The following is a 72,089-nucleotide window of genomic DNA, read 5'->3' on the forward strand; positions in this document are numbered from 1 at the left end:
TACTAAGGAATATGATTTTAACAGGTAGTGTTGAGCCACAAATCATTGTAATACATAAAATTTATTGTCTTCTTTCCCAATAATTAATTTTACTTCACTGGAGACAATATGGCTCCTCTGGAAGAAAGTCACATGGGCCACTTTAACTAAATTTTATGTTTATTGATTTGCAGGGGTTATCTCAACTGTATAATAGTATTTTAAGAATGGTAATTCAGATACTCCACTGAGGATTATTGATCGCATACTATCTATATACTGCTGAATTAAGTACCAGAGTGAGATAGAGAGACCTGTAACATATTCTGGAAGTGGAAACTAGTCCATTGCTGCAAACACCAGCCTTGGGGCCACAAATGGCTCTTCTACTGTTAACTGTGTGTCCGTGAGCAAGTCTATTAACCTTCTGACCCTCTTTCTTCGTCTGTACAGTGAGAATAACAAGTAATTTACAGTATATTTAAATTAAAAGCAGACTTTAAAGCATAACTGAAACAAAAAGATGGTATCACTTTGAAAAATTCCAAGAATTGTAGAGGTTTATGCGATGTACAGGCCAGGCATACAGTCCTGTTTTAGAGCACTGTGAATGATCAGAGTAGTAGAACTTGGAGATGAAAAGCAGGACATAGGCTACAATGTCCCTGTTCTTCCAGAAGGTCTCCCTGGAGAGCTGAGAGCAAAAGGGCTTGTGGCAGGGATCTGGAGAACAGCCCAGGTAACTGCCTGAAATACTTTTGGAAGAAGGTAGCCTGGAAGGAAATTGATTCATTTCTACCACATACGGTAGAGAGATGGAGGCTAGTGAGAACATCATATTGAGAAAATGTTGAGAATATTTAGGATGACATTTATAAATAAAGAAGAAATAATTTAGTTCAACTATATTTTTATGGAAACTGGATTAGAAAAGCACAATGTGTTTCATAGCATTAATTAGGAAGCTAAGGAAATAGAAGTGAATTCAGCCTGTTTGTTGTTGACAAGGTTTGTCACAAAAGTAGCAGCTGCTTCAGTCTGTGGGGATTCCTCTAGGGCGCAGGAGTTTAGCTGGAATCTCGGTGAGCACTTCCAACCCAGCAGTTTAATCATTTAATCCAAACCTGATCCTGAGAGCCTGGCCCATTGCCTTTGATCAAGCAACTATTGCTTGGCAGCCATCACTTGACTTTGCTGCCTGTTGTGCACCATCCTGTGTGTTATTTACTCTCTATGTTGTGGGCTTAGTTTGCTGACATATTCACTGCTCAACATAATCTGTGGATTTGATGCCCTTTCCTCATATAAGGACATCTATAAAATTGGCTGACAATATTTCCCTTTTGGAGATTAAGAATTTGAAAAGGAGGAGAGAGGTAATTGTCATCCCTGGATAACAAATGGCCACTTTTTGGCAAAGCTAACAGTTCCTTTGGCATCATTTAAAAGTTCTAGAAAAGCTGGCCAGGTAATAATGCATGTCACTGCACCTGAGTAATTAAAATTTTGATGTCTTGTTAAATGCTTTATGTTTCCATTTTTCCCCCAAAATATTAGTTTTTGTTTATAGTCCTTGCTTAAAATTTTATTTTACTTTATTTTTTGTAAAGAAAAAAAAAAAAACAGCAGAAGACAATGTTTATTTGTGGATGCAGAGACTTACTTAGGTCTTACAAAACCAAGGTTAAAAGCAGGAGAACTGAAAAGAATAAAACACTTTGAGCATAATAGGCATGAATCTTTACTAAAAGTGGGGAAATGCCAAACAGCATAGTTATCAGAAAATTGACTCTGGAGGTAGTTTCCTTAGGTTTGATCCCCAACTGGCAACTTATTAGTTGTGTGAGCTTGCTCAGTTACTCAAACTCTGTGTACTTTCTTTTCTTCATCCATAAAATGGTGATAATATTACTACCCACATCATCGTCATAGGGTTGCTGTATTATATTAATTTAATAAGGTTACGAGGATTAAATTGGCTCATCTATATGAAGCTCTCATAAGAGTGTCTGGTACAGAATGCTAGATTGATTATTCCTAATATTAACAAATTATCTATAACATTAGGGTGGATGTTTTTTCTGATATTCCTACTGCACCAAATATAGTCAAGAAATGTCATTTTAAGGATAAGCAAGAATATCCCTTTAGCAAAATCCTGGGAATATTTTTAACTTATGTTATACTATCATATGGCATTAGTATTACATTTTTGTTGAAGTATAAAGACTTTCCTCTTATTTGGATCAACACATTTTTGTGAAAGACTGAATTGTTACCATAATATCAGTGTAGATTTTGTAAGTTTAATTTTTAAGATACACCAGCACCTCTTCTGATTAGCAGTTAGACAATTCACCTCAGTTGCTAAACAGGTTAAATATCACCCTGCATTAGTCAGGGTTCTCAAGGACTGAATTTTAATCATTCAATTAGAAAATTTTAAAAATGTACTCTTTAAATTGACATAAAATGAATTCTTCAAAGATTAGCTCGCAGCACAAACTATCCCAGCTATCTAAGAACACATTCAATTTTAGGAAGAAATACCAAAGCAATTAACATCTAAAGGATTCAAATGATTCTCCCTTTTCTTCTAAACTTGTCCACAAAATCGGTCCACATCAGTCATTACTGATTAATGTAATCTGTGCCTGAGAATCAGAAATATTCGAAGTGTAAGGAAAATGGAATGGAAAAAGTGCTGTTCAAAACCATTATTTTGCCAATATAATACCCATTCTGGAAAAAACAGTACACTTCACTAATTATTCTAAAGCTTTCAAACTTTAAATTGAGTTTATAATTGTAAAATAAATCATCTAACACCTTCTACTGATGGGGCTTGTTTCAACTTTTTAAGACTCTTGTTTAAGATTGGATGAATAATCTCAAACAAAAATACTTGGATACAGTGTACCTACTCTATTACAACTGTGCTTATCTATTATTTCATCAAGAAAGTTTTACAAATGGGCACAATTATATTCTATCTCAATACCTGTGCTGATTCTGTACTTAGACCATTTATCTTCCTTTTGTTTTATTTATTTATCTTTCTTTAAAAATTTGTCTGTATGGACAGATAAAAAGTTATGTTTTCTAAGATATTTTCACATATTCTTACTTACACTATGATTTATTTTCTCTGGTAGCACTGTGCTTAAGGTTTAAGAGGTACATCAGCAACATTTGGTTAGTATAAAAAGTTCTTAGTTTGAACTGAAATAACAGTCATCTCATTACATTGATGTACATATGGCTGAAAATAATGTTTTGAGAAATTGTGATTCCAACTAGGAAATTTGCATCTAAACAAATACCTGAAAAATCCAGTTTATCATACATGCTTTAAAAATAGACATAGCTTTTCAACTGCTAAATCAGCATTTAGAAGCAATGTTTCATTTGAATTGTGCATGTTTTGGGGCTGTTAGAGAAGAACAAAAGAGCATAAGAGTGAGTAAAGATGAATAGCATTGGAATTTGACTTTATTTTGCAACAGTCAAAATAAAGAAATTACTCAGCATGAAAAAAAATAGGAAGATGTGTAGTAAAAAAATTAACTTTATGTAAAAACAGATCTGGTCTTCACCCTTGGCTCCTAGGTGATCTTTAAGCCCTTGGAATGTCATGCCTGATAAATCCAATTTTGTTTACCTGGGACCTTTGGGCCACATTAGATAGTTTAACAATGTGATTCAGAGTGGGGTGTGGGAATTGTGGTTAACCATATGAGTGATTAACTAGGCTTAGAAAGGAGACCAAAACCCAGTAAAACTCTACACTTGAAAGCTGTAGTGTGCTTCCCTGGATGGCAACATTCTGCATGCACTGTCATACAGCAATGCCAGGAAGTCAGTACTATTCATGACCCACTGGGACAGAGCAACTGGAAATTCATGTGGAACTTTTCTGGGCTCTGTCCCATCCATCTCTTCCACTGGCCTATTTTAATGTGTATCTTTTCACTGTAATAAACTGTAACCAGAAGTATAATGACTTTCCATAATCATCTGGAGTCCTTCTAGCAAATTATCAGACATGAGCATGAGGTTAGTGACCTCCCCCTGACTTGCAGTTAGTGTCAAAATTAAGGATGGCTTGGAGGACTGTTCTTTAGCTTTACAGATTTTTACAATGGTTGGCAGCCTTTGTTTACTAAAATATTCAGGGCAGCACTGAAGTTCAAAACATTGTTTGCTTTTCTATTTTCTACTATTATGCCCGCTGGAGATATTGATAGTAATTGACAGACTGTGTCATAGTAAGTTACATTTTGTGCCTCTTAATATATAATCAAATGTAATAAATATTGAGGGTTTTTGGTTTTGTTTTACTTTCCTCTTACAAAGGAAATTTAAAAGTGAAGTCTTGGTTTGAATTAACTGAATTGGATTTATCTTATTTCAACAGTAAATAAGAGTTAAAAGGCCTCTTTCTAATAATTTTTCTTGATGATTACTAATTTATCAGAATATTATTTTCTGTGTGTTTGTTTTAAGAATTTTTTATTGGCTGGGTGCAGTGGCTCACGCCTGTAATCCCAGCACTTTGGGAGTCCGAGGCGGGCGGATCACGAGGTCAGGAGATCAAGACCATTCTGGCTAACGCGGTGAAACCCCGTCTCCACTAAAAACACAAAAAACTAGCCGGGCGTGGTGGCCGGCCCCTGTCGTCCCAGCTATTCGGGAGGCTGAGGCAGGAGGAGAATGGCGTGAACCCAGGAGGTGGAGCTTGCAGTGAGCCGAGATGGCGCCACTGCACTCCAGCCTGGGCGAAGAGTGAGACTCCGTCTCAAATAAATAAATAAATAAATAAATAAATAAATAAATAAATAAAATTTTATTTAGCTTTCTGTATTGGCTATTTTTATGTTTGCAAGTACTTAGAAAGAAAATCCCATTGTTTTCTTCCTATAATCCAAATTTTCCTTTCATAGGCACACAACACAGCTTAAAAATAAAAGCTAGTTGTTGTAAAAAGGACCAACTTCATGCTAAGTAGATTTTATTTCTTCACATTAGGCTTTTGGCAACAAAAACAAACACTTCATTGATTTTATGTCATCATCTCCCAGACAAGAAAACAATGAGCAAGTAACAATGCAAGTAGCCTTAAAAGTTAGTTTTCTAAACAAGAAAGATCAGTAATAAAACAAGGAGATTTATTTCTTCTGAAGTAATGTATTTCAAGGCTTTTGTAGTTTGCTTGAATAATTAAAAAATTGATCATTTAAAAATGACCTATGCATAAAAAAATAGAGTTTCTGATGCTATGCTTCTCTGAATCTAGTATCTTAAACATAGAAGTGATTTATACCTCAATTGTGTATGTATGTCTGTGTATTAATTTCCTGTGGCTGCTGTAACAAATTACCACAAATTTTATGGCTTAAAAAAACAAAAATTTATTATCTCACAGTTGAGATGCCAGCAGTCTGAAGTCACTCTTACTGTGCTAAGAGTTATTGTCAGGGCTGCATTCCCTCTCGAGGTTCTAGGGGCAAATCTATTCCTTGCCTCTTCTAGCTTCTAGTGGCTGTGGCACTCCAATCCTGATTTCTTTGAGTGTATTACCGTATTTGGCTTTGTTTATGTAAAACCCCCTTTTGCTTCACTATTACAAGAACACATGTGATTGCATTTAGGGCTCACCCATATACTCTAGGACAATTTACACATCTCGAGATTCTTTCTTTAATCCCATTTGTAAAGATTACTTTTATCCATTGAAGATAACATTACAGGTTACCAGGATTAGGACATGACATATTTTAGAAGGACATTTTTCAACCTACCACAGTGTATATCCTTATAATTCTGTGTGCTGCTAGAAATCCCAAATCTAGATTAAAATGACTGTATTAATTACTAACTTTTTTCTATTTAGGACATATAATGCTTTTGTTTGTTTTTTTAAATCATGGCTCATCTTTGTGCATAGGGGTGCAGGAAGGGTTCTATATGTCCAGAAATATTTCATGTATCTAAAGTAAGTAAAATATAAATATCAAGAATTTTTTGAGATAGATCTGAGACCCCAAATAATTCTTAATGAAAGTTACGTTTTACCTACTTAATCTAACAGTAGATGATGATGATTGATAGATAGATAGATAGATAGATAGATAGATAGATAGATAGATAGACAGACAGATAGATCGATCGAACTCCATTAATTCAAAGGGGAAAAAAATGGGAAACAAAAACATTTTTAACATTTTCCCTAAGGGTGTTTAGTTAAGTTTTGAAAACATAATAGCTTTTCATCATAAGAGATGATATGGATATTTACCATATTTTTTCTCATTAGGCTTTAGCAACTTGGAGATGGAACCACAGAGGCAGGAAGCCAAAGCCGCAGGGAACTTTCCCAAACTAGCCAGCAGCTGGAGGATGGGGGTTGCCCTTGGGTTGGATTCCTCCTGGGGAGTCTAAACTTTGGATGAAAATACATGTGAGGAAGCTAAATGTTTTATTTATCACCTCAAACCAAATTCTCAAGGGTACCGAAATGGTCTCAGATTAGGGGTACCCTCACGCTACTAACAGAATTTGTTTTTTTGTTTGTTTGTTGTCGATACGAAGTCTCACTCTTTGCCCAGCCTGGAGTGCAGTGGCGCAATCTCAGCTCACTGCAAGCTCCACCGCCGGGTTCACGGGTTCACGCCATTTTCCTGCCTCAGCCTCCCGAGTAGCTGGGACTACAGGTGCCCGCCACCACGCCTGTCTAATTTTTTGTATTTTTAGTGGAGACAGGGTTTCACTGTGTTAGCCATGACGGTCTTGATCTCCTGACCTCGTGATCCGCCCGCCTCGGACTCCCAAAGTGCTGGGATTACAGGCGTGAGCCACCGCGCCCGGTCCAGAATTTTTTTTAAAGTCCTTATTTTAAATTATTCCTGCAAGACTCCCATATAATAAAACTGAGCAATATACTCATCAACACAGATTACCAAGTATACTATAAAGCATACTACAATGATAAGAGTTAATTAAATCCAAAAGCAACAAGTTTAACTCCAAGAAACTACAGAAGTTTCAGTAATCAGATAAAAAATAGAGTATCTACATATGCAATTAAGAAAAATACATCCTCATTAAAACATACACATGTATCAAGAAACTATCAAAATAAAGAGAAAAATTATTTACTTCCTGAAATAAAAAATATAATTGTAAAATAAGAAATTCACTAGACACATTAATCCCCAACTTAAACATAGTTAAAGGATAATTAGTGAACAGAAAGATGTGTGAAAGAGAATACTAAGTGATAAGGAGGGTAGAATGAGATTTTCTAAATGCGTTTCAACAGAGTAGAAGGAAAAGAAAATAGAGCTAATGGCTGATAACTTCTTAAAACTGATGACAGTAATGATTCTATAATCATTGGAAGCACAACATTTATCAGTCAGATAAATATGATAAATACACACTCTAATGATACTTCAGAACTATAAAGACAAAGAAAATATCTTGAAGACAACTAGAGAAAACAATACATTTAAACTGTAATGGTAATTAAGCAAATAGCAGAATAACATAGTTTAAAATCACCATCTTATTGCTTGATATTTAATTATTTTGATTATAATTACACTATTTACTATGGGCATACATGAAACTTTTAAGTTTATCTCACTCATTAAAACAATTTTAAGATTTTTAAATAACACATATTCTTCTTCACAGGTAATCACATTGTTTTAGAGAGCTAGACTTATATTGTAAAATGTGAATGAAGAGCCTATAAGAATAAAACAGCCATTATCTTGAATTTAACTCAATTTTGTTGAGTTGTTATATAAATTGATTGATTTATACATTCAAAAAATGTTGCTTGAGCAATTATTTTGTGCCAGGACTATGCTATGAATTGAAAATAAAAGTTATAATTCTTGTCCTTAATAATAATATAAAAATGAGTGTATCAATTATCATAGATTAAAATACAGTAAATCCAAATACAAATTTTATATTTCTACACATTATAGTTTATAAATTTCATATTTCTTAGATGACTTTTGAATCTTGTACTTTTTTACTGTGTACCTGAAAAATTATTGCATTGTGTATGTTTTAAAGTGCTACTTAGTACATACTGGAATTTCAAACTAGGTATTTTAGTATATTAATCCTTTTTAAAATAAATAGTCTTATTCTGGGAAAAATATTTGTTCTAAGATGATTTCAGTAGAAACTGAGTTCAAATCAGAATTTTCTGCTTGATTCTTACACTCAAGATGTAGACACATTGAAAATATTTGACAAGAAGGAAATTTGCTTTAAATTCATTTACCTTTTACTTTTTAAAAATATGCTCAATATTTCTCCTTAGATGAACTGAATCTATCAAAATGAGATAGATCAAAGTATCCCAAAATTAAAGTAACATCATGGTAATCTTTACCTATAGGTGTTATAATTTGAAATATCTACCAACCACCACACGAGTATTTACTGAGCACCTAATATGCAAAGGAATATAAAGTGTGACAACTGCTTTACATGCATTACCTCAAGCAAAGTTCACAACAAACCTCTGAGGCAAGTATTATCAAAGACCATTGTTTCACATTGGAGGGAACTGAGGTTTGGGGAGGCTAAGTAACTTGCTCTGAATCACTCACCTGGTGACAGTCAGGATTGGAATTTCACTGTTTCTGAACAAAGCTAATTCTTTTAAGAGTTATTATAATGTGGTATTTTTAGAACATATTTATTTTTATTTTCTAAGTAAGTCTTTAAAGGTGGTAAAGCCACCACATGCAACAACCAGAATTTTACAGAATGTTTGCAAACTGTATGTAACAAAGTATTACCATTTCTTCTTTTCAATTTATTTCAACATCACAACCTGTAAAATTAAAATATATCTGTGCTGAATTTTATTGTAGGTAGAACAAGTTTACTTTAAATACCTTGAGGCCAGGGATTGTGTTTATATTCACATATTTGCCTTAGTAGCTTTCACATTTTTGTTATAACAATAGATGCTCAGCAACTCTATTCTTAACTACCTTCAATATATGATAGCTACTGATTCCATGTATGCTGTGTACAAGGCTAAAGGCTGGTGATAGCACTAAAGTATACAATTGCCCATTTAAAACTGGTTCTATTATAAGACAAGTTCCATTCAATGGTGCTGCTTTTAAGTAGCTCACTGCAATTTTAAATTGCAATTGTGAACAGAAAAAGCATGTCTGCAAAATGAATTTGTGTCTTTTCTTATAAGCATCAGAAGGATTTAAAGCAGAATTCTATGGTTGTTTATTGAAAATACTTTCCACTGGCAATACATTTTTCTGGGCAGAGGATCAGAAAATCAAACATTCTAACTAACAAATAGCTCAAAGTGAGAGAAGCAAAGGAACCTAAAGCACCTTGCCTATCTCGCTCAAATTTGAAAGATTTGAACATCTGTTGAAACTATGAGATGCCCATTTTTATTTTTCTTTGAATTTGAACTAAAAGTTTTCTTATTTGGCATTTGAATTGAATGCTTAATTTTTTTGTGAAGTTTTCAAAATTCAGAACTGCAGAACGGAAAAAAGAAAAAAAGAATATTTTCTGTCTTTCAAACTGCTGGAGAAAAATCACGGCTGGATGCCTTTGTCTGTCCTTATTTTGCATTGTTCTCTGTATTCCTTTCCATATTTCCAATATACATTTATTTGTTTATTATGACTTCCTTTCTGTAATCACGTTATAGCTTCTCTTGTCGAGTGTGCACACATGCGAGTTCCCTGTGCTTATCTAGTCTTTGTGTTATCTTTTTATTTGTTCTTTTCTCCTTTTTAGATTCTCTTGATGTGTCCATTTCTTATTATTGATGTAACAAATTACCAGGAACTTTGTTCTAAAAACACCACAAATTTGTTATGTTAGGGTCCTGGAAGTCAGAAGTCCAAAATCAGTCTCACTGAGTGACAATCAAGTTGATGACAAGGCTGCTTTCTTTTCTGCAGACACTGGGAGAGAATCCATTTACTTGCCTTTTCCATCTTCTAGCGGTCACTCACATTTCTTGTCTCATGACCCTCTTACATCTTCAAGGCCAGCAATGGCCAGTTAAATCTTTCTCATGATGCTATCTCTCTGGTTCTGTCACTTCTGCTTCCCTCTTCCTTGTTTAAGGGCCCTTGCAGTTACTCTGGGCCCTCCGGTAAATCAGGCATAATATTCTTACGTTAAAGTCAGTTAATTAGGAACCTTAATTTCATATGCAACTTTTCTTCCATTGGGCATGTGACATAACATATTCACAAGTCCAGGAATTAAAATGTGAATATTCTGGGGGATCATTGTTCTGCCTACCAATACTTGGCAATCAGAATTGCTTATTGTAAGTCCAAGGTATTGTCTTGCCTTTATCTCAAACAGGCTTCAACCCAAGACTGTTGGTCCCACAGCTGGTCCTCAGCTGCCTAATGACAGCACCTTCACAGAACAAAAAGGTTGCCTTTGACTTCTGTATGCTTAAACCTTTATGTTCTTGAGGGATTCAGCTATATTTAGAGTTTTGCAGGTAGGACATTTCTTCTGTTTACTTATGAAATGCCAGCGCAGGGTGCTTTCTGAGTCAGGCCTGGGCAGAGATAAGAAAAACAATGAATTACAATCAAAAGGAAAAAAAGATAACACCCACACATTTGTCTTTAAAGTTGTAGCTTGTGGGGCGGGAATAGCTGGAATCCCAGGAAAAAATTGCATTGAATACATTAGGTTTCTATTCTAGGAATAGTGTGCTTTTAAGTTCATTTTCATCCGAAATCAGTTTCTATTGCAGAGTATCTTCTATTCCAGTATGTCTGTTTTATTCATGATAATTTTCTTCTCCATTTTCATCTGTCTTTTCTCTTTCCTTTTTCCTTTTTTCTCCCACACTGACATGGTTTGGCTGTGTCCCCACCCTAATCTCACCTTAAATGGTAATAATTCCCATGTGTCAAGGGCGAGACTAGGTGGAGATAATTGAATCACGAGGGTGGTTTCTCCCATGCTCTTCTCATGATGGTTTTATAAGGGGCGTCTCCCTTCCCTCAATTTCTCTCACCTGTCACCATGTAAGATGTGCCTGTTTCATCTTCCACCATGATTATAAGTTTCCTGAGGATTCCTAGCCATGCAGAACTGTGAATCAATTAAACCTCCCTCTTTTCTTTATAAATTACCCAGTCTCAGGTATGTCCTCACAGCAGCATGAAGACAGACTAATACACGCACTTACCCCATTATTGCATTATTTGGGCACGTCAATAAACTCAATCTTCTAAGAAAGGTGAAATCACCTATTATACTGAAGTAAGTGTGGTTATGGGAATAAGAAGGTTGATGTTTTCAGTTACTGGTTAGAAATAGTCCTCCCAAGGTCTCCTTTCTCTAGGTGCTCAGGTGCACAAGTGAAACATGTAATCAGGAATATCTTTTTTAAAAAGCTACTATGAGAATAGACTTTTGTGAAACACTTCAGTTTTCATATTGAGTACAGTGCTTAGAAGTTTTTAGAATGGCAGCAAATGTTTGGTAAGCAGATGTTTAATGTTGTTCAACAAAATAATAATGTACTAGATAAGTCCAAGGTCAATTTCTGCGATGAAGATGCCTCTTACATATCCAAAGCGTATTCGAAAAAACAACAGTTCCATTCATATTCTTATGTTGTATCTTTGTTATTCTTGTCTCTTTTCTCTTTATTCATACTCCATTTGTTTCTTGATCACACACATTGTTTGTTCTCCCCTATTTGTAAAATCCACACTCAATGAAAAAGTGTGACAAGCATTTTACAAATTTCACAACACAGAGATGACCAGTTCTCTGTCCTCATATTTTGCATGGTATAAATCGAGCACATGAATCTAGTATTTCACTTTTTCATACAATGAGAAGATATAAATTGTGGTCAAAATTGTCTTATCTACTTATGTCTTTGCCTCATGTGTTTGCACTTGTATTTATCCTTCTACCAGTTTATCTCTATTTGAGCTCCATATAGATTATCTTCTCTCTGACTCCTTTAGTTTGCTGTTTTTCTTTGCATTCATTCAATTATTTCAAGTTTTTAGCTGGCAATTCAATTTCCAACTGGGGTCTGTTTGTATATAGAGAGCATACATATTTTTTTTTCTTGTATTATTTTGGTTCTCTATATTCTAACTTATTCAGTTTTGAAAAGTTGTAGATGTTACATATTTTATAGCAATGGAAATAGTCACAGTGTAAGTAAACTCCCTAATACCACAATGATATTATAAAACAAATGGGATTCAGACTCTGATTTTCCTAGTAACAGCCTTCCTTCTCTAATTTTTGACAACCTATATCTAGCAACTTGAATTGTATAAATTTAATCTATATAATATTTTGAAGCTTTGAATCCATGCCAATATAAAGCTTTAGTTCATTTACTAGTTGTAAAATGTTTATATTCAGTTATGTTTATAGAAAATAAGTAACTTAAATATTGACACATAAAAAGAAAAAGATACTCATTCAGTCTCATATTGTAATCAGTGCCTGAAATACTAAAGCAAAAGTTTATCAAGAGAGAATATTTCATGGATTGTTGTCTATCATTTTTCTCATTTCAAGTGAGTTAAGGTCCCAAGAATTGAAGGTCCTGTACTGCAAAGATCAGTGAGGAGATGCTCACACATGGTTAAGCATCACTTTGGGAACCCCTGTCTAAAATGGGTAAACTCCATCAAATGGCTTCTTCAATGTCTTTTAGAATTAATAAGCAGATCTTTTTTGCTTTTCTGCAAAGAAGAATTTCACAGAGAGGAACATATTCTGTTCAAATGCTAAGACATGTTTGTTTGTTTTCAAACAATGAAAGGAATTAAAGCAAAGTAAAATATTTTTAAGTACATCAGACTTGCTAGTAGAATTGAGAAGAGATACAAGCTTCCAGGGGAAGATCTGGAGCATCCATTCAAAAATCTCCAGTTCTGATAAGGAGACCAATGGAGAAGTCAGAGAATGAGGGACTTGAGCAGAAATTGATATGATGTCCCAAATTTTAACCTCTACATTTGGAGTTACTGAAACCCCTAGTAGGAGCCCAAGAGGCTCTCAAGTCCATAGCACCCAGCACTGAAGTGAGGAGCAGGCAGCCAAACCAAGAGATACTTGAGTTGCAACCTGGGAGCAAGATGGTGTCCTCCTGGACCTCAGGCTCTCCCCACTGCTCTGCCTCTGTGCCCTCCCTAGTGTTCCCGCCTCCTGGAATCCTGCCCTCACAGCTCCCTGTGGGTATACTCTCATCTGGAACTTGAAATATGCTGCTTCACGTTTTTTTTTTTATTCAGAGATCTTTTAAAGCCATTTATACTTGGTTCATAATATAATCCCACCATCATCAATTACATAACAATTTGTCATCTATTTGCACCAAAATTCACAGTGTATTTTCTCATTTGCTACAGTTTCTCCTGAGACGTATTTCTTAAATTCAAGAAGACAGTTCACAGCTTCTATGAATGTGGAAGTGGGTCCTCACCAGACACTATATCTGCTGGCACCTTGATCTTAGACTTCCCAGCCTGCAGAATGACTTGTTCAGTCTGTTAGGAATCGACTATATGTAATATGTGAGAAACAGCTTGCAGAAACACTGGATTCACAGATGGAGGAGAAATGCCAAATCACTAACAAGCTTAGTGCTGCCAAAAAGGAGTTAGATACTTACAAAAAGGTGAAGATAGAGCCCAACGCGATGCTGATGGAGGCATTCCCTGCCCTGGTTCAAGAATCGAAGGAAGAGAGGTTCAAACTGTCCCAACAACGAGAGAGGCTGGCAGAGATGCTAACGATGCTGTAGTCCTTAGTAGGGGCCATGAGAGTCACCCCTGTGCAAGGAGCTTTGCAAACCTGCCAGGAAGACAAGATCCAAGCCCTATGCTGCCTTCCCCAGGAGAGGGCCTGGGTCTTAAAACAGCACTATTCCTTCCCCTCCATTCAAGCCCCTCAAGCTGCCCAGCTGCATTCTCCCACCTGGACTCCATCAGAGGGCCATTGAGGCAAGTGGATCCAGGAAGCCTCTCATTGAGCTGGAGTTCCTCTACCTTCACATGCTGACACCACAGCCAACTCCTTCATGGTCGATTCCTCCAAATGTAAAGAATATAGGATATCCTGGAACACACTAAGAAATGTGAAACTTTCTCTCTCTTCATAGAAAGATTAGATTCTCTCTCATTAGCAGCGAAAGCAATGCTGTACTTGAGAGCTTCATCTTGTACTCATATTGAACTATCATCACACTGCATTTCTTAAGACAATGGTCTATAAATATTTTTATATATTAGTAAGTGGACAGTTTATCCCTTATTTTCTAAAAATTATTGTGTTATACTTTGAAAATACATGCATTTTCCCAATAACGCTTTGAGTACTCAATAGCAATGTTATTTCTAGACTTACATTCCCGAGAACTATGAGTTAAAACATCAGGTTTTGACTTCAGTATACAGTCATTGAAAATTATTTTGTTAAAAAGATTAATAGGTTTATTGTAGGATAAGTGGAAAGTATGCTTAGAAAGAAAGTTTTGTTATTGACTATTTACATTCTTCTATAACAATAGATAAATATTTTTTAAAACAAATTTGATAAATTAAAAATAAATAAATAAATGCCATAGGAACCAATGTCATAGAAATCCATGAAATAGTTTGAGTGCCCAACTTCTTTCTCTAAATATTGGAATGTCAGTAGTTAGAAAATACGTTTTTTAACGAGATTTAAAAGTATAAATCTTCTAACTCTGGGATTAAGAATGGAACATTGTATCTAATTTTCCCTGAACATTATGTCTTGCACATTTACAAATTCAATAAAAGTTTGTGGAAGGAATGAAAGGCACAGTGTTCTTAAGAGCAAGCACTGGCCTGTATCCAAATGATACCCAGGAAACCAGGTATGTGTGCATGCGCATACATGTGTATATTTAAACAAGGAGAATAAAAATTATCTGAGCTCCTGCAGGTGGGCTCCATCATCCCTGGGTACCCTGTGGACCTTTTCACATTTTTCACTGGCCTGGCCACACAAACAGGCAGACCTTCAATTTCCCTTCTCTTACTCTACCAAGTCTAATTTTAATCAAAAGTACAAAGTAAAAATGTTAAAGTGTAAAAGCTTGGTCTTTAAAGAAGTTGCAAAACTTTATTCTTTCTAAGTGCTATTTTCTTCATATTATAATGCAATAATGCAGTAATGCAATATTACAGAACTGATAATTTGGCTTGCTGAGAGTTTACAATAATATTTGAAACTAATATTTCACTGGAGCATATGCTCTGTTGATTTAAACCTTCTGTCTCCATGGGCAGGTGTCCTACTTTTCTTCCCATATCTGTGTCTTACACCCCAGTAGCTTCTGTGGAATATTTACTACCTGTTAATTATATTTTAGCTTGTTTACACTGAGCTCAGAAACAGGCTTGATTTGGGCTATGACCAGTAAGTGCCTTGTTTCCCTGTCTTCGGTATGGCAAATAAATATTTAAGACTTCATATTCATCTCAGTTCTTTGGGGAGGACCACAACTGGTTTAATAAGCAGTTTTTCATTATGTTAAGTAGGATAAGCCTTTGAGCACAATTCATTTTGTCTAAAGAACCGATTTTATTTTGCAGTAATGAATGGATGTAATATCCCCAAACAAGATTAAAAGCTCTTTGTCTATGCCAAATTGAGGATCAGGGGATTTTCCTTTGGTTTGCATTTTTTTCTATATCTTTTTATCTTTTTTTAATCTCCTTAGTAAATGTGGCAATTTTTAAATGTAGAAATATCAGTGTGTCTTGAAGATGTGTATTACATTGCTTTCATTTTTTAGAGCAAAGCAAACATGTTTTTGATAGAGTTCATTCATCTAGAGCTTTGTATAAACTTTGTCTGTATAAACATGAACAGCCTGATAAATTCTGAAGGGGAACTAGTGCCTCAACATTTTTATTTGGGTATTTCCGTTGAAGTTCTATAATTCTCTTCTATATCACTTTTAAATTAAAACATTTCTCATGCAAAATAGAAAAGGATGGGCTAAAATTAAATTCAATGTTTTCAACATTTCTAGCAATTAATAAAAACTATTCATATTATTTAATGGAGACAAATATCAGGGAAAATATTCTCTCCCAATAATTCCCAAACCCTTTTTTTTTTAAGGTTACGGTCTGAAGCTCTCATATTCTTCCAGAAGCAAGATGACTTTCATCACCCCCAATCTTTATAGAAAATAGTGAATCAAATGGCCAGAATGCTATCTGAATTAAATTAGAATTAAATTGATAATTCCTGGGTTGCACAAACAAAAGCTTGAGAGCAAGATATGATTGTATCAGCACAATACCACATGATATGGATTTGGGAATGTCCCACGTGCTCACTTGCAATAGTTAGTTCTGAAAATGTTTCAGTGCATCCTCAGCGATCAAATGACTTTTTGATATTTCAGACAGTTTGGGAAACATTTTGAACTTTCAAGCCAGACAAATTTAAAATCTGGCCGGGCGCGGTGGCTGAAGCCTGTAATCCCAGCACTTTGGGAGGTCGAGACAGAAGAATGTCGGGAACCTGGCAGGCGGAGCGTGCAGTGAGATTGAGATCCGGCCACTACACTCCAGCCCGGGCTAACACGAGTGAAACCCCGTCTCTACTAAAAAATACAAAAAAAAAAAAAAAAAATTTAAAATCTATTTCAAACATTGCCACTTAGTTGCTGTGTAAAAGCCAATGTTTCTCAGCTAATAAAATGTTGATAATTCATAGTGCTAAATACTGGCAACTCTCAACCTCTGCTAAGATATCTGTAAGGAGATGGCTGCACTGCAGTCAAGTATAGACCAAGGTACACAACTGGCACAGCATGGCACAGTGGGTTTGGAGCACAGACGCACAATCCCTTGTGTTATATAATCACAGTTACGTAGCCATAACATGGGAGGGCTCATCACTAGCTCTTGGCCACTATTGCTTGTAAGGCGCATAAATGAAGCACCAAGTGTGAGTGAGCTGCTGCTGAATAAAGCCACTGCCCACCTACCTGTGGTATCTTGAGTGTTCTTTCAGCTGCCTGCCCCTCACCCGCTGACTCCCGTGGAACCTAACATATCATATAGCAGTTCTCTTCTCAGCTGTTCTTCAAAGAGATTAGAGAAAGAATTGGCAGGGTAAGCAAATCCTATGAGTATTAGAAATGTTTCATTTTCCATTGGTGATATATCTGTATTTGTTTCTGATTTCACCACTGAAAGTGTCATGGATTTACACTGGAACCCCACAATATAGTAAGTTATGCTTATCAGAAAGTACTTAGAAAAAGATGTTCTAGATTATTGATGACATCTCTTTTCCATCTTTTGATTATAACTTGATTATTATTCAAATCTCTAGGAGTTATTTGTGTAATCCACTTGGTGGACTTCCAGAGAGGTTAAATGGTTTTATTTAGACATTTTATTTGCCCAAACACTTTCTATTACCTCAGTTAATTATATATATATTTTTAAATACCTAAAACAGGTGGATATATTTTTAAGTGTATATTTTTCAGGTATTTTAAGAATCTGAAAAGACATCCTAAAGCTCTTGTGAAAAAAAACATGTATTTTATTCGCAATAAAATAAAAAGTATTATATTCCTCAAAAACTAAAATCAGAACATCCCTGGAGTTAGTTGTTCAACTTTTCCCACAACAAATGGCACTTAATTGGAGTTAGACGTTATACTTTAGGCCAAAGGAGACAGTGGAAAAGATTTAGGCACTTGTGTTTTGTTTTGTTTTGTTTTAGAATGATAGCATGCTGCCTTAGTTTAGTACACTGAAGAAGAGCTTCATTTACTAGAGTAGTTTCTAAAGACAACATCATTTTATTTCCTAGTGAAATATCTGCACACATTTTTTACCAAGTTACATATGTAAAATATTTTTAAAGGATTTCTGTTGGTAGTTTTAAAAACTGTGTTCAGACCTATTTTGCTTCTTTTGCCAGCAAATGTAACTTTGGGAATTCTAAGCAACTCTGCCAAAAATGGATTTTCAATTTGAGTATTATGTTCAGAATGAGAGTAATGCAAAAGAAACAAAAACTGTCTGAAAAGTAAAATTTTCCTCTACAGACAATGAAAATTACTTTTGAAAAATGCTTTTGAACTATAAATGACAGTTTCATGTTTTTGTTATTGTTTATTTTGCTTTATATGCCTCAATTTTTGTTTGTTTGTTTTGTTTTTTGTCCTGGGATGGAGTCTCGCTTTGTCGCCCAGGCTGGAGTGCAGTGGCATGATTCTGGCTCACTGTAACTTCCACATCATGGGTTTAAGTGATTCTCCTGCCTCAGCCTCCCGAGTAGCTTGGATTACAGGTGCCCGCCATCACGCGGGCATAGTTTTGTATTTTTAGTAGAGACAGGGTTTCACTATGTTGGCCAGGCTGGTCTTAAATTCCTGACCTCAAGTGATCTGCCCACTTCGGCCTCCCAAAGTGCGGGGATTATAGGCATAAGCCACCACGCCCAGCCTATATGCCTCAAAGTTTTAAAACCTATTTTAGTGTCTTAAGATACAAAACAAATAAAAATATTAATATGTATAATCAAGTATTGGTAAATCTCAAATATGCTCTTAAAAATACTTGTTAGTGGAACTTTTTTCCTGCTTTTGCTTTTTAAATGTATATTTGAAGGGGTGTTCTGCCCCTCCACACCTGTGGGCATTTCTCATTAGGTGGAACGAGAGATGAGAAAAGAAATGAGACACAGAGACCAAGTATAGACAAAGAAAAAGTGGACCCAGGGAACCAGCACTCAGCATACAGAGGACCCTCGCTGGCACTGGTCTCTGAGTTTCCTCAGTATTTATTGATCATTATCTTTACCATCTTAGAAAAGGGAAGTGGCAGGATAATAGGATCATGGTAGGGAGAAGGTCAGCAGTAAGACATATGAATAAAGATCTCTGTGACATGAATAAGTTTAGGAAAAGTGCTGTGCCTTGATATGCATATGCAAACTCCATAAACCTTTTTAGTGCATAAAGAGCAACATTGCCACTAGCATGTCCCACCTTTAGCCCTAAGGCAGTTTTCTCCTTTCTCGGTAAATAGAACATACAATAGGATTTTACAGGGAGATGTTCCATTGCCCAGGGATGGGCAGGATACAGATGCTTTTCTCTATCTCAACTGCCAAGAGGCCTTCTTTCCTCTTATACTAGTCCTCCTCAGCACAGACCCTTCATGGGTGTCAGGCTGGGGGACGATTAGGTCTTTCCCTTCCCACGAGGCCATATTTCAGACTATCACATGGGAGAAATCTTGGACAATACCTAGCTTTCCTAGGCAGAGGTCCCTGCGACCTTCCAACCTTCCGCAGTGTATGTGTCCCTGGGTACTTGAGATTAAGAGAATGGTGATGACTTTTAACCAGCAAGTTGCCTTCAGGCACTTGTTTAACAAAGCACACCCTGCACAGCCCCAAATCCGTTAAACCTTGAGTCACCACAGCACATGTCTCTTGCAAGGACAAGGTTGAGGGTAGGGTTACAGATTAACAGCATCTCAAATACAGAACAAAATGGAGTCTCTTATGTCTACTTCTTTCTATATAGACACAGTAACAGTCTGATCTCTCTTTCTTTTCCCTACATATATTTTCCAATGTACAAATTCACAAACTCAGAAACTGATTTGAATTGATATTTTTTAAAAAATCTAAAAGCAATTTTTAATAGTTAATTTAAAAATGTTAACATCTTTTTTAAAACACTATATATATTAATATAAGATTTTCAAATATTTGGGTGGCAGATGTTTGTAGTTATTTTGAGCAACTGAAACACCACAAGTTCTTCTCTAGTTCACAATAAAAATACTTTACACATCAATAATGACTTCATTGGTGAGCTTTCTGGAAATGCGCTGTGGAATTTCAGACTTGCTACCCAGTAGCAATAATGGAAACTGTTAAACCAAAAATCATTAAAAGCATTGGAGGATGCTTAAATATTGAGACTCAGTTTATGTTTAGATGATATAGTCATATACCTAATTGAGTGATCTTTAAATGAGAATCAGTCTCATTTTCAATTTCTCTATTAATCCTTTATATTTAGGAATTGTGTTTGTTAGCTTCAGAGATGTTTTGAGAGTGTGGTCTTTAGCCCTTTAGAGTTTTATTATACCTAAATTGACTTTTTGATGCTTTTTCTCCCATTAATTATTATGCCGCTATAATAGCCACCTGTTCTACCTCAGCTTAATTTCTATCTTGCCAGTAACTATGCCCACATTAAATGGCTTGTAATCTTCCTCTGCTTACTCACTTCCCCAAATAAAAGTTTCTCAACATCTGGCAGTTCAGGTTATTCAGGATTTATCTGGCAGTGGCAGCTCAACAGTCATTGGAAGGCAGAAATCCAGTTGGCAAGCTGGGCCTCTCTTTTTATGGCTTTTGGAGGGGAAGAAAGAGCGGGGGTTAAAACATTTCTGTTTTCAGGTGAAAATGGGAATGGTGATTATTACTTTACCATACATCAGCATCACCTGGAGGACTTGTTAAAAATAAAACACAGATTGTTGGGCCCCAAATCCTGATTATTTGATTAAGTAGATAGGGAGTAAATACCCAAAACTTGCGTTTTAACAAGCTCCCAGGGGGTGCTGATGCTGCTCTAAAGAACTACATGTTAAGAAACCTCACCTTGGCCCTACACTGCAAATCACTGTTGATGCTGCTGAGAGAATGTGAGTCGCTAGACTCTCTGTAACCTGCATGGTCTCAGTGGCGCAAGTCTGTTCTCCCTATACTTAAAAGATAAGTCTGTTCTCCCTATACTTAAAAGATAAGTCTGATAAGTGTATATACTGTTACACTAACCAGTATATACACCCTTGAAAATATGTAATTGGTGGTATCCATCTCATAAATCACTCACCTAGATGTATGGCATATGCACCTGACTGAGAATGACCCTATGGCCTAAGAGGAATGTGTGTTTGGAATTCTGAGCTTAGGAATTTGGAAATGGCCAACACAAGGTTTCATTCTTTATCTGTGAGGAACACCTAAATTCTCAGCCCATCCCATGGAATGCAGGCTATAGAATGGATGACAGCCCTCTTTCTGGGTTACATAGAGGTTGCTAGGGGGAGAGGGCTAAATGAAAATGGTATATAAACTGCATTTCTGTAAGTGGTTGCAGTTCTCCTATCCAGCCTGCCACCACTGGACTGCCCTGTATTTAAGTTCCCTTAATAAACCCTCTATCTTGTTTACTGTCTCCAGGCCTCCTTTTTGGCCTCTTGAACATGATACCATCCTTACTGAAGTCAGTAATAGTCTAGCATGACACCAGCAACCGGATTTTGCTTTGAAGCAAGCACCTTATATCTGAATTTTCAGAAGCTTTCAAAATAACAGTTTTATTCAACTTTCTGATAGGTCATGAAATTGGCCCCAACTTGATAGTTTGGTTTCTAGAGGAATCTGCCAGAAGTCATGATAAACAGAGAATCAGAAATGTTCACTCAGGTTGTTCAAATTTCCCTTTCTTTGGAATCTGGCTTCCCCTGTTTTCTATCAAAACATGCTAATTTTCTTTAATACCTATTTCTTTCCAGAGTTTTAGCTTTCAACTGGGGGTAGCCCCTCAAGAGACATTTGACAAAGTATAAAGACTTTCTGCTTGTCACATCTGGGGAGATGCTTCTATAATCTAGTGGGTAGAGGCCAAGTATGCTGGCTAAACTTGCTGCAATGCACAGAACAGCTCCTCACAACAAATAATTATCCATTCCAAGATGCCCATAATGCCGAGGTTGAAAAATCCTGCTCTAGAGCAGAGATTGGAAAACTATGGCTGTGGGCCAAATACAGCCTCATGAATATTTTTTGTAAGTAAACATTTATTGGAATACAGCCATGATCATTAGTCTACATATTGTCTATGTCTGCTTTTGAGCTACAATGGCGGAGTTGAGAAAGTTGTGAAAAATTCCTCCTATGGGTCACAAGCCTGAAATGTTTGGTGTTTTCTTCTTTATAGACAAAGTTTGTAGACTATAGTGTGGTTGCTAAACCAATAGCATTATTATTATCACTTGGGCATTTGTTAGAAATGCAAATTCCAGAGACCCACCCCAGAGCTACTAACTTGGTAATTTGGGGGGTGGGCCTAGCAAATCTATATATAGATAAGACCGCCATGTAAGTCTGATTTAGGCCGAAGTTTGAGAATACTGCTGTAGAGTATTGTATTCTTATCACACAGACCAGCATATAGACCAGAATACAGTTCATCATGTGATCATTATTCCTTTCCTTTTCTTCAGAGACAGGGTCTCACTCTGTCACCCAGACTAGAGAGCGGTGGTGTGAACCTGCCTCACTGCGGCTTCAATCTCCCAGGCTCAATCAATCCTCCTTCTTCAGCCTTCTATGCAGCTGGGACCACAAGCACATGCCAGCAAGCTTGGCTCATTTTTTGTAGCGATAGAGTCTCACTTTGCTGTCCAGACTGCTCCTGAACTTCTGGGCTCCAATGATCCTCCCACGTCAGCCTCTCAGAGTTCTGGGATTATAGATCACTGTGCCTGGCCAATTGCTTCTTCTATTATAACATAATATGATACACTTAAGTTTTCAATAAACATATATTATTAGTAGATTTTACAATAAAGCAGGACTCAGGTTAACATAGTCCACAATTTCTTATTCCAAATGCAAAAGTCCAACACGTTCTGAATACTTTTTTATAAAATTATTTGGTGGAAAAATACGAAATGGCCTGAGCTGATTTACGGTCTTTATCCCGTTTCATGTGAATATTTAGATGTTTCACTATAACAATAATATTGTGTTTCTTTATGCCCTTCTCTTACAGATACCACCTGAATCTGAGGTCCTGCCACACATGTGATACTGCTTTATAATAGGCTAAAGTACCAACCATCTGTGGAACTTGTAACTATTTTTCTTCCCAGTCTTAATAGAATACAGATTTCTGATTCCCACCTTGAGCCTTATGAATGAAAATCTCTATTTACATGATCTAGGCTGCTGTACTAAGTAGCACTTCACACAATTTGAGACAAACAAGGTCCAGAAAGAAAATAATTTCTAGTGTCAAAAGAAGAGAAGTGAAAATTAAAATATTTGTTGGGTTTTTTTTTTTGGCTTTTTAATGTAGGAATCTGAAATAACCATACATTGTAGTTAGTCAACTATGCTAGTAAATGGAAAATTTGGAGTTTTTAAAGGATTCATCAAAACATAATATCACTTAAGATGAAAACCCACTAACTTTGGCTTAAACCAATGAGAACATTCATGTTGTACTTTATTTAAGTCACAGTTTAGAGGCAGATTACTCTGCATTTGTTGTCAGTAATATCAAGACCCCAGGCTCACTCAATCCTTCCCGTTGACTATCCCCAGCATGATAGCCGATTCTCACCTCCATCTGACCTTAATATGCCTACAGAGGCTTAAACAGTCATGACTTCCTCACATGACAGCAACACCCAGAGTAAGGAGCAAAGTTTGCTACAAAGAGATTTTGGGTGTTTTTTGTTTGTTTGTTTGTTTTTGTTCTTTCTTTTTCTACACCTCTGTGTCATGGAGAAAAACTACTGTCTAGAGGTTCTTAGCAGATGACTCATTGTGTCTTGTTGGCTGAAACCAATACCTATATCCATTTTTTTGAGTAGTTATTGACAAAGTTTGATGAGACGGTCATAATTGGTCTATTAAGAAATTCTTACAATGCTATAGAGAAACTTGAGACTGGGTAATTTCTTTTTAAAAAGATATTTAACTAGCTCATAGTTCTGCAGGCTATACAGGAAGCATGACATTGACATCTGCTTGGCTTCTGGAAGGCCTCAGGGAGATTTTACTCGTGGTGGAAGGTGAAGTAGCAGCAGGCACATCACACAAAGAGTGGAAGAAAAAGTATGTGTGTGTGAGGGGGAGCAGACAGAGGTGCCACACTCTTTTTTTTCTTTTTTGGATTGCAGAAATTTATTAAAATTGGAGACATTGTTTTAATCTTCTTGTGCCATGAGACTCCATCAGGCTGTCTACAAAGACCACTGGGAGGCTGAGGATCACTTGAGCCCAGGAGTTTGAGGATGTAGTAAGCCTCAAAAGGCCACTGCAATCCAGCTTCGGTAAGGCAAGACCCTTTCAAGCAGTAAGCTGCATGCTTGCTTGCTGTGGTCATTAAAAACCCTGAAAGCAAAGACAACATATTAATCATGGCAAAAAAACAAATGGCCACACACTTTTAAACAAGATATCAAGAACCCACTATCATGAGGGCAGCACCAAGCCATGGAGGATCCACCCCCATGACCCAAACACGTCCTACCATGCCCCACCACCAATATTGGGCATTGTATTTCAACATGAGACTTAGAGGGAAGAACATCCAAACTATAGCAACTGGTTTAAGTGATTATTAATTTCTTTTAACTGGGCACATTACTACCTAAATTGAATCAGAGAAGGGCTGCTGGACAGGCAAGACATCAGTAGTGTCTGATACAACCATTAGCACCAATAAATTATTAAAATTAATTTATCTAATGATTATAAATGTGCATTAGGATGCTGTAGTTCAGCAGGTAGCTCACATGAAAACATTTCTGCTAGGTTTCTTTTAGAGATACTTATTAAATGATGAGTCTGGGATATTTCACAGACGTAAAATACTTCCTTATTTCCTTTGAGTCGTGTCTTTATTTTTACTCTGTTCACTTTCTTTCAAACTTGTAAATATTCTCTTTGCTCAGTTCAAAAAACTGTGTTCAGATATGTAACTTATAGGAAAACCAGCTTAAGAAAGTTAGAATATTTTGTATATATTTTATAACATGCACATTTCAGAACTTGCTTAACTATCTCAAAGTTTCATGAGATTGTTTTAAAACACCATTTATTCAAGAATATAAAATATGGAACCAAAAAAGACCCCACATAGCCATATGAAGTCTAAGCAAAATGAACGAATCTGGAGGCATCACATTACCTGATTTCAAACTATACTACAAAGGTATAGTTACCAAAACAACATGGTACTGGTATAAAAAGGGCATATAGACCAATGGAACAGAATAGAGGACCAAGACATAAAGGCCAATACTTAGAGCCAACTGATCTTTGACAAATCAAACAAAAACATAATGTAGGGAGAGGACACTCTATTCAAGGAAAAGTGGGGGGATAATTGGCAAGCCACATGTAGGAGAATAGAACTGGACCCTTATCTCTACCTTATACAAAAATCAACTCAATGTGGATCAAAATCTTAAATCTAAGACCTGAAACCATAACAATTCTAGAACATAATGTCAGTAAAACTCTTCTAGACATTGGCTTAGGCAAAGACTTCATGACTAAGAACCCAAAAGCAAATGCAACAAAAACAAAAATAAATAGTTGGAACCTAATGAAACTAAAAAGCTTCTGCACAACAAAAGAAAAATCAGCAGAATAAACAGACAACCCATAGAGTGGGAGACAATATTCACAAACTATGCATCCGACAATATACTAATATCCAAAATCTACAAGGAACTAAAAAAAATCAGCAACAAAGAAACAAACTCATCAGAAAGTGAGCAAAGAACATGAATAGACAATGATCAAATGAAGATATATAAATGGCCAATAAACTTATGAAAAAAAATGCTCAGCATCACGAATTATCAGGCAAATGCAAATTAAAACCACAAAAAGATGCCACCTTATGCCTGCAAGAATGGCCATAATTAAAACATCAAAAAATAACAGATGTTGACATTTATGTCATGAAAAGGGAACACTTTCACACTGCTGGTGGAAAGGTAAACTAGTATAACGACTGTGAAAAACAGTATGGAGATTCCTTCAATAACAAAAATAATTATCGTTTGATCTAACACTCCCACTACTGGGTATATACCCAGAGGAACGGAAGTCATTACATGAAAAACACACTTGCACACACATGTTTATAGCAGCACAATTTGCAATTGCAAAAATAAGGAACAGCCTGAATGCCCATCAACCAACAAGTGGATAAAGAAAATGTGGTATGTATACACCATGGAATAGTTATAGAAAGGAATGAAATAATGGCATTTGCAGCAACCTGGATGGAGTTGGAGACCATTATTCTAAGTGAAATAACACAGTAATGGAAAACCAAGTATTATATTCTTTCACTTTTAAATAGGACCTAAGCTATGAGGACACAAAGGCATAAGAGCAATATAATGGACTTCAGGACTGGGGGGAAGTAGAGAGAGGAATGAGGCATAAAAGACTACATATTGGGTACAGTGTACACTGCTCTAGTGATGAGTACACGAAAATCTCAGAAATTACCACTAAATAACTTATCCACGTAATAATAAACTACCTGTTCTCCCAAAACTATTGAAATAATTTTTTTTTAGTATTAAATAGTTTTATTCTTGAAGACAAGTGGTTCTTGACGTTGGCTTCTCCACACTCTTTAATAATAATTTAACCTTATAATAAAGAAATTGAATAAGTGATATGGTCAAATAACCCAAATAGAAATTCTAAAATTATGTCAAATAATTTAACTTCACATTAAAGCTTATTTGTCTTGAAATGATACTTATGACCAATTGCTAAGAACTCAAGGCTTAATTTTTTTTTCCTAACTTGAGGATGAGTTATAATAAATGGCACAGGCTTTGTTCTTTTATGACCAGGGTGACATATTTGTGACACAGATGACCTTCAATAATGATGTAATAAAGACGGTCTGCAATGAACTAGAAAATGGCCTTTCCTCTCCACAAGAGCTGCTTAGAGACACTTCTGATTTCAATCAAGCACAATTTTTAAAAATTTATTAAAATATAAAATGGTGAGAGTTACATTTAAGAAAAGCATTTTTTAATCCATTTCTTTTTTAAAAAGCAGTTATTGTAACCAAGAAACAATTTGCTCTTTCCTCTTTGCAGCACCAAATTTATAATTTAGTTACCCAAGGGACTCGTTTACGGGTTATAAGAGATTTTACAGGTTATGAGTGATTTGACACTGTGCCTGGACTATGTTATCATCAATTCTAGGTCGTATTTGTGAGTGTTCCTACTCTATAAATCGGTAAGCGTTAGAATTCTGTGTACAGTTTTTTTAGAAGTTGATAATCATCTTTATATCTTTAACTTGTTTTAATTTTTTTTTCAAGTTTTATAAGCTTGAAAAAATGGTAAAGTGCTAATATGCCAATTGCTAATTATGAACTTGGAAAGAATCTTGAAATGACTATTTTAATACTTTATTTATAGGATTTCCCATTCCCTTGTTCCCTAACAACAAGAATTAATGAGGATGAACAAGTAATCAAACATTATCTGTGTTAAAGTGTGAAGCGAAACATAGTTTCTCCTGCCATAAATCTTCCTGTCCATATGGTAAAGGTATAATATTGGCAATGAAGCCTACAAGTCCATCTGGACAGATCCTAGTTTTCCTGAATAAGGCAAAGCTTTCTAAATCAAGCCATCTGTTTGTATGCCTTAAAAGAATCTGTAAATAAAATAATGCAATATTTACATGTGAAAAGAGAAATCAATTAGCTTGACATTGATTAGCACAGCATAGAGCCAATTATGATCACATATTGATAATAGTCAAATGCACTACGTTTGCTGCCTTGGACCAATGAACATTACCTATGCCTATAAAGAATAGCTAATGTGCATGTTAATCATCAAGAGCCAAAGTTCGTAAAACTAGAAAAGACTCCCAATTTTTAGAAGTCACTCCAGCTATTCTTTCTTGTTGCCCATTGGAAAACCTCCACTTACTGCTTTTATCACCGCATTTAGTAGAAATCTTTAAGAAAAAAATTAACAGGCTACATCTTAATCAAGAAAATATAAGGAATGGGTACATTTTCATCAAGAAAATATAAGGAATGGTTAAAATGGTTCACTCTGGGGAAAGACATAGAAATATGTATTTTAAAAAGTCGTTAATATTTGCCTATTATAAAGCAGCTTTAATATATTGTTGTAGTAAGCAGAATTCTAAAGCAGCTCTCAAAGCTACTTTTGCTTCTGGGCATTAATCTTGTAATTATATGACTTTTTACTGTATTGTAATTTATATGACTTTTTATGATAAAAAGTGTTTTTTGCCCATATAATTCAGCTTACTTACCAGTTGCTTTTAAAACAAGGATATAATCTGGATGGGCCCAATTTAATCCCACAAACGTCTTAAAAGCAGAGAGTTTCCTTCAGCTAGTAGAAGAATAGAAAATCAGAGAGGTATACTCAGGCCTGAAAGAAAGTAAACGTGCAGATTTTGAACTGCTGATGGGTGCCACATGGCAAGAAAGTGTGGAAAGAATCTAGGAGAAGGGAGAAGTACCTGGTCAAGAGCTGTCATGAGAACGTGGGTCTCTGTCATCTAATTGCAGGATTTCACGTTCATCACAACCAGTGAATTTCAAGGAAAAGAACCCCAGGAATCTCATTAACACTTCAGACCTGACCAGCACCTCAATTTCACCTGGTGAAACTTGATCATGCCAAGTGTGAATTTCTAACCTACAGAAACTATAAGATAATACATTTGTGTTGTTTCAGGTTGATAAGCTTTGGTATTGTGTTGTATAGTAATAGAGAACTAATATAATTGTTTGTGTGGCAGTTTCCCATGTCTTATCCCTGAACTTGTCTGGTAAGTTAGAAAGGGATGATGTGGGCCATGAGGGAACGATTAGCCCTTCAAGATTTAGTACAAAAGCAAACTTCTCCCTGTGCTGGATATCATATGTGGCTTAATATTAGAAAAAATCAATAAAGATGAGACATTCTCAAATGATAGTGTCACAGAGACAATGAGGGCTCGCTGCCCAATGTGCTAGAAGCCAGTACTATGACACCAGCTTCTTTTTTTTTTTTTAGGGAAAAATAAAAGCTTCAGAATGCAAGGCGAGTCACAAAGAGGCAGGAGTGTCAAGCTAAACCTGTCTTCCTGCACTGTCTTTAAGGCAGTATTTTATTAGAAAAGTTTTAACAGGTGGATACTGGCATTAGCGCGTGATTGGTGGAATGTTTGGAAGTCCTTGGGGCATGCACAGGCATGCAAACATGGGTCACATGTGCAAATTTAAGGGGGAGTTGACATGAAACATTCAGTGGAATTCAGGCTGTGACATCAGCAAACTCATTTTGCACAAACTCCAGTGGAACATCCTGGTTTCAACTGATGTCAGTCCTTTTTTCTTGATCTTACAAGGGAAGGGAATTTCAGCATCTCAGAAAATTGTTGTTGTTTTTTCTTGTCTGTTATCCTGCCAACTGAAGACTTTTTGTTAGTTATTGGTTTCTCATTCTTTGATGCACAGCTTGAGTTTCCATTTTTCAGTGAATTGTTTGTTTTTAAAAATGTACTATCCTGTAAGCCTAAGAATTTAGTAATTGGTTTTCTTAACTCTTTGGGGCATAGTTTCAATAGCTTGACTTTATTTTTCTGATTGAGGCAGATAAACATATTGAGTAGATAAAGGTTTTCAATGTGTTATGATTTACATGACATCTTGAAAAATGTCTTAACTTTAAATTATTAGAATCCAAGGGATTCTATAGAATCAGATGGCACCTATTGGATCAGATGCCACATTTTATTTCCTGCTAGAAACAGTTCTGTTATATAATTGTCATATTAAAAAAAAAAAAAAACTTTGTTCTTCTTTTAGTACTAATACAGTTAGCACTGAAGCATATGAATGCTAAATCCTCTGAAAGTGGCTTGACTTGATTCAGACTACATTTTCTCTGTTGTTTAGAAATTGGAAGCAGGTACCTAGCTTTAGAACTAGCTGATTGTTCCGAAGTGGAACTGTGATATCACTAGATATATTTACATATATAATATATTGATGCAATGCTGTAAATTAAATTAGTCTGTATTTAGTTATTTGCATAATAACTATTGTACAACATGGTAATTTGGCATAAATAGTATTTCACATTCTTTGTTAAAGTTCTACACAAATGTGATTTTTTCTTAACTTTTGAATTTTCTAATATGTGTATATAAAATCAATTGATGTGATAAATTTCTGCAAACTATATGCATTTAATCATAATAATTATCCTAATCTAAATACTACTTTTCAAAGACACTTGGACACTTACAGTTGCTCTAGATTGGATTCCTTAATTCATAAGGTTCTCACAAATCCAGACTTCCTTGTCTCATTCCCGGATGAGTTCACTTTTTCTGGTTTCATGTTTTCCCACAGGCCTCTCCAATTCTTTTTGCAATTTGTGGAAATGCTTCCAATTCTTTTTGTAATTTGTGGAAATGCTTCCTTTTCAGGATTAGGACTTAGAGTAGGATTTTGAGGTCTTTAAGAACTAGAAACTCTAAGAGATAACATTGCTGAAGTACCCTCTGATTTTTGTGATGAAATGTGAAAGGCAGAGGAAGAGACGCAGGAAGGGTCTTTGCTAAGATAATGGGACTGGGAAGAGAGTTTTGTTTACTTGTTTGTTTTTTGAAAAAGAAAAAGGGACCTGTTTCTTCTTATCATCCTCCCCAGGTGAATATGAGAGCTGGGAATAAGGGCAAACTAGGCTTATTTAAAAGGCCCCTATACCCAAGTAAATTGTAACTACCTGTTTCTATTACCTAAACTTTATAAAGACAGAAAACCTTGAACATGATAGTTAAGAGAAAACATCTCTAAAAAGGTGAACATATGGGAGAATTTGACATCTAAACAAATGTATAACATCAGAATATTTAATATCCGACCAGATCTGTTGCCCTTTTGATAAAAGGCCTGAAAGCCACCAGAGTATTGAATTGGAGAAAGTGAATTTGATTAAAGTTGAAAAGAGAGCAAAACAGGAATGGCAGTGACTCAGAACAAGTTTCCTCACTCTGAGCAATTTGGCTAATTGTTGCATTATTTATCTTAACTTGAGTGAAAGTAAGGTTGAGTACCAAGGGTAAATAAAAGTCATATGTTTATAGATCTGTACACCTGTGCAGCTTAGAGGAGGCTACAGTTTACAACGAACCCACCTTTCACTGAGAACTTACCTTTAAACCAAGTTGATATAGTAGGACACAGCCAACTTCTCCTCCCTATGGTCTTTGCAAATGTCCTTGGATATATGTAAGACCTACATTTTGAAAGAAAACCAAAACATTTTGATTCAAGGAGAATCCCTATTAAAGATTGGGAATATAACTGTTGGACATCTTCTTTGGCAGTGTGCCTGCTGATTAGGTCTTGCGCCAAGACGTGTAGGAGAAAGGCACTGGAAAATCATGGTATGGTGTAGATGGGGGAAAAAAGCAGAATGGTTATCCCAAGGTTCAGCATATCAAGGAGGTTTGATCTCTTTATGAAAAATTTGGACTCTTGAAGAAGTTGGCTGGGTTAGTGCTGCCTTGTGGGTAGGGGATCTCAATACCAACATGCTCTGGGGTTATACTCTATTTGTTAGAGCTGAAAAAAATGTGAAAATATTGACTTGTAGCTGGAACACCCTCAAGACAGTCTGTAAAATGGAAGTACTTATAGAGCACTTCAAAGCATTCAAGCAAGAGCTACAGGAAAGAACAAGCTCACAGAAAAGGCACCAAGGGTCAGCTGGGTCAGTCATAGAGGCAGTAACAACTGAGAAAGAGATTTAAGAACCAGTTAAGTATAGTGCCACAAGTCCCTTTTCTCACCACACTTCCTGTTACTTTTTCACTGTAACACAGAAAAGGAAGTAGGATTTCAATAGAGTAAAGCAGGTATCTGAGAATCAGAATCACGTCCCACTTCTGTCTCTGATCAGTCAGGATATCAACTTAAGACTTCTAGAAAGGTCAAAAGTGGACAGAATGTAATGAGTTTGAGCTTGCAATATTAACTGAATGGATCAAACAATGGTGAATATTTGAGTTATCTGACTATTTAATATGGTATAATTTAAGGTGATGAGAGAAAATATAATTTTATATTAAAATCCTACTGAAGAATGTCTAATTAAAAACCAAATCAAAACAAAACAACTAAAACCCCAAAAAGTGTCACTTCAAACTCATAAGCTCATTTGTCAAAGACTTCTAGGCATAAGTATCCAACTTGAGAAACAGTCTAGACGTCAAATTACCAAAGGTTAATTTGTATTTATTCCACTACTGCAGGAACACACCCAATGCCCTCAACTAAACAGAAAATTTAATTTCATAGATTTTCCTTTTTTTCTAGAATTCTGTTTATTTGACATTTGAGGAAATGATAAATATAGAAAAAAAAAGATTATTTATTCCAGAGATTCATTTACAGTAAAGTTGAAGCCATTTGATTATAGTTGATATATAAAATCTATTTTAAAACATTTAAAAATTATTAAAGTAATATTAGTACCTAGACCAATTGCTTTATTTATTTAAAAGGAGTATTTTGGAGGTAAGTCTAACAATTGCATTAAGTCAAAAGTACATATTAAGAAGCATAAACATGTAATTATTAATTCAACAATTATATTATCTCTTTAATAATTTGATCTGTATTCTCTTACTATATGTTATTTTTATATCTTAGCTATTTTTGCACTTTAATTCAGAAGCTCCACTTTGGTATAAAATGCTATAATCATAAATTGTAAATCTTGATATGGACCCTTGGAGCAGCTGATTCCAAATTTTCCTCATGTAGTTTTAGTACATTGCTAATTCTAACAAAAGGTGATGACTTGAATGACTGTTGAGTATTTGCAGAGCATGGGAGCACCAAAACAACCATGTTTCAGTGATTTAGATTTTATTTTTAATTGACAAATTTCGGAGAATAGCCTCTATAAAAATAACTCACTGGGTTTTATTCTTATTTATTTATATTTTTGAAACAGGATCTTGCTCTCTTGCCCAGGTTGATGTGTATTGACACAATCATACCCCACTGTAACCTCTAAATCCTGGGCTCAATCGATCTTCTGACTCCAGCCTCCCTCCAGAGTAGCTAGGACTACACACACATGCCATCAATCTCAGCTTATTCTTTTGTTTATTCTTTTTTTGGAAAGATGGAGTCTCACTTCATTGCCCAGTTGCTCTTGGACTCCTGACTTCAAAGGATCCTCCTTCCTAGGGCTCTCAAAGTGCTGAGATAATAGGTATGAGCCACCCAGCCTGGCTGTACTTCATTTTAAAATACAATGATTTTCAAGTAAAAACAAACAAACAAACAAACCAACAAAAACACCAAATAATAGAACATTAATCAAAGGAAAGTGAGATTTCATGTTCTTGTTGAAACAAATCATATGTGTCCTCCTATCTAGTCACTGACTTTTTCAATTTATGAAATGAAGAAAAACTATTAATGATTTATAATAAGTTAAAGGCGAAAGTCGGAATCTTTAAAAAGTGTTTCAAATACTTTGGTGGGCAAATTTCTGCTCTTTTCAGATTATACAGTGATGAGATACACATATACTCGATATAGTACTGACATCATAAAATAAATAAAACCTGACAACAAACATCTTTTCCGGAAAGTGGTGAAGTGTTGGTGAACAGTACATTTTTGAAGACGATTACAATGAAAACTAACATTGACAATTTAGAGGAAACATCTCCCAACACAGGTGAGTTTTAATAACTGTACCATAGATTCAAAAATATGTAAAATTTTTACATGATGTGCTTAAATGTAACATCAATATAGTATCAATTTATTATAGCTTGTAACTTAACATTAATTTAATAAAAACTGATTGTATATATACATATGTGTTGTTACTGTGGTATAGTGAGAAGGGTGGGCAGAGGAGCAGAGTTTAAAGTTGACTGTTTAAATAAAATTATGAATATGAACTAGTCACAGATCTAATCTGTGTATCTGGTTCTTAATCTGCAAAGTAGAAGGGATAATGAAAATCATCCAGGTTTGTTGGGAGGATTAAATTAAATGGCATAATAGATATAATAAAAATTAACAGTCCTTGAAATATAGAAAGACATCAATAAATTTCTTTATGTCAGAATCCTACTATATGCACATTGTAAATACTCTTAGTTTTATTAGACGCCAATTTTATTAAAGATCAATAATTATTAATATATGCAGTATTTTCTAAAATATACAAACACCAAACCTATTCTTTGTAATGCCAGAACACAAGTTATTCTTCAGGTGAGTTTGGGGTTTGAGGTTGAATACCTAGATCAGACAATACCACCAACAAAATCCCTCTAGCATTTGCTCTGATCAAAAAGAGCTTAAATTAGGGAAATTTATGCAAACATCAATTTACTTCTTTCACAATCAGTGCTGCAGCATACTTCTGAACTGCAGAAAATGATAACTTTTTCTACTTCCACTTGTGTGACATGAAAGGGCATAGCATGAGGCAATTTTCCCACCTGAAGGATGGCCTAATTCACACTAAGAAATAAGATTATAGGGGAACACTGTAATACACACACACACACACACACACACACACACACACACATCCAATAATGAAGGACATTGATGTTGTCTGTTTGCCAGTTATTCACCATTATGCCTGTGGCCTATAAAAATTGCATGACTCATTTCAAAGTGAAGGTCATTGTACTGTATCTCTTAAATTATTCTGACACAAAATAATTTTTCTAAACATAATTCTCTGAATAGGTTTTGATCTTCTGTGGAGTCAGCACTTTTGACTATAGATGATTCATATGAAGTATATGACAAGACCCCTGCCCTCAAGGGAAACAGCTCAAAATACCCAACTAGAAATTGATATGTAAGTTAATTTAATCAAGTTGATTAGGTGATCAATGTTCTAGGCCATCAGAAAATAAATAAATAAATAAATATTAGTGTTGATTCCAATAGCCTCAGAAAGCCCTCCTGGAAGAAGGCTGATTAGAGTTGGATCTTGAACAATAGATACGATTTCTACTAAGGAGGACTAAGAAGGTCATTTGAAGAAGAAAGTATAACTACAGTAAGAGACCACTACATTAAAAGCGAGTTTTGAGGTTTGCAATAGAAAGACACAGAAAGTAATTTTGGGAAAACCCAGCTCATATCATAGTGGTGAAGGTTCTAGTAAGAGTATCATGATCTTAAAAAAGTGGCTAATGGAGTGGAAAGAAACTTGGTCAGAAGAACATGGTTCTGACTGTCATGGAACAGTTGGGGGATGAGGGTAAACTGTTAACCTCTCAGGTTTAGCTTTCTCTTCTACAACATGCTTTCTCTTCTACAACATGCTTTCTCTTCTAGGTGCTTTGACCGTTGTTCTCAAATACCTGACCAGAGAACAGCTGCATAAGAATCACCTGTAAAACAGGGCTTTCTGATGTCTCTTCCGAGATCCTGATTCTTAAAGATCACAAGATATTTATTTTACCCAGGAGATTCTGACAAGAAGTTCAGATTTGGACATGCTGGTGCTGGTGGCTTAAGTATTCCAAAGTTACTTGACCCTTGTTCTGGCTCATTTCAGGAAAAATAAGGAAAATTTCTTCCTTTGCTGAAGTATGCAGCATCAGTTATGGTGTTTGCATGGTGCATTGAATTTATCTGAAATCAGTAGTTTGTTTCTCCACTGCACCTGCTAATTATGGTTCTTGATTTAATCACTGGACATAGCATATATTGATAGAGCAACTCAGTAAAAAGATCCCTAACTTGATGAAATTTCAGCATAGTTATCTCTGCATGGGAGAATGACGAACATCAGCCCTAGAAAAATCTGAGAAAATTTCCTCATCAAGCATCATGATTTCTGCTTGCATCTCCTACGAACACAGGTTTTTCCTCTGGCCTACCACTGAATTCTTTTTCAAATTCTGTTCCTTGAAAGAAAAATGAGGAAATATAACTGAAACTTTCTGGGGATATACCAGTGTGCAGTGCATTAGGGCTGCCAGTAAAAGAAACACTTGTTGGAATACTCTGGACTGTAATAAAATTGAGTCTGAAAAATAAGCAGCTGCTTATAAATCAGAGGGTAGAAAACTGACCAGTGAGCCAAGCCTGGCCCACTGCCTGTTATTCTAAATACACTTTTTCTTTTTTTTCTGAAACACAGACACATCAATTTGTTTACATAGTGTCTATGAAAGCTCTTCTATTATAACAGCAGAGTTTAGTTGTTGCAGTAGACCATGTGGTCCACAAAGCCTCAAATGTTTACTATCCGTCCCTTTACAGAAAATGTTTGCCGATCTTTACTATAAACATTCTTTTGCCCCTGACATATTTTCGCTTCACAGGAAGTCTATGGATAACACATGCCTGTAGTTGCTATCAAAACTCTTTATCTTATCTTATTGTGGTAGCAAATAGAGTAAGACAAAAGTGAAGATGAGAAAGAATGTCATTGGTAAAAATTACAAATCATAATCATGAACTAAATGGATTTTTTGATGAACAAAGTCACAAGAAAAGAAATGAATGAGCCACAGTGAAAACTCAGCATTCTTAGAAACTTGTGACTATAAACATTATAAAAAATAAGCAATTAATTGTAACTTCTTTACAAGTATCCGAAATCTTGAAATATCTCTCTCACAATGGTCTCAAAAAACAAGCAAAGATGTAAACATCCCTAGACTCTAGTAGACTGTTTATAGCAGAATGCCAAATAATCTGGAAGGCTACATGACATGCTAAATCAATACCAATGTGTGTTTTGTTTTTGTTTGTTGCTTGTTTTCATCACCCAGTAGAATACAGATGATGCTTTATTGGGTAAAGCCAACATCATCCTGCACACTTTCTGGTGAGATTTGCTGCTGGTTTTGTGAGAGTTGTTTTGAGAGAAAGCCTTGTCAACATTTTATCAAACAGTTTTATTAATCTGTACATTTCAGAATATATTTGTGCAATTCCTGGAAATGCTGAGTTTCACTGTTCCTTAGTTTCAGCAAATATAAGGTACCTCTTCCTGATGTAGTTTCCTAACAATCTCCAGGCACACGTAGCCTTCAAAATCAATCCCACTTCATTCATTTTTCATTATATCTTACCAACAAGAAGCACAGTGTCCCACCTGCGTTAACATTTCAGGTTATGATGTAAAATGTGCTGCGACAATCAAACGACTGAATTTAAACTAACCACTAGATGAGAGAGTAATTCTTCCACATGCAGAGTAGTTTCACTTGATGGCACTGGTTTTATACGGGGTGAGTTCACAATTCTGCTCAGGCAACTAAGCACAATCCGAAAACTATTGGGTAAAGGGATGCCATAGGAAACAGAATTGACTGTGCCAAATAATAGGCAAACTAGAATATTTAAATAAATAAGTTAATGGAAATGAAATTATAGAAAGTTTTTTCCTTCAACATTGTATAATTTTGGTTGATCTCAATAAAGACCCCAACTTTCCCTTCTTACAGAGCCTGTTGAAGCCCAAATCTGCTTAGGTTTACAGCTGTTTACCCCAGACTAGGTGCCTTGTTCCTAGGCAGCTGCTACCTATTAGAAGCTTCAGCCTGCAGTAAGGCCCAAGCAAGGTGCATGGGGATTGACCTCCCCTTCATCAGAAATGATTGAAAACTTTTACACGATCCAAAGAACTGCTTCCATTGTGTGTGTGTGTGTGTGTGTTTTGTTTTTTGTTTTTTTTTTTTTTGAAACAGAGTTTCGCTCAGTCGCCCAGACTGGAGTGCAGTGGCGTGATCTCGGCTCACTGCAAGCTGTCCCTCCCGGGTTCACGCCATTCTCCTGCCTCAACCTTCCGAGGAGCTGGGCCTACAGGTGTCTGCCACCACGCTCAGCTAATTTTTTTGTGTTTTTAATAGAGACGGGATTTCACCGTGTTAGCCAGGATGGTCTCGATCTCCTGACCTCATGATCCGCCCACCTCGGCCTCCCAAAGTGCTGGGATTACAGGCGTGAGCCACTATGCCCGGCCGCTTCCCTTTCTTAATACTGTTGTATATGAGAATTTTGTTGCTGGCTTCTGATGACCCTTTTCTCCTGTGTGATACCTCCCCGCTTTGAGCCAGCACTGTGTGCCTTGCTCTCTGCTCTATTGATTGCACCTTTGGTAGTGCCGTTTTTCACCTAACCTATGACCTACTACTCCCTGTCCAATCTTTCCTGTCAGTGGAGGCTTTGTAGAAAAATAAAGGAGCTCCAAATTGCTTAGTTATTAAGGATTGGGAAGAAAGTTAAAGCAGCTGTCCTGTAATCCATTCACTTCTTGGTTAAGGAGAGAAGCATATAGGAAGAAAAAAAGGTGACCTGAAGTAATCTCCAAGTCAGTTGAATCCCCAAGCAAAGAAGCTAATGACATCTTTCAGGAAAAAGTGATGATATCTGTGAAATACACTTATCAAGGTGTCCCTGGTTCAGTATTACCTAGAGTCAACAGAACCTAAAATTTGTGAGACATGGCTCCCTAGAGAATGTCATGTAGGTTACACTACTCTCTAAAGATATACAATGGAGATTTTTCATAATTTAAATGCTCTCCATGGCATGAGGTGCTTTTGGAAATCTCTCCTATGGACACTTTTCTGGAGAAAATGGAGGATCTTGGGAGAAGCCTTTGACATCCCTTTAATTCACCTGAACCTGTGATTGCCTTAGCCTTGATATTTATTTAGTAATGCTTGATACTGGTATGATCTTTGAGTTGTTGGATTTGATAATTCAATACTATGCACTAGCACAGGATTCTGCCCCTTTTTTGAAACTACCTGGATTTTCTAGAAGAATCCTTGTCTTTCCAATTACTACCTGTGGGAGTTTGAGTGCATCACCTAATCCTAATCTTTCAGTCATATAATTCCCCATGCTTAAAATAGTGATGATGAGTAGTTTCTATTTTGAATTAATTGTTATAAACTTAAAAACAATGATTGAGTCAACATATTATTATTAATATTCAATTCAAAATGTTCTGCCTAGTACCATTTAACATGAATTATTTATCCAGTATCTGCCAGACTCTGTTTTAAGCACTAAGAATCCTTTCTCCTCTAATAATCCTGTGAAGTAGAGAGCAGTATTTATACAAATACAGAAAAAGAGGCAAATACTGAAGTTTTCTCTATGTACTCTCAAACCATATATTTTATCTGGTATAAAATATAATTACACACAATTTCTATCATCCAAAATAAAGTAATCTCTAGTATCTTGCTACTCTAAATATGGTCTACAACATCTGTTTCTCCTGAGCCCCAGGAGAGGACTTCTATATCCAAATCTGCATGTTTAATGAGATCCCTGTACAATATTCATGCACATTAAAGTTTGAAAAGAGTTTCCAGGGCACAAACTCTGTCTCCTACCATGAAGCTTAGTGGGCCCTGTGTCTCCTTCCCCAAACCTCTGTACTCCATCCCAGGGTTCAGCAAAGAGGAGGTCATATAATCCAAGATTGGCCTCTTTGTCTGTATTAATTAGTTTTGCTGTGAATTTAGCTGTTTATTTCTCATATCACTAAAAAAACTATCCAGGCCCAGTGGCACGTGATTATAGTTCCAGTTACGTGGGAGGCTGAGGCAGGAAGATCACTTGAGCCCAGGAGTTCAAGTTTAGCATGAACAACATAGTGAGAACCTGCCTAAAAAAACTGTACTTATTATGTGCCATAATTTAAAAGTAAATAGTAATTTTTTATTGACTGTAAATTTTTATTAGGCTATAAGGTTTAGTCTTTACCTACATGTCTGACAGTCATTTCACTGATGATTAGTGGCAATACTAATAATGGAAGAATGTAAAAGAGAAAATAAAGGAGTCACTTTAAGAAAAAGAATGTTTCTTAACTGAGCTATTTATCTAATAAATGAGTTACCCAAATTTTACTGAAAATCAAATACATGAGACTCTTGTTTTCCATCTTTATTATAGGAATGGGAAATGAAATAACTCCAAATGAGAAAACATTATATTCACAAAATCTATAATATTTTCTTGCATAACAGAGATCTGAGCATTCTGGATAATGGATTAGCTTAAGTTCAAGGAAAGACAAGTGCAACCAAGGATACAAGAATGGGAGCATGGACTTACCCTTGGTAGAGAATAGATTAAAATGGAATCTTAACAGAAGTAGGTAAAAAGAATTTTTTCTAGCATTTTAAATAAATCACAAAAGGCTAAATGTGGTCCTACTTGGTAGCTGCAGATAGAAAAGGAGTTTGCACCCACTCACAAGGTCTTTTTCGCAGATTACCACCAAATGTTCATGAGAAAGACTGTGAGCAGGACAGGAGAATGCCAAACTTGGTGCTATACAACCGGAAGAGAGGAGTAACTACTGCTGTAAGAAATACATGAAGCCCAACCAAGTCTCTCCCACTCCAAGGAACAAAAATGTTAACTTGCTGGAGGAGGTATAGCAAAATCTGCCAAACCCTGGCCAGAGATGAAGACCCAATGTGACCAGGAAAAAAAAAAAAAAAAAGAATAAACCCCCCTGTTTCCTGGGGCAGGCAGCAAATTGTCCTGGGTCCAGACAATTACAAGTCGCTTTTGAGGACGGGACTGGGTCATTGACAAAACCTCATTCCTTAGACTCAGGGGCGCAAGACTTACATAATACGGAGACTAAGTAAGTACAACAGAGAACCTTGCCTCTGCCCCCCACCCACCCTAGGCTAACAAGCATCTCATAACAAGCAACAATAATCCATATCTGGAAGAGGGAAGTAACACAGAGAGAAATGCAGAAAGAACATTGAGGAAAATCCTCTTTCGAATCTACTCGCAATGAAAGCACACCAGTGATACTAGGAGAATTTGAAGTCAGTGATTTATTAGTGTATTGTTGTTGTTGTAATTCTACAGAGTCTTTTATTATTTTAATTGACAAACATAAATTATATGTATTTATGGCATACAGTATGATGTTTTGATATTTGTATACATTGCAGAATGGCTAAATTAAGCTAGTTGGCATATATATTACCTCACATACTTACCATCTTTTGGTGAAAACATTTAAAATCTACTTTTTTTTTTTTTTTTTAGACAGAGTCTCGCTCTGTCGCCCAGGCTAGAGTGCAGTGGCCGGATCTCAGCTCACTGCAAGCTCCGCCTCCTGGGTTCACGCCATTCTCCGGCCTCAGCCTCCCGAGCAGCTGGGACTACAGGCGCCCGCCACCTCGCCCGGCTAGTTTTTTGTATTTCTTAGTAGAGACGGGGTTTCACCGTGTTAGCCAGGATGGTCTCGATCTCCTGACCTCGTGATCCACCCGTCTCGGCCTCCCAAAGTGCTGGGATTACAGGCTTGAGCCACCGCGCCCGGCCTTAAAATCTACTTTTAACAATTTCTGAGTATATGACATATTGTTATTGACTATAGTGACCATAATGTGCAATGAATCTCTTGGACTTATTCTTCTGGTCTCAATGAAATTTTGTATTCTTTGACCAAGACCTCCCCAATCCCCCAAAACCTCTAAGCTCTGGTAAGCACCATTCTACTCTCTGCTTCTATGAGTTCAAAATGTTAAGATTCCACATATCAATGAGGTCATGTGGTTTTGATTATTTTTGTTTTATTTTTTTCTGTACTTGGCTAATTTTGTTGTTACTTTAATGTTCTCCAAATTCACTTATGTTGTTGCAAATAAGAGGATTCTCTTGTTTTATAAGGCTGAATGGTATTCTATTGTATATATATACCACATTTTAAAAATCTATTAATGTTAACTGTAGTAAAAACAAAACAAATAAAGAACCCTCAAACTCAGCTTAACTGCTAAATAAATTGACACAACCACCTACACTGATATGCTAGTAGGAGTGTTTCTATTTTGAAGTATAAATAATATTTACCTCAGTTTTTACTATTCCACATATTATATACATCAATCAATTAAAAAACTATTATATGCCCAAAAAGCATATCACAGTTTGCATTGTCAAGGGACAATCCAATTCGCACCTCCAGACTCAGATGACACAGATGTTGAAGTTATCAAACAGGAAGTTGAAAATAACTGTGATTAATATGTTAAAGTTTCTAGAGATAAAGTTAGACACCATGATATGGTTCTCCTCTGTGTCTCCACTCAAATTCCATCTTCAGTTGTAATTCTCATGTGTCAAGGGAGCGACCTGGTGGGAGGTGATTGGATCATGGCGGCAGTTTCACCGATGCTGGTCTCATGATAGTGAGTGAGTTCTCATGGTTTAAAAGTGTCAATTCCCGCTTCGTTCTCTCTCCCTCTCCTGCAGCCCTATGAAGAAAGTTCTTGCTTCCCCTTCTCCTTCTGCCATAATTGTAAGTTTCCTGAGGCCTCCCCAGCCACATGGAGCTGTGAACCAATTAAACTTCTTTTCTTATAAATTACACAGTCTCAGGCAGTATCTTTATAGCAGTGTGAAAAGAGACTAATACAGAAAATTGGTACTGGCCAAGTGGGGCACTACTGGAAAGACAACCTGAAAATGTGGCAGTGACTTTGGAATTGGGTAATAGGCAGAGTTTGGAACAGTTTGGAGGGCTCAGAAGAAGACAGGAAGACGTGGGAAAATTTGGAACTTTCCTAGAGACTTGTTGAATGGTTTTTGAGCTAAATGCTTACTAATACACACCGTGCATAAAATAAACAGGGAAATTTAAAGAGAATGGAAATTGTAAGGAAGAGGGAAGTGTAAGAAATTTTAAGCAGCATCACAGAGAGAAAGAATGTCTTCAACAGGCTAAACTTAAATATGAATCAATAGAAATTACCTAATAGGAACACAAAAGTAAAAAATAAAGGAGAGTAAAAGGCAAAATGAGCAAGCCATACACGAGCTGTGGGATAGTGTCAAAAGGTTTATCATATGTACAATTGTAATCTTAGAAAAAGAAGACAGAAATAATAAAGCAGAAGAAATTCTTGAAAGGATATCAAGCATTTTTAAATATAAGAAGATATTAAATCAGAGATCCAAGAATCTCAGAGGACACAAACAGAACAAGTACTAAAATGCCCACACATGCATATTCACACACACATGCCCTCCAAAACATAACAAAATCATAGTCTAATTAGTGAAAACTAATGTTAAATTTAAAAAGAAATAAAATATTCAAAGTTGTTAGAGAAAAGAACATAGTACATACAAAGGGACAAAGATAAAATCTACAGCAGACACCTTGACAGAATCTATAAGGCAGAAGACATTGAAGTGATGTCTTTAAAGTGCTTAAAGAAAAAACAAATGAACCTAGAAAATCTACTCCATGAAAATATATTTCAAACATGAAAGCCAAAGAAAGACTTTTTTTCCCAGAAACACAAACTTGTGTGACGCTATTACCAATTCACTTCAGATCTATACTGTATAAGAAATGTTAAAGAAAGTTCTCCATGTAGAAGATATACATTACCAAGAAAAAAAATTGGCTATGCTATAAAAAGATTTCCAGAAATGGCTAAAATTAAAAAAAAAAAACATAAAAGACATTTTTCTCATTTTAAACCTCTTACATAATAATTGACTGACTACAGCAAAAACAGTAGCAAAGTATTCTGAGTTCATAAAATAAGTAAAAGTAAAATACATGACAATAGCACAAAAAAAGAGTGGGTGAAATTCTTCTTATACCATAGCAAGATCCTTATACTACAATTGAGTGGGTATAAAATTATTTGAAAGTTGATTGTGAATCATCTAATATGTATGTTTTAAAAGGCAGATAAATCACTAAAGGCATTTAAAAAGAGGAATAACTAATAATTCCATGTTTGAAAATAATAAGGTATCATTATATAATTAAGCTATTTAATTAAATAATAAACCATACAGAAAAAGAAGACAAAAAAATACATGCAATGAATAGAACTATGAATATCAAGCATATGTATAAATGGCATCCTAACATTTATCCTTTACCATTGAAATGGTTTTCCAATATCTTTATTTAATATACATAATTTCAAATTTCAATATATTAAACCCTACAAATATTGCTGTATTTGTAGTAAATTATTAATGAAAACATTTATAGTTCAAATTGACTAAAAGTAGGTTTTCATACATAATTATTATTGTTATCAGAGAAAAGACTATAATTTATATAAGATATTAATTACTCATGAAGTTCAGTAAAGGACGTTAACATTTCATATTTTTTGAAAACTCCTTTAGGGATCTGCAAATTTTTCCTACTTTCCCTTTTTGGAGTTAAAACAGCATTTCTCAAATTCTTCTTTGGCACAATAATGTATAGGATAATGTGTACTCATGCTGATAGTTGAAACAGAACAAAGATGCAAAGGTGTTCACAAAATGAACAATATTATAAATAGACTACAATAACAATTTTGCTTAGTTTATATGTACACTTTAATTAACACAAACATATTTGTGGTCCAAGATGTTATATCTTTTTAAAAATTCTTGTAATGCTGGTGTTCCCAATTACTTTTGCACTGACCTATTATTATTTTGGTATGCCACCTAGAGAAAAAAATTTTAAAAATACCTTCGTAATGGCAAAATCCTTGATGTGACATTGTTGATGTTGCCTTATCAGCATTAAAGTAATAATTAAAGTAATGGCAAAACTGCAATTACTTTGCAGTTTTAAAACTCCTAATAAAACCCCTTAATTTACAACAATTATACTTAAATTGTATGTCTCCAGTGTTATAAAATCCTAGTTATCTGACTTTTAATTTAATGAATCAAGTTAATAGAGGTTCTCAAGCAGGCATGTTAAAATACCAGAGTGAAATGAGAGGCAAAGAGGCTACTTGAAGAAGACTGGGTTTTGGTGCCACAGGAATATACCTTCCAGCTTAGTCACTGACAAGTGTTGTGACGCTGAACAAGTCAGTTGAAACTTAGTGCCTCTGTTTTCTCATAGCAATTTTTAGTTTAATTAGTTTGTTGTCTAGGGAAGATTAGTATGAAAGGACTTGAGCATTGGATGAACTCATAGTTACATGAAATAATGGAGAGAGAGAGAAGATAAGTCTTATAAATCTTCAATGTAAAATGAATCAAGTCAGGTGATTTTCAGGACAACTAAATACATGTGGTATTTGTCTTTCTGTGCCTGGTGCCTGACTTACTCAACTTAATGTCCTCCAGGCTTATCCATGTTGCTGCACAATGACAGGATGACAGGATTTCATTCTTTTTATGGTTGAATAGTATCACATTGTATATATATGTGATACACACACACATATATACACACACATATATACATATACATACATACCACATTTTCCTTATCCATTTATTTATGGACAATTAGGTTGATTCCATATCTTGGCTTTTGTGAACAGTGCTACAATAAACACAGGAGTGCAGATATCTCTTCACCATATTGATTTCCTTTTCTTTGAAAAAAATATATATACAAAGAGGAAATATATATAATACAAGGAAAAATAGAATTGTCATATATATATACACACACACTCACATATATATGGGGATGCATATATATATATATACACACACACACACACACACACAGTAGTGAGATTTCTGGATCATATGCTAGTTCTATTTTTAACTCTATGAGAAATGTCCATACTGTTTTACATGGCTGTCCTACTTTACATTTCCAAGATAGTGTATGAGTTCCTTTCTATTCCCATCCTCATGAGCATTTGTTATTTTTTGTCTTTTTGATAATAGTCATTCTAACTGAGGTGAGGTGATATCTCATTGTGGTTTTGATTTGAATTGTCCTAATGTTTAGTGATGTTAAACATTTTCCCATATATTTGTTGGTCATCTGTATGTCTTCCTGTGAGAAATGTCTTTCAGGTCCTTTGCACATTTTCTAGCCAGAATTTTTTTTTCCGTTGTTTGAGTTCCTCAAATAGGGATAATAATCTGTTATTGGATGAATAGTGTGTAACAATTTTCTCCCATTCTTCAAGTTGTCTCATTTCTCTGTTGATTGTTTCCTTTGTTGTGCAGAATCTTTCTAGCCTGATGTGAGCTGACTTGTCCATTTTTGTTTTGGTTGCCTGTGCTTTTGAAGTCTTACTCAAGAAATTGTTGTCTCAACCAATGTCCTGGCGTGTCTCTCCAAGTTTTCTTCTAGTAGTTTCTTAGTTTTAGGTCTTACATTTAAGTTTTTAATTCACTTTGATTTGATATTTTTGTAGTGGCAAATAGGGGTCCAGTTTCATTCTTCTGCATATGGATACCCAGTTTTCCCAGCACCATTTATTGAAAAGGGTGTGCTTTCCCCAAAGTATGATTTTGGTGCCTTTGTCAAAAATCAGTTGTCTTTAAATGTATGAATTTATTTCTGGGTATTTTATTTGGCTCACTTGGTCTATATGTCTGCATTTATGCCATTACCATACTGTTTAGCTTACTATAACTTTATCATATATTTTAAAGAGAGGTAATGTGATGTCCCAGCTTTGCTTTTTGCTCAGTATTACTTTGGCTATTTAGGGTCTTTTGTGATAGCATACAAATTTTAGGATTTTTTTCTATTTTTATGGAGATTGTCATTAGTATTTTGTTAGGTTTTGCATTGAATTTGTAGATCACTTTGGTTATATGGTCTTTTTAACAATATTTATTCTTCCAATCAATGAACATGGGATGTTTTTCCATTTTTGTGCATCTTCTTTGATTTCTTTCATCAGTGTTTGTAGGTTTCAGTGTAGAGAATTTTCATCTTCTTGGTTAAATTTATTTCTGGATCTTTTATTTAAAAAAATTTTTGTAACTAATATAAATGAAATTACTTTCTTAATTTTTCAGCTGGTACGATTTTGCTGTATAGAAATGCTAGTGCTTTTTAATGTTGATTTTGCATCCTTAAATTTTACTGAATTCATTTTTCAGCGCTAAAAGATTTTTAATGGAATGTTTAGGTTTTCCTATACATAAGATCATGTTGCCTGGAACCAGACAATTTGACTTCCTCCTTTCCAATTCAGATGATTTTAATTTGTTTCTCCCATTTAATTGATCTGGCTAGAACTTCCAGTACTATCTTGGCTAAGAGTGGTAGAAGTAAACATCCTTGTCTTGTAGTCAGTTCTAAGAGAGAAAGGCTTCAACTTTTCCTTGTTCACTATGATGTTTACTGTGGGTTTGTCATATATGGCCTTTATTGTGTTTAGATATGTTACTTTTATACCTATTTATTGAGAATTTTTATTAAGACAGGATGTTGAATTTTATCAAATGCTTCTGAGTTTATTGAGAAGATCATATGATTTATGTCCTTCATTCTTTTGATGCAATGATGTATCTTATTTATTGATTTGCATATGTTGGACCACTCTTGCATTACGGGGATAAATCCCACTAGATAATGGTGTATAATATTTTTGATATGTTGCTGGATTCAGTTTGCTGGCATTTTATTGAGAGTTTTTGCATGTATGCTCATCAGTAATATTGGCACATAGTTTTGTTGTTGTTGTTCTGTACTTGCTTAGTTTTGGTATCCAGGTAATGCTAACTTCATAGATTGAGTATGGAAGAATTCCTTCCCCTTTCAATTTTTGGAATAATTTGAGAAGAATTGCTGTTGTTCTTTTAAAGATTGGTGGAATTCAACAGTAAAATCATCTGGTCCTAGGCATTTCTCTGTTGGAAGAATTTTTTTATTATGGATTCTATTTCATTATTTGTTATTAGACTGTACAGTTTTACTATTTCTTCCTGGTTCGATCTTGGTAGGTTGTGTGGGTTCAGAATTTAACCATTTCCTCTATGTTTTCCAATTTTTTGATATATAGTTGTTCACAATATTCTTTAGTTATCCTTTGTATTTTTGTGGTATCAGTTGTAATGTCTCATTTTTGCAGTTTTTTGCAGTTTTTTTTTTTAGCTACAGTCAACATTGTCAATTCCTGCAAATGCCTAATAACTTAGGCTATAGGAGTTCGTGTGGCTTGTCTGCCTACTGGGACTCAGTTCCTCTGGGAGCAGTACACTGGGCTGTTCTGTTCTTCCAGGCAAGAGTGAGGCTAATCAGACTGCAGCTGGACTTGGTGGTTTCTGTTTTATTTTTAAGTGATTTAAACATGCAACTTTTGAACTTTGTTTTTGGAGGATGGATTTATCATTTTCAAAATTATAAATGTTCATATACAGCCAGTGTGATATCTAGTCAGCACTCTAAAATTTTTTATTTAGCTTTTTATTGCTTTTCTTTAAATAACTAATAATTGCTGAAGAGAAAAATCACTCACATGACTATCTCACTACTTAGCATGCATCGTACATAATGAGCTATATTAATATGCTAACCATATATTTTGGACATCCTGTTTATTTTAGGTGGGTAAAATGCACTTTTTAAGTCTACAATTTTTTGGTGATTTAATTTCCCTTGAAAAAATATCACTTTGTATAGCACATTTTGTGAATTATGCAAGTAATTGAAGTTATTTACTCCTTGTCTGCAAGAAGAGAATGTAAATGAAAGAGCAAATAAGTGATTTATCTATCATAAGAAATATCAGCATTTAATATAGATAAATACTGCATATTTGAAATCAGAAACTTGTATATACTTAATATGAAAATCCATTTGTGTTTGACCAACTCATGGCAAGAGGGCATGTGTACCCTCGCCTCCACGACAAACCAGTAAATCCTGAATGTGATGTTATTAATATCCACAATCTTGCTCTTAATTTCTAAACTTTCTAGGTATGCCATATTTCAAATTCTTTAGTAAATCAGATGGTTAAAAATTTAGGGAGTTAGACTCTACCTATAGTTGATACACTACTACGTAGGCTACTAGACAGGCTCTTTGTGGTATACAGGGAAAAGAAGGTCTCTTTTTCTTAAAAACATTCTACATCTTATGTTTTCAGAAAATAAATTTGATAAATTGTTTATACCAGTTTTTTAAAAAAAATCAGTAACTTACTTCTGTTTTCAAGTTATATTTTTCATTTAATGCTATTTATTCTTATTTTATTTTATTTATGTGAGAGAAGGTCTCAACTCTGTCACCCATGCTGGAGTGCAATGGTGCAACCATGGCTCACTGCAGTCTTGAACTTCTAGGCACAATCCTCTCACCTAAGCCTCCCAAGCAGCTGGGACTAAAGGTGCTTGCCACCATGCCTGACTATTTTTTTTTTTTTTTTTTTAGTTTTTGTGAGCTGGGGTCCCCCTATGTTGCCCAGGCTCAAATTTCTAACCTCAAGTGATCCTCCTGCCTCAGCCTCCCAGAATGCTGAGATTACAGGTGTGAGCCATCACACCAAGTCTGTTTAATGCTATTTAGATGCTTCATTAAGAAGCTAATTTAAATTTTGATAATTTGATTATTAAAAGTGCTCTTGCAATATGTTGATTTTTAGACTGTACAATATAAAAGTAATTATCACCCTTAAAACAAATTTTGTATCCACATTTAAAAGAGACAATTTACGTGATAATATAGAAAATTTAAAAATACAGATTTACTAGTTAGAGTCTCCTTTTACTTACAAAGATTTAACCTTTTCAAAAATAATCAGCAAAAAAAGGAGTGAAGGAATTACTGAATATTTAGGTATAACCCACAAATTTGTGTAGTGGAGCTATTTAGTTGATTAATTTCTCCTTATCCATACAAGTTATGTTGAGAAATTTACTGACTTCCAGGAAACTGCAGGATACTTGATAATTTATTTTACTTAATTAGTTACTCTCCTAAATATGTTGGTTAGAGATTAAATAAATTGAATTACTTAGTCTAAATCACAACCACTGATGGGTAGTTGCAAATTAATATAATCTAACAGTGGTTTAAGTGTTAGAAATCTCTGAACAATGTAGCATAACTTTTGTTTCTAAGCATGTGGTTTCCAAAAGGAACAATACAGAAAGGAATATCCATGTAAATTAATGAAATTGAAAACTACAACACCCTAATACTCTGCAGATGAACACTATTTTTATCATTTTGAAGGTGACTGAGACAACGTTACTTATGTTGTTTCCTACCCACACTAGAATATTGGAGACATTCTGTCAAGAGTGATGTGACTTGTCTCCTTCAAAGTTGATTATCTAGGCTTTTTCTTGGCCACACAAGCTAAACCCTCATTTTTGCTAACAGAATTTAATTTTGTTCATTTATTTTTCCAACTTTTTCTTAAAGCATCATTGAATCTAATGGAAAAGACTAGCACACTTATATACATATTTAGATATAAGATATGATTTGAAGGCTCTGGGCTATGTTCGTAAGATTTTTTTCCCCAAAACTTTTCTGCTACATTTTATATTTTTTTCTTTGGGAGTCTGCTGTAAATTTTCAATTATTTCTAAAACTTTAAACTTAAATAAACCTTTTATTAATTACTGTCTACTCCATCTGTCATGTTGTGATGCTTCATTCCTTCAATAACAATAAGTTGGTTGTCATTCCCTCTACCTATCTAGCTGTTTCTTCCTTCTGTGTCTTTGCAAATGGCCGTGAATGGCTGTAAAGCCACTTTTTATCATCTGACTGACTTCTAGTCAACCTAGTCAGACTGAGCTCAGGTTTCACCACTACAAGAAGCCTACCCAGATCCAGACTTGAGTTAGATGCCTCCCTCTGCTATTATCATGTGCTCTCTTGTATCTCCCAGGGTAGAACACTTTGTAGCATGAATATTCTCATCTTTTCACCAGGTGGTAGAGCTCCTCGAAGGTAAGGTTGTGGATTAACTATAGCTGTAGCACCAGTGTTGAGATCACTTTACACTCAGTAAGAATATGTTGAAAAAATCAATTAATAGATAAGTAATGAATTAAATAGATGTTTGGATTAATTAATGAATAAATGGAGAATAGCCATGTGTTGATTGTCTATACTTCAATTCATTCTCTTAGTAAGTAGTGCTAAGAGTCTTTTTTCAAAATTAGTTTTGTTGTCATTTTCTGAAACACTACACTATATAATTTAAAATAACACTTTTGATTTTGTTTGTATATTCTAGCAAAAAGACACTATAATTCATTCATTTGACAATCATCAGCTTTTTGACATTCCACATCATTTGGATAAACCTGAGCTTATTTCCAGCTCCCAGGTGTATTATGCTAACAGATATTTTTATGTACTGTCATGGATCATAATTGTTTCAAAGAAAGATCTACTATTTTGATTAATAGAATCTATTGTTTGGAGATATGTGTTTAATGTAAATATGTGTCTGTTCATATCCAAATGATAGGCAGATAAGTTACTTTTATCCTAAAATCGTTGCAATGAGTGGTTCTCAGGACTCTATATTTGTTTGAAAATAAGTAATGATTTTGAAATTTTCCAGATATTGTATATATTTAGAATGCCAACTTTTTTTTAAGTAAAGAAGTATGAATACACGCGACCCTTCTTTCTGAAACAAACAAAAATGCCGTCTTAATTCACCTTGTGCATGGACTTAAAACAGTTTACAGTAAAAAAAAAAAAAAAAAAGTTGATTACTGCTTTGCACCACTGTAGTAGCCTCATCTGTCTTATTCCACAGCTTGAGATGGTTTCACATCAAATTAAAAATGTAGGTTATTCAAAGGATTAGGGTTGCTAGTTCAGCCTGAAGAAATTTCAAGCTCATGCATATTAAGAATTTTATTTCTTTATGATTCTACTGTAAACCATTTTTCATAAGGGTGATAATTATGTGTGCTATCCTTTTGAAAGCATTTTTAATTAAATTGTTAAAAAATAAACCTAACATGTCCACTAGACAATGGAAATTTTAAAACAGTAACTGGTAGTGACTGACAAAGTAATTAAATGCTTCAATGTCATAGAGCAGTAATTTCCCAAAATGCATTCCACAGAACACTAATTTACTTGAATATTAATGTGCAATATTTAAATAATAATTCAGTAATCAAATACATTTTTAAACATTTAGTTAAACTATTATGTGAGTTTCATTAATGCAGAAGTTCTCAAAGTTCATTATATGCAATATAAAATTGGAAACAGCTGTTATTAAGGGTATCCATGAGAAGAAAAATATTTGACACTATTCAATCATCAATTTACTATTAGCCCTACTTAATATTGCAATTACTCTTTTATTTTCCCAATTCATTTATTTAATTGCTGAAGAGATAATACATTTACAAGCATCAAATAAAAATTTGTAACCAAATATAAAGTAAAAACCTTCCTTCAAGCGATTTCATACTTTTATCCACTCTCCCTACCTAGATATTTAATGTCAACAGTGTCCAGTTTAACCTTCCACTTTCTTTATGCATAGTGTATGTGTATATATGTATATTTAGTATAGTATATACATAGTATATATATACTCTTTATATAGTATATATATACTCTATAGTGTATATATACCCTCCATATAGTATATATAGGTGTATATTGTATATATAGATATATAGATATATAGATATCTTCCCTGTTTTACACCGATTAGCACACAAATACATAGATTAGAATACTGAAACACACCTTGTCCTTTTACTTAACAGAGCATTCTAGAAATCTTTTCAAATTAGTACATATATAGCTTTCTTGTTCTTTTTCTTTCTTTTTTAACAGCTGTATGGAATTTGGTTCTGTAGAGGTAATAAAATTGATTTTCATCTAGAGCAGAACATTAAGTTGTTTATAAAACATTTCTGCTGCAGACAACAAATTACTTTGCATCCATGCTGGTATATTTTCTTTGCATCCATGCTGGTATATTTGAGTGATGACTTCACCAATATAAAATTTCCAAGTAAAAAAGTATTATATTGAGATTTTGATAGATGTTATTAAATCGCCATCCATAGTCGTTACACCAAACATACCACACTGGAAGAACAGTCTGTCCAATGGAAAATGATGCCACTTAGTTTGGTTCTTCTAGTTTGATAGGTGAGAAATACTATCTCAGTGTTACTTTAATATGTATTTATCTTAATCTGAGCATAGTTGAATATATTTCCATTGGTTAAAGAGTCGTTTGTGTTTCTTGTTCTGTTTTTTTAAATATATTTCATCCATTTCTCTATTAGATTCATATTCATCTTTTTTTTAAACTTCGGTGGACCTTTTTTTATATGCCAGAGAAATATATATAGATAGACTTGTCTTTCTCATTAAACTTATTCCATGTTATTTAATTATTTTACATTACTATATATAAAAGATGAAGTTTTTCCTCCATATTTGTCTTTCAATTTTATCAAGTTTCCTGTGATTTATGGTAGTTTTTTATAGAATTTCTGTTACATATTTATATTAATATAATCAATGGTCATAGTTATGATTATATTATAATTATGTTAAATCACTTAATCTAATATTATAGCATATTAATAATATTGATGTTATGTTATAGTTATATATGGTACGCATCACATGTAAATTTAGTTCTATAACATCTGTTAATTATATCTTGAGTAAAGATAATTTCACTACTTCTTCACATTTTTTTAACTTAAGACTCAGAAACAATGTCAAGTAATAGTTTTGAAAATTGGAAGATGGATCTTATATTTTCCAGTGCCTTAGAAATGACCACACGATTCCCCATTTAGATATATAGTAATATGGGGAGCTATATTACTAAATTCTTAGAATTCAAACTTTGTTGTGGCTCCTTGCATAGATTTTCATCAGTCATGGCACATTATTTTTAAGGCTTCATTGTAAATAACAGTTATGACTAATTTCTAACTTTTGCCCTGACAATTCTGTAACTTTCTTTGTAATTGTACTCTTCCAAAACTTTTGATGCTTCCTATTTTTGTTCATTTTTAAATTATTTTAAAATTCTTCATTTTTATTTTTACTTACGTTCAAGAGGTGAAGAAAACCTGTCCATTGCTTTTTTCTTTAAGTTATCTTTCAAGTGTCTACTAGACCATGGTATTCCCCCTTCTTTCTTTGTGGGTGGCTCTCCAACTTGCTTGTCTTAATTACCTTCCCTTATCTGCCCATTAACTCTGAGAGTTCCTCTAGCTTTGTTTATGAGCCTCCTTCTCTCTTCATTACATATTCTCTTCCTGGGCATTAACATGCTTTAGAGGGAGTGCTCACAAATTTATAACTCCAAGTCTATATTCCCCTAAACTTTTCAGACATATATAGGATATTTTGATACAATCAAACTTGATCTCATCATCTTCTTTCCCTACATCAAGTGTAGTGGAGAGACTCTAGGTTGACACCCTGATTCCTATTTCTTAATGTTCATGCCCTTCTGTGTTATTTTCCCAGCTGAGTATGGGTGGAGTTTGCTTCTAACCAATAGAACACAACATGAGTTACATAATTTACACGATCATGTGTGCATGTTTATGTCAGGTGAGATGTAGTACCCATCTTGTTAGCAAATTATCTTTCCCTTGCTGGTTTTTGGAAGCAGCCATTATGGGAAGGAATTGAGCCTCACCTCTAGCTGATAGCCAACAGGAAACTGAGGCCCTCAATAGATAGCTATTGAGAAATATTATACCACTAACAGCCACTGAGCTAAAAGGTTAATTTTATTGTAGCCAAGGTTTGGATGATACTGAAGCCCCAGCGAAAACTTTTACTGGAACTTTTTGAGCTTCTAAAGCAGAGGACCCAGTTACATCATGATCAGATTATTGACACAAAGCTGAAATAATATGTGTCTTGTTTTTAGCCACTAAGTCTGTGTAATAAATTTTTGTAATCACCACAATAGATAACTCATGTGTCAAGCATTTTTCCAGATCTCCTATTTCAGTGAGCTTCCTCTTTCTCAGTTATGCAAGCCAGAGAGACCTAAGATGCTTCCTCATTATTCTCTACCTGATTTTCTCTGCATTTATTCTATTACCTAAGTGTGTAATAAATCTATTCCATCTCCATCAAGAAAATAACAGGTCAACCTCAGAACATTTGTGATCTTGTTCTCTTCAGACTAGTTTATTCAGGATATCTCTAGTTTAGCTTCAATCTTTCCTCTGCACCCAGGATATTCTTAACACAAGGATAGAATCATTTTATGCCTCTTCTAAACATTGGTTGAATGGCTTTCCTTCTTCACCAACAGCACAATCTTTAATTGACTCATAGGCGTTGAAAGCCTGGTTCTTCTTCACTCCTACAGTCTAACGTGCTTTCTTTGCCTTTGCCGTATAGGTCTGCTTTCTGTCACTGGACAGTGCTTATGTTTTTTATCCACTAGAGATATCTTTGTTCCTGATTTTGGTAGTTACATACTACACATCCATTTAATCTGCTTTCAGTTGTCACTTCTTTTGTTGACTTCTCAGGCTAGTAAGAACTTTATAATGTTAAGTACCTTTTGTTGGTATGATATTTTACAATTGCTGTTTTAATCACTTATCTTCATAATTGCTTTATGAATTCCCTTGACGAGACATATCAATTGACTCTCCAAGGTAGTCTTAGGTCGCACAATAGAGTGTTATGTAAATGTACATTAAATGAATGAAGTGTGGAGATTTCCAAATGCATTTAATCATGAAACCCTCACTTTGAGTTCAAATGGCTTACAGGACTACATTTCTGACAAATAAGCTTTGGAAATTATTGCATAGAGTAACAAAGCTGAAAAGGAAACTTTAAATATGAGTTGAATTCCTTCATTGGGCAGATGACAGACCTGGTGCCAGGACAAGTTAAAGGCTTAAACAAGGAATTAACAGGGCTGAAATTAGAATAGGAATCTCTTGACTAACTATAGTTTCATTTTTATGTTGCTATAGAATAAAAACTTAAACTTGTAATTTTGTGTCTTTTTTAAATATTAGAATTTTCACCCAAGGAAACTGTTTTACGAATTAGAAGAAAATAGGCAAAGCTCTGTGACCATAATTTTTAAAAACTTTTAAAAAGACAGTTGAGGAGATAGATACATTATGAAAAATATTCATTACATAAAAAACACTTCATTCAAATGCATTTCCAGAATAAAATGCAAATTATCTTTGCAGGAATAAAAATAAGGTTTTTTTTGGTTTTTTTTTTTTTTTGCCCCTCTGAAGCCTATCATTCTATCTTAATCATCACTACTATTTCTTACTAAGAGTGGACAATCAATTTATTTTTCCTGTTTACTTTTACTTTTCATGGTGATGGATGAGTCTTGGTCAATGGGGCCTTCCACGGGGTCTTCAGAATCAAAGTTAGAAAACATTCTTGAAACAAATCTCTGCGTGGCCCAGGAGATATTTTGTAGCATGTAATGACAACCAAGTTAGAAGAAGTTTCAGCTTTCTAAATTATTTACCATATTAATTTTAGTGTTCTGAAGCCAAATTTGTTTAATTAAAAATGGAGGCTATTTTAAATTGCCTGAAAAAATTGTTTAGTGTCTGTGTGAAAAATCATTGGCCCTAACGATAATTCAAGATCATTAGATAACTGTGCCGTTCGTTGATTTCACTTGGCTATACTGACCTATTTTGAGCTCTGGAAACAAACTGGGCATGTTTTCATCGATCCCACTTGACTTGTCCAAAGTTCATTATGGATTTGGGAACAGATGGGCTGCCTATAACGTCCAAAAATATCTGATGCTCTGGTTATATCTACTTTCATAATGTGCAATTTTTTAAGTTGAGAGGAGGAAAAATAATTCTTAAAACAAGTTTTTCTAATCTATTTATACATACACCCTTGCACACAAATGTAGACATATGTTATACATATACACATAAACATTTAAATACATATATGTATATACATCACATATATATGATGATATCATGTGATAGACACTACATTCTACTAGATTTTTGCTAAGATGTTTGTTCTTAATGTGAATATTGCAATTGCCTCAGGTTTATGTATTTTGAGTAAAATACCTGCAAGACTCTCATTGCTCTCTCCCAGGAAGTATAAACAGCAGATACAGGTTATTGACAAATGGAGGATATGAGGTCAATAGTCATTGAGAGTTTCAGGATTATAATTTTTACCTTGGAGATGAGACTTGAAAGTGAATTTTGTATAATAAAACAATCTAATGGCATTACAACTGGTGCCAAGTAATATTCTCTGTAATTATAAAATTGATAATAATATAAATAGATTACTTTTTAAAATTGGATAATATGCTGCATTACCGGAACTCTTATACTTGGATGCAAGAATTATCTGAAGGACATAGATAGCTTTGTGTTTCTTGTTCTTTTGGCTAGTAGAGTTTCCCACAGAAATGTATAAAATGGCTTCTTATGCAATACTTGCCTTCTATCAGGGAATTTTAATGTTTTTCACAATTAGTAAAGATGGTATTTATACATTTTCTAAATATTTTTTGTGACTTGGAAGAGTAATTTACATTAAAATAGCTTGATAGTGAACTCTTTAAAGCAGTGTTACTTACCTGTTAATTGAAACAGCATTTCATCCAATGGTAAAAAGGAGCTACTCAAATATGAAAGAGAAAGCAATTGGTTTGGCCCAGAAGGATTGACTGGTGAATTCCATCAAACATTTAAGGAAGATATACAATTTTTTTTTTTTTTTTTTACAATCTTTTCCATAAGATAGGAGCTGGGGGAACATTCCCTAACTTATTATAGGAGATGAACATTACCCTAATTTTCCTCTTTTCTTTGTAATTGACTCACCATCTCCCTCGCAGTGTTACCTTCCTGTATCTAACCAGTAACTTTTGGAGTTCCTTTCATTGTATATTCTCCTCCTGGACATTAACATACTTTGAAGAGTGTACTCACAAATTTATAACTCCAAGTCAATATGTCCCTGGATTTTTCAGACATATAGTTGATACAAGACAAAGACATTTTAAGTAAAAGAAAAAAAACTACAGACCAATATTTTTCATAAACATACAAGCAAAAGTTCTCAAAAATTTAGTGAGTCAAATACAACAATGTATAAAAATAATTATAAATTTTGATCAAATGGATTTATTCCAGGTATGCATGGTTAGTCTCACATTCAAAAGTTAATTAATATAATAAGCATATCAATAGGTTAAGGGAAAAAATTATAAGATTAAATCAATAAATTCAGAAAAAATATTTGTATTTTTATTAGAGACGGGGTTGCACCGTGTTAGCCAGGGTGGTCTCGATCTCCTGACCTCGTGATCCGCCCGCCGCGGCCTCCCAAAGTGCTGGGATTACAGGTGTGAGCCACTGCGCCCGGCCAAAAATATTTGAAAAAATCCAATACCATTTCATGATAAAACTTTTGTACAAACTGAATAAAAGAAAACTTCTTCAATTTGATAAAGAATAGCTATAAGAAATCTAAGGCTAATATCATACTAAAAAATGAGAAACTAGATACTTTCCTGCTAAGATCAGAAAAAATTCAGGAATGTCCCCTTTCACCACTCATTTTCAAAATCTTACTGGAAATCCTAGCTAACACAAGAAAATAAGACAAGAAGTAAGAGGCATGCAAATTGGGAATGAAGCAATTAATCTGTTCTTATTTTCAGATGAAATGATTGTCTATATAGAAAATTCCAAAGAATTGATAAAACATCCTGTAACTAATAAGCAATTATGGCAAGGTTGCTATAAAAGAAATATTTTCTTTAATATATCAACAATAAACAATGGAAATTTGAAATTAAAAAGACAATACCATATATATTACCACCATAAAAGGAAAATCTAGGTATAAATCTAACAAAATACATTTTAAATTTATATAAAGTACAAATATTGATAAAAGAAATCAAATAACTAAATATACAAAGAGATATTCCATGTTCATGGATAAGAAAACTCAATATTGTCAAGATGGCAGTTGTTCCCAATGTGATTTCTGGATTCAATACAATCTCAATCAATATCCTAGCAAGTTGTCCTCAGATATATTAAAAAAAGTGATTCTAAAGTTTATATGGAGATGCAAAAGACCCATAAGAAACAAAACAGTATTGAAGGTGAAGAAAAACAATAGAAGACTGACATTGACCAACTTCAAGTCTTACTATAAAAGTAAAGTAATAAAAACAATGTGGTATTGGTATGAGACAAGACAAATAACTCAATGGAACAAAATTAGTCCAGAAATAGGGCCACACAAATCCAGTCAACTGATCTTTGACAAAGGAGTAAAGGCAATACAATGGAGAAAAGATAGAAAAGTGTCTCCAATAATTGGTGCTGGGACAACTGGGCATAACATGGTAAAAAATCTAGATGCCTTTGGGTTTGGCAATGGCTTTTTAGAAATATACTGAGAGCACAATCTATGAAAAAAAGAATTGATGAGCTGGACTTCAGTAAAATTAAAATCTCCTGCTCTGTGAAGACGCTGTGAAGAGAATGAGAAGAAAATTAACAGATTTCACAAATTGTGAGAAAATGTTTTCAAAGGCTACATCTAATAAATGACTATTATCCAAAATACATTAACACAAATACCCAAACTCAACAATGAGAAAACAAACTCAATTTATGAATGGACAAAAGATATTAACAGACATCTTACCAAAGAATATACACATATGGCAATTAAGTATATGAAATAATGATCAACAACATACTCTTGTATAGACTGAATGTTTGTGTCCCCATACTTCATATTTTGAAATCCTAACCCCCAATGCATAGTAACAGGAGGTGAGGCATTTGGCAAATTATTAGGTTACGAGAGTGGAGTCCTCATTCATGGGATTAGTGCCCTAATAAAAAAGATGAAAGAGCTTTTTGCTCCTTCTGCCATGTGAGGACACAGAGATAAGTCAGTCATCTGTAAACAAAAAACTGAGTCCCCACAAGACACCAGATCTTTAAGTACATTGATCTCAGACTTCTCAACCTTCAAAACTGAGAAATAAATGCTTATTGTTGAAGCCGTATAGTCTATGGTGTTGTTGTAGTTGTTATAGCAACCCAAAGAACTAAGAAATACTTTATTAAGGAAACGAAAATTAAAATAATAAGAAACCAATACTTATCTATTGGAATGACTAAAATCCAAAACACTGACAACACCAAATGCTAACAAGGATGTGGAGCAATAGGAACTCTCATTCTTTGCTAGGCAGAATGCCTAGCAAAGATATTTAACTAGATGAGTTGAAAACTTGTGTCCATGCAATATCTTTCACATGGATGTTTATGGTGGGCTTTTTCATAATTGGCAAAGCTTGGAAGCAATAAAAATGTTCTTCAACAGAGGAAGGGATAAGTAAACTGTGATACATCTATACAGTGAAACATCATTCAGCTCTAAAAAGAAATGAGCTATGAAGCCACAAAAAAGCAAGGAAAAATCTTAAATACATATTATTAAGTGAAAGAAACATATTTTGAAGGCTACATACTGTGTGATCTCAAATATATGACATTCTGGAAAAGACAAAACGATGGAGACAGTTAAAAACAATCAATGGTTGAAAGGGGTTTGGGGAGACAGTGGGATAAATATGTGGAGCATGAGGGAACTTTAGGGCAACAAAACTATTTTGTGTGATACTGTAATGGTGGATACATAAATTACACACTTGTGAAAATTCCTGGAATGTAAAACATACCGAGTGAACCCCACTTTTTAACCATTGACTTTGGTTGATATTGAGGTGTTACTTTTGTTTCAGCCATCATAACCAATGTACCAAAATGGTATGGGATGTTGACGGTTGGGCAGGTTGAGTATGGGTGGGGAGGGTGTACATGGGGACCTTCTGTACTTTCTGTTCAATTATGCTGTGAACCTGAAACTCCTTAAATTATAGAGTCCATTTATTTTTTGAAGCAATTACTTTGTTGTTGTTTCTCTACAAAAGTAGATAGAATGAAACATTTTGAGAATCACAACTTCACATGAATTATACTTTTTTGACAATTTATTTTTTGGTAATCTGGCCACAACTTGTCGGTGTTTTCCTGTGTATGAACTGGATCTGTCTGTTGATCCATGTTCATGAATAGTCCTTCTCTGCTATCCATCTCTTTTCTTCTACTACAACCAATATGTCTCTACAAAAATATAACCTGTTTAGTTTGTACTTCGACAGGGGAATGGGTAAGCAAAATGCTGAAGTATTTTCAACAGGGGAATGGATAAGTAGAATACTGACATAGAAGTATGTATAATTATTGACACTGTACTGTATATTTTCTGCTCTGGGATAATTTTCATTAATCCTACTCCAATATCTAAAACTCTTAGAGATGGGTATAACATCTTTTACATAATACAGTCTCTTTCATGACCAATATTCAGCTTCTATAACTTCTCTCTCAGTTTCCAAAAGTGGAAAACTGAATGCTTAATATTTTACATTTTTACCAAAACATTTAAATTATTTTTGTCATGAACAAATTTTGAGCTGTTTGATATTTAAATGAAATGACAATGATTTTGGAGCTTATGGCCTTCATTTTAACATCCGCACAGTTGCATGTTTGTAAAATACAATCTTTGTTGAGTTGGGAATTATGAAGTGGGGCCGATTGGAGAGGACACCTTTCCATTTTAAACTTTTGTGTAAATCGTTACTCCTTTGCAACAGCTGAGCCTGCAAAACAAAAAATGAGTTAGTCAGATGTTTATTTCATGGAACATGATTATAGAAAGTGCACCTGCCATGCCATAGGCATGACTTCTAAAGGAAATTTGCTAGTTTTCACATCTAATAGAAATTATAGAAGGCATTCTTGGAATATAATTTTGGCTAGCTTTCACTTCAGCAATCCTTGGCCACCTAAAGTAGAATATTCAACATAGAGATGATTAATCATTTAATAGGTAGTACAAATATAAGAGATGTCATAAATAAATTATACTTACCAAAGTAAAAATACAGCTCACAGAAAATTAGAGTATTTGAAACACTATACATCTTATGGAGAGATAATAGCCAGCAGAGCTTATGAGCATGAAGTCTGGAGCCAAACTATTTGAACTGGGATCAGGGTTCTGTCATTTACTAGCTTTGTGACCTTAGGAAGTCATTTAAATTCTCTGTGCCTCAATTTCTTCTTTATTTGTAAAAGAAAGAAAATTATGCCATCTATCTTAAAAATTATCTGTAGGATTAAATAGACTATCGTCTACCTGGTATATTGTAAGCAGTCCTGACGACATCAATGATGATGATAAAGAAAAAGATGATAATTATTACCTAGGTCAATCTATTAATGTATAAAGCACTTTGTTTATTACTTAGAATTAGGTAAGAAGCAGCCACTTTCAGAGACATAATTGGTCTGTTTAGAAATAGAGCAAAAGATGATTAATTGGACAAGCGGAAAAAGTCTGAGTTAATTATTCTGAGAAAATGCTGTTTTATTTCTTTCAATTATCTATTTTTCTAAGTGTGCACTTTGATTCACAAGAGGCACATAGACATAAATCAATCATTACTTCCTTCAAATCTACTTGAAGAATATAGGGACGTACAGTGAACCATAATCAGAGATACTTGGTGTGTTATTTCCTTTTTTTTAAATTATTATTATACTTTATGTTCTAGGGTACATGTGCACAACGTGCAGGCTTGTTACATATGTATACATGTGCCATGTTGGTGTGCTGCACCCATTAACTCGTCATTTACATTATGTATATCTCCTAATGCTATGCCTCCTGCCTCCCCGACCCCACAACAGGCCCCGGAGTCTGATGTTCCCCTTCCTGTGTCCAGGTGCTCTCACTGTTCAATTCCCACCTATGAGTGAGAACATGCGGTGTTTGGTTTTCTGTTCTTGTGATAGTTTGCTGAGAATGATGGTTTCCAGCTGTATCCATGTCCCTACAAAGGACATAAACTCATCCTGCTTTGTGGCTGCATAGTATCCATGGTGTATATGTGCCACATTTTCTTAATCCAGTCTGCCACTGATGGACATTTGGGTTGGTTCCAAGTCTTTGCTATTGTGAATAGTGCCGCAACAAACATACGTGTGCATGTGTTTTTATAGCAGCATGATTTATAATCCTTTGGGCATATACCCAGTAATGAGATGGCTGGGTCAAATGGTATTTCTAGTTCTCGATCCTTGAGGAATCACGCCACTGCCTTCCACAATGGTTGAACTAGTTTGCATTCCCACCAACAGTGTAAAAGTGTTCCTATTTCTTCACATCCTCTCCAGCACCTGTTGTTTCCTGACGTTTTAATGATCGCCATTCTAACTGGCGTGAGATGGTATCTCATTGTGGTTTTGATTTGCATTTCTCTGATGGCCAGTGATGATGAGCATTTTTTCATGTGTCTGTTGACTGCATAAATGTCTTCTTTTGAGAAGTGTCTGTTCATATCCTTTGCCCACTTTTTGATGGGGTTGTTTGTTTTTTTTTTCTTGTAAATTTGTTTGAGTTCTTTGTAGGTTCTGGATATTAGCCCTTTGTCAGATGAGTAGATTGCAAAAATTTTCTCCCATTCTGTCGGTTGCCTGTTCACTCTGATGATAGTTTCTTTTGCTGTGCAGAAGCTCTTTAGTTTAATTAGATCCCATTTATCAATTGTGGCTTTTCAACTCCACTATATTGGCAATTGTTTTTAACCTTTCTCAGTTTCTACTTTTTATTTTTTTATTTTTCTCAGTTTTATTTTTAAGTTGAGGCTTATAAGTTCCTATAGGAAATAAATAAGAGGCCTGTGTATAACATTTAATCCTGTTCTGGTTCTTTTGGAAGACATCTTGAGAGCATGAGCTATAGTAAAAATTAAAAAAATATTTAAGTTAGCATGGTAATTTTGGGAAAGTTGAAAATGTGTTTTCTTTAAGATATTAAACACAGAATTATAACTGTCCCTGGCACATAGTGATAAGCTTTTAGTACTTTATTTACTTTATCTTGACATCAATTACAAGGCTCCTAAATCAGTAGCAGACTTAATATTTACTTACAAAAATGTTTTGACCTTGTTTCCCCATGTTCCGTTTCTTCACCACGTGACATATCAGGGCAGATGTCAACCTCCATGTACAGGTAGAGTTAGTACTACAGGAGAGAAGCCCTGAAATTATGAAGTTCAGAGCTTTCATAGAATGGTTCATAATGTCCCTCTTTTTCTGAGAGAGGGAGAGAAATTTTTTCTCTATAACATAATCACATTACTTCTGGAAAGGGAGAAGTTCTTTAGGATGTTACAGCACTTTGTAATGCAAGCAAATTAAACTGGGATGATAATAATTAGTACTAGCAGTAGTATCGCCCTTTGAAATTGAACAAATGGCTCCAAGGAAGATTAATCTTTAAATCTGCCTGGAATATTTCACTGTCTTTCACTTCCAAGGCTTGTTTGTCATTCATTTATCCTTTAACTCAGGTTGCCAGTATTTTTTGCTCAGAAAGCTTTGACCATGCAGAAACATGAAAGTAGTTACATTGGTTCCTGATACATAGCAGGTGCTCAGTAATGGCTGAATGATTAGAGAACTGAAGTCTGGGACAAACACCTGTGCTACTGTAGAATAAATGATGAACATGATGTGTCAATGTGTGAATGAGGCTTTCCCCAGTCTGGTCCTGACCTGCTACATTAATGGCATTTTCTACTAATGTTCTACCCATTCCGTGTGCCAGCTTGCCACTCTTTCTTGTCTCAATACTTTACAGCTAATATGTCCTTGGTTTTCTCATTTTCTCCCAAGCAATGCCATATATTTCAATCCAGCTCAAAGCTTACTTCCTCTGTGAATTCCTTCCAGATTTTTTCCAAAGCATTGGCCTTTCCTTTGCTCTCCTACAGTATTCTGTTAAAACAGTAGTGAACCTTTTAGGCAGAATATTGTAATACTACCTATTCCTGTTACTACTTTATGGGTTTACATTTAAAATTTACTCGCAATATGATCCTGATCTGTAAAATTAATGACATTTTCTACCAATGTGCAATAAAATGCACAACAAACACAAAAACATACCTTGCTCTCACACAATCTATGTTAATTTCTAAAAATGTTTGTAACTTAAATATTATCAGTGTGGCTGTAGCTTCCTTGGTATTGTCAGGCAAGTTTAACACCATCCATAGAAAATCTCATGTAGAGTGTGAAGGTCAGACCGGTAACCTGTATGTACATTGCCCTCTGTACTCATTCATTCATGTTAAAATAGTATGAAATTTAAATATGCATAACCAAAAAAATTCAAACAATTGCTTTTGTATCTTCTTGGTAATTAGTTTACCTGGTGAACAACATTTTGTTGTGTGTGTTGGAAAACTCATTCTGTTATATTTTAAGCTTCTGATTACATGTCTGACTCAACTCCATGGGTCTTCTTTGTTTGTTTGTTGCACTTTGTTTTTTACTGTAAAATGTAAAATCAGAAAAGTGCGTGAGACACAAATGTGACTTTAAGAAAATAAAATTATCAACCGTGTCACTCAATGCAAGAAATAAAACATATCACATATCAGTTTTCTCTCAATTACGGCAGCTTTCATACATGTTTTATCTTATTAGTTTATCTCATCTTCTTCTAGACATACTTGCAGTATATTATTATAAAAATAGTGAAATAAACCAACAGAACAGTGGAGAGTGTTAGGAAATAGACCAATGGATGTAAAGTCACATGATTTATGTTGGGAGCATCAGCACAATTTAGTGGTTGATATGATAGTCTTAAATTTAAAAGTCTGGACTCAACTATATAGTAGTAAGGAAAAATGTAGTTTTAACAATTATCTCACACCAAACCAAAATAAGTTCAAACAGATAAATAAGGCCAGACACGGTGGCTCACGCCTGTAATCCCAGCACTTTTGGAGGCTGAGGCTGGTGGATCACTTGAGGCCAGGAGATGAAGAACAACCTGGCCCATGTGGTGAAACCCCCTCTCTACTAAAAATGCAAAAAACAATAGCTGGGCATGGTGGTGTGCACCTGTAATCCCAGCTACTTGGGAGGCTGAGGCACAAGATTTGCTTGAACCCGTGAGGAGGAAGTTGCAGTGAGCCGAGATCATGCCACTGCACTCCAGCCTGAGCGATAGAGTGAGACTCCATATCAACAATGACAATAACAAAAGGTTATAAGGATAAAAGTAAATTTTAAAAAAATAGATAAAAACATAAGAAACATGTTTACAATCTTAGGGTAGACAAAGCAAAGAGAAATCATACAGTACTAATTTTAAAAAATATTTAGAAATTAAACTTGAAAAAGTTGAACAGTTACCTCACAAATACACCAAAATCATATGATGAAAAAACCAACATCACTAGTCATGACAGGAGTGCAAGCCAAATCCACAAACATGCAAAAATCCTACCACACATCCACCAGAATAGTTAAAATAAAGAAACTGACCACATCGAGTATCAAGCAAAGATATATATATAGACCAACTGAAACACATATATTGCTTGTACCACTGTAAATTGGAACAACTACTTGGGAAAAGTTTTTGTCAATAAAAGCCAACTTCAGTATATATTAACAAAAAGTTTTCCCAAGTAGTTGTTTCACTTTACAGTGGTACAAGCAATATATGTGTTTGAGTTGGTTTACATCCTCTCTGGATACTTGGTGTGGTTACTGTTTTTCATTCAGCCTATAATGCCAAAATTCCATTCTAGGTAAATATTCAATGAAAAGTAGTGTTTATGAACAAGCAAAAAAAGTAAAACAATGTTTATAAGAGCACTATTTATAACAACAAAAACTAAAATCAATCCAGATGTCTAGCAACAGTAGTATATATAAAATGTGACAGTATATCAAAAGGAATGTAATGAGCAATGCAAAAGACCAAACCTCTTCTACAAAACCCAGCATAGATGATTCTTAACGGGCACAATTTTGACTAAAAAAATGTGAGGCAAGGCCGAAATGTGAGACAAGGCAAGGAAAAAATGTGAGGAAAGGCCGCAATGTGAGACAAGGCAAGGAAAAAATGTGAGGCAAGGCCAAAATGTGAGGCAAGGAAAGGCAGTGGCTCACGCCTGTAATCCCAGCGCTTTGGGAGGCTTAGGCAGGTGGGTCATGAGATCAGGAGTTTGAGACCAGCCTGACCAACATGTGAAACCCCATCTCTACTAAAAATACAAAAATTAGCTGGGTGTGGTGGCAGGCACCTGAACTCCCAGCTACTCTGGAGGCTGAGGCAGGAGAATCTCTTGAACCCGGGGGTCGGAGGTTGTAGCAAGCCGAGATTGCACCACTGCACTCCAGCCTGGGCAACAGAGTAAGACTCCATCTCAAAAAAAAAAAAAAAAAAGAAAGTGAGGCCAAAGAACTATATTGCATAATTTCATTTAAATAAAACTCTCTATAGTGATAGTGATCATGTTTGTGAGGAGAGTTGACTGGCAAGGGCTATCTTACTGGTAATGAATGAGAGGGAACATGTTGGGTCTGGAAATAATATGAACCTTGACATAAGAGGTAGTTGCATGCATATATAAAAATGTAAAAATTTTGGCTACATCCTTATTAAAATTGAACTATAATTCTAAAATTTGTGCACTTTAATATAGCTAAGTGTTACCTTAAAAAAAGAAAATATATTTTCTTACCTGTGTTTCACTTTTTACTGTCTAAATTCTGGAATCACATCATCACATAATATTCATCACAGAAATTTGCTGGAGGTGCATTGACTTTATAGATCAATTTAGAGGGAATTGACATCTGTACAATATGAAGTCTTCTAATCCCAGAATATGGCGTATATTTTCTTTTGTTAAAGTCTTTTTCATTTTTCTCAAAAATATCATATTTCTATAGTCTTCAAATATCTTAGATTTATGCTTTATAATTGTTCTTTTTGACACAATTGCAAAAAGCATCCTCTGTTTGCAGCTGAGAATTATTATTTCTCTTAAATTTATTAGACTTTGTAGAAAACAATAAAGGTTTCAATTCACGTTTATACGATTTGAAGAAAAAGTAATGTAAAAGTCACCTTCTACCTCTAAAGTTTCACTAACTCTAAATTATACATTCACCTCTAACATATGAATGTAAATACTTTTCATAAAATTTGTGACTCAAATATTTTTATTTTCTTAAAATAATAACAACCATTTATAACCATAGCAAGCATTTATTGTTTAATTGCAATATGCTAAGTGCTGTGCCAAGCATTTAACATATGTAATCATAATTAACCTTAACACAAACCTATGATTTAAAATTCATAATTATGTTCATTTTGTAGGTAAGGAAATTGAGACATAGACTATTAATATCTGTGATACCATACCGAGTTAGGGTCAGAGCTAGATGAGTGATTCAAGTCTTTCTGACTATAACAAAAATTAGTTTAAATATGATTTAATGTATTCTAATTAATTGCAGGATCTAGCATGATTATTGATTAAAGCAGTCCCATGCTTCACTATTATATGCTTTAATTTAACAAAGACTATTTATAACTCATGTTGTATGAGGGATTTAATTATTTTAATCAATTGTTGATGAAGCTCAAATATAGATTAAAAACACATTCTATTACACTGAAAAAACAATTTAACATTATTATAAATGAGCTAACCAAGGATTGCTGATATTTGCCAAATAACATTACGAACTGTGTTATCTATTTAGTGTGGATAGAAAATATGTCACTTCAAAAATATAAAGCAATATATCCATTGCTTTAATGGATATATTATTTAGTGCAAAACAGTGTCACTTTAATGAGACAAAAATTATTCTCTGTATTTCTTTAAAATGAAAAACTATTTTTGCTGTATTTAATTTAAAATTAACATTAAGGATTATAAGTATAACATGGCTATAAAAATGTAATGGAATACATGTGTAATGGAAGAGTAATAGAGTAGATGTCTGTACAGGCATATCAAACATTTGACTTCCTTGATGGCACTTATAAATACATTGCTTTCTCTAATGGAAATTTTAATATAAATTAATAAAATTATTTTTAGTTAAATGCAGTTCACAGAAGAAAATCATGTTTTTCACAGCAGGTAAAGAATTTGCACATGCATTATTTTAAGAATGTCAATAAACCAACCGATTTTTACCAAAATACAAGGCCATGTAACCAAAATGGAGTTCATAATTCTGCACATGAGGAAAAGAAAATTACTTAGATAAGACTATGTGGGGAATAGTGGTACCTACTTCAGTCTGGAGTGAAATATTTTATAGTAAGAAAAAAACTTCATGGTTTAATTCACTTTTCATCAATAATAGTCTTAAAGTTTACTATTAAAATATTCCAGGAAATTACCATAATTCCGTTTATTTGAAGTCTCTGTCCTGTTTATCAGGAGCATGTTTTTTTCTCAGAAAGATGAAATTGCAACAGCACAATGAATCTGAAAACAACAAAAGCAATTGCACTTCTTTTGAAAAATGGAAAATATACACACAAACACGCACACATGACAGATAACACAAACTGGTAGGTTTTGAGCTTTGTTTGATGTGCTACTTTCCACCACAAATAACATATTTCAAACAGATTAAAGACAGAGAGTATTTTGTGTTTATTTAACCTACCCAGAGTATACTGACCTTAAATCATAATGATGTGTAAGAAAGTATCTTATTGTCATAAAAATATACCGATACTATCAAATTTAATGAACTTCATCTATATATAAATACTACATAAAAATGATTAAATTCTTTTTTTCTGTGGAATCATTGGTCTCCTTTGTCTAACAGAAATTTCATTTATGTTTTTAAACTTTAAAAAATATTTTGTTTCTTCCAAAATATTTGAAAAGAATAAGTAACTGTTATTGACATATCTCTTAATGAATTTAGAATTTCTTATTAATCGCAGCACATGGATTTATTCCCCTTCTGTTCCTCCCTCTTTGGAGTCACTTTTTTTCTTTTCTCTTCCCTGTGAATTCCTTGACTGTCATTAAGAACAACTCCTTACTAAACCTGTAGTTGACATTGATTTTACTAAAGATTTTTACAGGTGAGTAAAGTGAGTTCGGACCCAATGAAATATATAAGTGAGCTTGTTTAAAGCAAAAGGAAAGAAATAAAGTGCTGTGAAAGAAAATAATATATTTTTGCTTTATGCTATTTGCAAACTGAAAATTAATGTGATATTCATGTTACTATATCCTGTTGTTTTATTGCAAAGGATATTCAGAGGTTTCTTAGAGATTTCTTGGCAAACATAGTTATAACTAGAAAGAATTTATGTAATATTATAGTAATTATTTCAGGAGAAAAATATCATTGTGCCTTACACTATAATTCCATACAACAGTGGGATTGCTGAAAATGTTGTTCTTTACTTCTTTCCCTGTTTGTGACTATGCACAAGAGGGACCTGGGGAAATGCTCAGAACACTAGGGTGGAATGCAAGAGAACAGAATTCTAACATGGTTTTGCTACTGATTGTATAAAAAAAGAGAAATGTAGTAGACTTTATTGGGTCTTTTAATAGTAGCAGTAGATTATTGGAAGAAACTAAAATGATATGAAAGGCATGTTTTTACTCAAAAACTCAATATCGAATTGCTTTACAGGTGAGTTCTATCAACTACAAAAAGAAGGTTCAATCCAATCCTGTGTGACACAAGTAGTTCCAGAAAATAGAGAAAAGGCTGTCAAGTGCATTTTATGGGGCTAAACTATTTTGTCGGTAAATGTTTAAAAACCAAACTGTAGCTAAAATAAATCGTAAAACATATTTATACTCCAGTAAATTTTCACAAAGTGAATGCCTCTCTGTAACTATAATCTAGATCAAATAATGGAATATGGCCCAGAAGACTCATGCTGCCTCCTCAACTTTATGCTTCTCAAAGGTAACAATTGCTCTGCCTTCTGAAACTAATCTATGTTTTGCTTCTTTAATAACTTTAGGTAAATCAAATCATACAGAAATTACTCTTAATATGTCTGGCTTCTTTCATTCTATGTTTTATCATGACATTCATTCATAAAAGTGTATAGATTTGCATATAGATGAAGTTCATTAAATTTTACAGTAAAATTATACTTTATTACATTAATAAGATACTTTCTTACACATCACCACTATTTACATTCAGTATACTTTGGGTAGGTTAAATAAACACAAAATACTCTCTGTCTTTAATTTGTTTGAAATACGTTATTTTTGGTGGAAAGTTCCACATCAAACAAACCTTGAAACCTAAGAGTTTGTGTTAAGTGTGTTGTTTGTGAGTTTGTGTATGTGTGTATATGTTTTTTATTTTTCAAAAAAGTGCAATTGCTTTGGTTGTTTAAAGATTTACTATGCTATTGCAACTACATCTTTCTGAGAAAAAAAAATCCTCCTAATGTACAGGACAGAGGCTTCAGATAAACAGAGTTAATGGTAATTTCCTGGAATATTTTAAGAGCAAACTTTAGGGGTATTACTGATGAAGAGTGAGTCAAACCATTAAGTATTTTTTCTTACTATAAAATATTTTACTCCAAATTGAAGTAGACATCACTATTCCACACACAGTAATATAGTCTTGTCTAAGTAATTCTCTTTTACTCACTGCGAAATTATGAACTCCATTTTGGTTACATGGCCTTGTATTTTAGTAAAAATCAGTTGGCCTATTGACCTTCTTAAAATAATGCATGTGCCAATTATTTACCTGCTGTGAAAAACATGATTCTCTTCTGTGAACTGCATTTAACTACTAATAATTCTATTAATTTATATTAAAAATTCTATCCAAGTAAGCAATGTATTTAGAAATGCTTTCAAGGAAGTCAGATGTTTAATATGACTGTGTTGGCATTTATTCCGTTACTCTTCCATTATACATATAGTCAATTACACTTTTGATGTCTGTCTTATAACCCTTAATGTTAACTTTAACTTAAATATAGCAATATGTGTTTTTCACTTTTAAAAAATACTGAAAATATTCTTTGGAATTTTATAAATTAACAAGAAGGAGTGAACCAACAGATCTTCAGGGTTCAAGCAGCAGACATATACCTTTAAGTAACCTGGTGAGGACCCATTGCCCTACATTGGCCATCTTCTTTTAACCCTAAACTTGGGTGGAGAACCCAATTCTGGCTTTTGGATTCAAAGGAGTTTCACCAATAGTGTCCAGGCCTTAGATAAACCTAGCCAGCTGTTCTAGTTTATGTACTGAACACAACATTCTCTATTGAATTGCATTTGAGTTTTCATCATAAATAAAGCTACCAAATGTAGGTGTGTCTTCTTCTGGATGTTTGTTCTGTTCCATTGGTCTATTTATCCTTCCTTATGCCAACATCATAGTATCTCAATTTTTATATCTTGAAGTCCAGAAATCTTGTAAAGTAAATCTTCGAAAGTTTTTTTTTCTCAAT

At 34.5% G+C, this 72,089-nt stretch overlaps 1 long non-coding RNA gene across 1 annotated transcript; it reads left to right on the top strand.

Moving 5' to 3' along the window:
* The first annotated feature begins 26,188 nt into the window (after window positions 1-26,188).
* LOC103883199 lies at window positions 26,189-35,977 on the top strand. Its single transcript, XR_645338.3, has 5 exons — window positions 26,189-26,884; window positions 26,982-27,126; window positions 33,457-33,635; window positions 34,670-34,784; window positions 35,270-35,977. It is a non-coding gene; the product is annotated as an uncharacterized LOC103883199 (long non-coding RNA).
* Window positions 35,978-72,089: the final 36,112 nt, after the last annotated feature.

This window comes from Papio anubis, chromosome 4 (genome assembly GCF_008728515.1).
Source record: "Papio anubis isolate 15944 chromosome 4, Panubis1.0, whole genome shotgun sequence".
NCBI lineage: Eukaryota > Metazoa > Chordata > Mammalia > Primates > Cercopithecidae > Papio > Papio anubis.